The sequence below is a fragment of the Lampris incognitus genome, chromosome 16, assembly GCF_029633865.1.
Source record: "Lampris incognitus isolate fLamInc1 chromosome 16, fLamInc1.hap2, whole genome shotgun sequence".
In the NCBI taxonomy this organism is placed as follows: Eukaryota; Metazoa; Chordata; class Actinopteri; order Lampriformes; family Lampridae; genus Lampris; species Lampris incognitus.
This window is the reverse complement of record NC_079226.1, coordinates 13,201,874-13,272,794: the sequence shown is the minus strand read 5'-3', so window position 1 is coordinate 13,272,794 and position 70,921 is coordinate 13,201,874. Positions and strand designations below refer to the sequence as shown.

The 70,921-nt window shown below is 44.4% G+C and overlaps 5 protein-coding genes across 7 annotated transcripts in view; 3 read left to right on the top strand and 2 right to left on the bottom strand.

The window, feature by feature from the left end:
- The window catches only part of si:dkey-16j16.4 (uncharacterized), a 17,209-nt gene extending 7,686 nt beyond the window's left edge, over positions 1-9,523 (top strand). Inside the window, exons 4-5 of the mRNA XM_056296198.1 lie at positions 830-883; positions 8,035-9,523. Coding sequence (XP_056152173.1) covers positions 830-883; positions 8,035-8,160 — 180 coding nt within the window. The 3' untranslated portion in view covers positions 8,161-9,523. The remainder of the gene's footprint in view (positions 1-829; positions 884-8,034) is intronic.
- A 2,375-nt stretch (positions 9,524-11,898) lies between these two features.
- Positions 11,899-29,234, bottom strand: slc4a1ap (solute carrier family 4 member 1 adaptor protein). The gene is made up of 14 exons (XM_056296193.1): positions 28,421-29,234; positions 28,131-28,338; positions 27,842-27,970; positions 27,280-27,340; positions 25,265-25,404; positions 23,688-23,848; positions 21,365-21,434; positions 21,019-21,211; positions 18,154-18,259; positions 17,699-17,942; positions 15,153-15,239; positions 14,934-15,019; positions 14,708-14,777; positions 11,899-13,269 (listed from the first exon to the last, which is right to left on the bottom strand). Exons 1-14 carry the CDS (start codon positions 29,183-29,185, stop codon positions 13,220-13,222), a joined length of 2,370 nt encoding a protein of 789 aa, XP_056152168.1. The 5' UTR covers positions 29,186-29,234; the 3' UTR covers positions 11,899-13,219.
- Positions 29,235-29,489: 255 nt separating this feature from the next.
- On the top strand, positions 29,490-38,259 carry LOC130126551 (STAGA complex 65 subunit gamma-like). 3 transcript variants are annotated; one of them, XM_056296123.1, is made up of 5 exons: positions 29,490-29,549; positions 30,012-30,491; positions 35,628-35,952; positions 36,503-36,740; positions 37,490-38,259. In XM_056296123.1, exons 2-5 carry the CDS (start codon positions 30,055-30,057, stop codon positions 37,780-37,782), a joined length of 1,293 nt encoding a protein of 430 aa, XP_056152098.1. In that variant the 5' UTR covers positions 29,490-29,549; positions 30,012-30,054; the 3' UTR covers positions 37,783-38,259. The 3 variants fall into 3 exon arrangements, with proteins under 3 accessions (XP_056152098.1, XP_056152100.1, XP_056152099.1); XM_056296125.1 differs by lacking the exon at positions 29,490-29,549 and adding an exon at positions 29,558-29,617; XM_056296124.1 differs by lacking the exon at positions 29,490-29,549 and adding an exon at positions 29,575-29,656.
- A 3,397-nt stretch (positions 38,260-41,656) lies between these two features.
- On the bottom strand, positions 41,657-47,388 carry LOC130126821 (uncharacterized). The gene is made up of 4 exons (XM_056296462.1): positions 47,005-47,388; positions 43,474-44,024; positions 42,964-43,201; positions 41,657-42,393 (listed from the first exon to the last, which is right to left on the bottom strand). Exons 1-3 carry the CDS (start codon positions 47,237-47,239, stop codon positions 42,965-42,967), a joined length of 1,023 nt encoding a protein of 340 aa, XP_056152437.1. The 5' UTR covers positions 47,240-47,388; the 3' UTR covers positions 41,657-42,393; position 42,964.
- A 3,812-nt stretch (positions 47,389-51,200) lies between these two features.
- LOC130126700 (uncharacterized) lies at positions 51,201-58,001 on the top strand. The gene is made up of 4 exons (XM_056296315.1): positions 51,201-51,468; positions 53,458-54,017; positions 54,313-54,550; positions 56,963-58,001. The coding sequence occupies exons 1-4, from the start codon at positions 51,234-51,236 to the stop codon at positions 57,256-57,258; spliced, it is 1,329 nt and encodes a 442-aa protein (XP_056152290.1). The 5' UTR covers positions 51,201-51,233; the 3' UTR covers positions 57,259-58,001.
- Positions 58,002-70,921: the final 12,920 nt, after the last annotated feature.

Genomic DNA, 70,921 nt, shown 5'->3' with positions numbered 1-70,921 from the left:
AGCAGCTCGACAAAGGATGTCGATTTTTTTTTCTCCCCCCGCCGTCCCAGTGATGATTGCATATTGCAGGAAATTTGGACTTCTTTAAACACGTGGAATTTGGAAATTGCTAGTTTTCTTGCTATTTCAAACCTCGGATGACACGCCGACTCAAAAGGTTTGCTTTTTGTTTCTATTCTCATGAGATTCATCAAACTTTCACCCCCAAGTGGACTGTATGGCCATTGTTATAGGAGAGATATGCGGGGTGAGGGGTGGCGGGGGCGGTGAGCGTGAGGGCAAGTGTACGCCAACTCTCCCGCTCCGCAACAGCAGGAGTCTTGTGTCTCCATTCTTTTGCCCCCTGCTCTCTTCCCCCTCAGAAGCTGCCTCCCCGACCCCAGACAGACAATTCCACGATTGTGAGGTCTCCCTCCACCCCCACTGCTCATGAGAATGGTCCAACAGCGTGGACATGGAGGGGGGAAATGGGAGACAGGATATTGCATAAGCCTCATTGACCGATTGTTTAGCTTAGGGAGACAGCTGGATTTCGCCTCACTTCCTTCATCATCACGATTCGGGGTTAATTGACTCCCAGCGCTCGGCTCTTGTTGCCCCAGTTTGGGACTCGAGCACGTCTCTTCAAAACGCTCTAATGAGTTTTGAAATCGACCTGAAAAAGAAAAACAACCCACAAGCAGGTGACAGTGTGTGGATCGCGACTCCTTTTCAGACTTTGGAGGATGTTTACCGTCCGACTGGGCCGCGTGATGTTGCAACAGAATGTGAATTGGGGAAAAGAAACTAGCTTGTGGCACTTGCATGACGCTGTTTTTCTTCTCCGCAGAAAATGCTGCTGAAAAAGAACTGCGGGGGGAAAACACGGACTATAAAGATTCGGGTGAGTTCTTTTTGTTCCCCAAAGTTTACTGTGCAGAAAAAAACCCAAAACATCCCATAATTTCATAGTTTTGAGATGAAACACATGACACCGAGAGCCACTTGAAAGGCCTCTTTAGAAGATCAGTTGTGTAGGCAAGTGGTGATGATATTAACACACACACACACACACACACACACACACACACACACACACACACACACACACACAGAGCCCCGCCTTCTCTGCAGCGCCGCACCAGGCAGTCCAGATAAAGGTGTCCATTACAGAAACGATAAGGTTGCAAGGTTGCTCGGCCACTGTGAACAGCCCCGTCTGTCTCAACGCCAACACCTTGATGTCTGTCCAACTGCATGCTGGGACAGCATCTGGCAATGGTGTTCGTTCCCATGCCCTACTAGTGACTGACTGAGCCATGCTTGAGTCGTCTCAAAACCTGATTGGCATGTTAGATTGCTTTTCGCAGCAACGCCAAACGAAACCCTGTCTTGCTGCAGTATTTGGCACCCACAAAAATGTGCGCAATTGCTTCCCGGTTCGCCTTCATCCTTTTCACCCCCTCTACCCATCTCCCCGTCCATCTAGTTCGACCTCCTTGCATTTATCTAGCTAGGCTTAAATGGGGTTGTAGGGGCAGATGGAGAGGCCATCAAGTGTTTCTGGAGGAGAACCATTCGAAGAATTCCCAATTCCCAGCACGCTTTTCCTCAGCTTGTGCAATATGTGGTTCACGGATGTACCAACATTTTGCCCAGATTATCCAATAAGGGGGTGATTTAAGGACCCTCCAACCCAGCGGAGTGTCTCTCCGTGGCCCGTTCGATTTCGTCTGTGGCGGGCAACTGGCGGCAAGTCGGAGAGCCGGAGTGGATTGGAAGGAGGCCGGGCACCTTGGCACAGCGCGCGGCTCTCCAGGAGGACGCGCAGTGTGGCGAGAAAAGTGACGTTATTATCGTGTTGCGTGGGACGGTGTCAGCTGACGCTTATGACACACTTGCTTGTGTACACAGAGCGAGAGGTGCTCCAGCCACGTCTGAGCCGCACAAGCACATGCAACCGGCCCGATCTGTGAGAGCGGCAGCTGAGGGAATGTGTGAGGCAACGAGAAATAAGATGTGAGAGGAGGAGGAGGAGGAGGAGGAGGCGGAGTGTCGTGCGGTGCCCCGGTGGTGAATAACCAGGGATGAAGTCATTTTCCATATATAGCCCAGCCTGCTGCTATCTGTTTTAGTCCACCGATACCCACGTTTCGCTCGTTCGCTCGTCTTCTCGTTTGTGTTGGTGCCACCGCCAGTGATGTCTGTGGACGCCGGCTGTAATCCAGTTGAGATGGTTTCCAGCACAGTCGGTCTTTGGATCACTGAGCTGCTGCTCGGCGACATGGGAAATACTATTATCAGGACAATCATAGGGGATTTCACACAACATGTGTACCTGTATCATGATAATCTGCTTCCATATGCGAAGGTACATATCTAAGAATCCAGCTCAGGTTCATCACGTTGATAAAATGGGCGTCCGGGTAGCGTAGCGGTCTATTACGTTGCCTACCAACACGGGGATCGCTGGTTCGAATCCACGTGTTACCTCCGGCTTGGTCGGGCGTCCCTACAGACACAATTAGCCGTGTCTGTGGGTGGGAAGCCGGATGTGGGTATATGTCCTGGTCGCCGCACTAGCGCCTCCTCTGGTCGGTCGGGGCGCCTGTTCGGGGGGGGGAGAACGTGATCCTCCCACATGCTACGTCCCCCTGGTGAAACTCCTCACTGTCAGGTGAAGAGAAGCGGCTGGCGACTCCACATGTATGGGAGGAGGCATGTGGTAGTCTGCAGCCCTCCCCGGATCGGCAAAGGGGGTGGGGCAGTGACTGGGACGGCTTAGAAGACTGGGGTAATTGGACAGGTACAATTGGGGAGAAATTGGGGGGGGGGTTGTTTGGTAAATGAAGTATATTATCAAAGCAAAACTAGTTTTCAAATAATACTCCCTCAAGCATTTCAGACCTCATTTTATAAGACATTTTAGGTAAGAGATTCTCATTATCGTTAATTTAGAGAATAAATTGCCGTATTGTGATATGCCAATATCTGAATTTCATCTGATATAATACCATCGATAAACAATAATATGGACTCATTGCCCAGCCCTATTGTGAGCCATTCAAGGTCGCTTGCCTCTCTATCAACATTCACTCTTTTAGCCCTTCGCTGGACTCGGTTCTGTGAGCCCCCCCCCCCCTCTCTCTCTCTCTCTCGCTCTCTCTCTCTCTCGTCTCTCTGTCATACCACCTCCACGTCTCGGCGTCTTCCTCCAAGCGCTTTTGATATTTCAGCGCCTCCGTTTCTTGGCAAAAGTCCAGAGGAGACAGTGGGACGTGGTCCGGGCTAAATGAGGCCTGTCTTTGAGGAGGGCTGATGCACGCAAGCCTGGGAGATGTTTACGGGACCGGGGAGGGCAATGGAGGTATGTCGGCCTGTGTGCTTGGGGTGGGGGTAGGTTGGTGGGGGTGGGGGTGGGGGTCACATGCATGCAAGCCAGTAAGAAAACACAGGGTCTCCACTACTGCTGAATGAAAGGGCCGTGTGTGTGTGTGTGGGGGGGGGGGGGGTGACAGGGGAGAGTGATGGTGTCTTGTTTTAACCACAAAAGTGGTTAAAAAAAATCAATCAGTCTCCCCCGAGGTGGAGATCGTGAGAACCGCCGTCGGACGAGGGAGGCCTGGTGTGTCTTCACTCTGAATATGGTCACATGGTGGTACGGATGAGGACCTGTCCCTCACCAGCTTCTTGTGAACCTAGCCTACTGCTCGCCCATATGACGAGGTTTGGTATTTCAGCGATCTGTGATCGCCTGTTAATTTTGCGTGAGCTTGACGGGCCGGCTATGATGGCGTCATTTCCTTGAATTAGGCGTGATTTGGGAATTACCATTGGTTGATGATGAGGGTGTGGGTATTTAAGCATTGGATGTAAGTCATTGTAAGATTCATTATAACCATATATACACCCTCACAACACCTCATAACCACCTTTATGATGCATTATGTCATTTTAAAATGACTTTATGCATTATAAATATGTCATCATTAGCCTGTTTATCTGTCAGATGTCATAATGCATCATAGCCAACTTGTTTTGCTGAAGTTTTGTAGAGATGCATAATGAGACTTCAGTGCTATTTCACAGTCTTCAGCCATAGCCGTTAGTCATTGTAATACACATTATAGAAAAGTATGGGCGTTATAGATGCAATAGATGCTTATAGGGCATCATAGAAGCTTACGGGGCATTATAGATGCTTATATGGCATTATAGAAGCTTACAGGGCATTATAGATGCAAGCTTCATAAAAAGTGTTACGAAAACCTCCTTGGAAAGGGGGGGTAAGTATTGATTAGTCATCAGTTGGCCAGACTAAAAAGCATCCATTAGAGTTTGTCAAGGAGGAGTCTTTGTCGGTCCAGCTCGTCTCCAGGTAAAGTGGCCAGCCGCGTGTATGAAGACGCCTCCCTGCCTTTCAGCGGCTCCTTCTGATGTTACTGCTGATAAATAACCACCTGTCGCTGAAGCGCTTGAACTCTGCTCGACCCCTTTTTTTCTTTTTTCTTTCGGTCCTTAAACCGTCATATCCAGTCAGGAACGCCGAACAGCTCTGTGGGGAATGCTAACATGCTCATGGCACGGATGTGGAGGGGAGATCCATCCTTAGGATACGATCCTCCCGCACCGGACTGACTTACAGCTGCCATCTGGAGAACACCTTAACACGGCCACGTCTCTCAGGTTAAATGGGTCCCCGGTGGGGACCCCAGTGGGGATCCAGTGTGGGGAGTCCCCACACTGGATCATGTTTTACTGTTTCACATCAGCACGGGTCCGGGTGTGCGAAACGCTTCCCGAGGGGTGCTGGGGAATCGTTGCCACGCTGCCGTGACCCAGATGACCCAGTCCCTGACAGGGGCGGATCTACAGGGTGGCAAGGGGGGGCAGCTGCCACCTCTGGGACACAGTCTTGCCACCCCTGTTGCCACCCCAGGAAAAAATCTCTAGATCCACTACTGGTCCCTGAAGATGCGGACTGAAGACATGGCCGCACCTGTATGTGGAGGTTACGGTGCTTTACTCACATGCCGTTTGCGTGCACAGTGACGCTGTTTGCAGCTCTCCCCATCTGTCTCGGTTACGCCGAGATGAACGCGAAGAGAGTCGCCGATTGACGGATGACGCAACAAATCATTAGCTGCCCCCCCCCTCCTCACCCCCACCTTTACACAGATGCACCAGACACGCTGTTGTTGTTGTTGGTGGTGGTGGTGGTGGTGGTTGTTATTATTGTTGTTGGCTCTCAAACCTGAGGGGTCAGTTCCTGATTACAGTCGGGCAAATCTATCTCACGGTCCCCCGATACACCCCCCCCCCCCACACACACACACACACTCAGCAGTCTGGAGAAAGTGCTGCCTCACTGCCAAATCACACAAAGCCATTTCCTGTCATTTCCTGTTCGGAGGAAAATGGCCAGGGTTAATTTTAGATAGAGGCAAGAGTCTGGGTTGTGTGTGGGGGGGGGGGTGTTTCGGTGTGGAAAAGCGTTCCTGATACCGACTGAAACTTACACTGCGAGAGAAAAGTTGCAGTGAAAATGTTGTAATGTCGATGCAGTCTCTGCCTTCGCCGTCCGCTGCGTGGCCTTTTTGTTTGCCCATCTGTCATTTTCCTCAGGTGTAACCGCGGCATTGTTAAAACCACTTCGATCCCTGCTTGCTCAAGTTTCCCTAGCTGTTGGTCGGTTTGTTACATGATAATACCAGTATTTTACTACTTCTACTGCTACTGCTACTACTACTACTACTACCTTTGGCTGCTCCCGTTAGGGGTCACCACGGCGGATCATCCCTTTCCACCTCTTCCTGTGCTCTGCATCTTCCTCTGTCCCGCCAGCCACCTGCATGTCCTCCCTCACCACGTCCATAAACCTCCTCTTTGGCCTTCCTCTTTTCCTCTCCCCTGGCTGCTCCATATTCAGTGTAGGACTTTGCAACATGGGTCTCTTTTTTTTTCCTTTTTTGTCATTTTTACCGCTGTGCATATCAGTTATGATACCATCAAGCCTTCCACCACCATGTCGTGCATTTCAGAGCAGCGGTCCTGTATCTGCAATCTCCAAAATGAAGCAAGTGAGTAAAATTATATCATAGCTGATATGCACGAAGGCAACAACTACAAAAATAAGACCCAGGTTGTTCAAGTTGTCTAAAAAAACCCCCAGAATTTTCCTTTCAGCATCTGTACTGCTACTATATTTCCACAAGGGCTGGACAACACATAGTTTGAGAATCGACATCGCAATACATGCATGTGCAGTAGTTAATTGCAAAGGGTGCAGTGTAGGGCGAATTGATCCTATCTGCTGTGTCGGGCCACAACTCCTACTGCTTGATAGAAAATGAAATGTAGAAAGGGCCCCCCTTTTTATGGTCACTTTGGAAGAAAGATATTCTACATATCTGACAAATGATATGTATCATTTGGTCTGATTGAATGAGTTCTCTGACAGCGGTCGTATTTCCACTTCTAAAGTCACTCAGATCATTGCATAAAGTCATAAATTCCTTTCAAATGGCGCTCTGGAAGTGTCTCTATGCTGCTCAATGGTCCAGGTAAGGAAATCCCAGAGAGCCGAACCAGTTCATCTGGACACAACGTTCATTTAGAGAGAAACGTCTCGTCACCCATCTAAAAGTGACCTCTTCAGTCCCAACTGACTGCAGGTATCCCCACCCTTATAAACGATACCGTGTCATAACGACCGAAACCAACGATTGGTTTCATATGCAAATTGCCGTGACCATTAACTAGAGTTACAAAGGCCATGTGTGCTATTCACAGAGGATTAGGAAATTACAAAATGACCCCACCCTTAGGCAGAGGACCACCCTTAACACTGATCAAGTTCCTGCTCCTGAAACTGTGTCAGTAACACTTTCTATGAAGCTTGCATCTATAACAGAAACAGACCCTGGCCAAGAGGATGGCACAACACAGAAGAGCTAACATGCCAGGCCAGGACTCCACAGTCTACACCCATCTACACAGTCTGCACCCATCTACACAGTCTCTACGCAGTCTGCACCCATCTACACAGTCTGCACCCAGCTACATAGTCTGCACCCAGCTACACAGTCTGCACCCATCTACAGGCCGGTGGCCACTCTTTCAGGGATGAGGATGTGCACATCCTTGATAGGGAGGAACGCTGGTTTGACGGGGAGTCAAAGAGGCCATCTGTGTGAAGACGGAACGACCATCCCTGAACCGAGGGATCACCATCTTACAATGCTGCGATTGCAAACATTCCCAAATCCTCCATGAATAGCACACATGGCCATTGTAACTCTAGTTAATGGTCACAGCAATTTGCATATGAAACCAATCATTGTTTTCGGTCGTTATGCCGCTGTGTTGTTTATAAGGGTGGGGATACCTGCAGTCAGTTGAGACTGAAGGGGTCACTTGGATGAGTAAGGAACGTGTCTCTTAATAAACGTTGCGTCCAGATGAACTGATTCAACCTTCTGTGATGGTGCTCTGAAAGTTAAAAGCCGTATCTCTCTGGCGAAACGATCTCTTTTTAGCAATACATATTCAAATGTAAAAAATATCACAATGGATGAATGAATGAATGGATGGACGAATGAATGGATGGACGAATGGATGGATGAATGAATGGATTGATGGACGAATGGATGGATGAATGGATGGATGGATTGATGGACGAATGAATGAATGGACGGATGAATGAATGGATGGTTGAATGAATGAATGGATGGACGGACGAATGAATGGATGGATGGACGAATGAATGGATGGATGGACGGACGAATGAATGAATGGACGAATGAATGAATGAATGGATGAATGGATGAATGAATGAATGAAAATTGTTCGGGCCTAACTGCCTCTATCACGGTGCTTATTAGTTACAGTTGGTGAGTTTGATGCCCTGTAATGGACCACGATGCTGAGTCTGACCCATAGATGGATAGGAACGGCGGCAACAGGAAAACACTCACATTTGACCAGCATCATTATATCCTGCCCACCCCCATCTCGACCCATTTCTTATCTCCCTGTCTCTCTTCCTGTTTGCAGAATTTGGCCGGCGCTCGTCCTCCACCCAGGTTCACCTACGACCCCTCCATCTTCGCCTTCCGTTCCTTGAGCACAACTCCGGCATGCAGACCGCTGACCCCGTCCGAGGATCCTCCCTGCGTGTGACGGGACCCACTGCCAGAGACCTTTCTTTTTTCTTTCTTTCTTTCGTTTTTTTTTTAATTTTTATTTTTTATTAGTGTTTGTGCTCTTAAGACCGCTGCAGCGAGACCGGCCGTCACGAGTCAAGACAACTCGACAACGTCCGAACCGTCAATCTGTTGCACACTCAGGTAGCTCCCGTCGCCGCTGTCCCCGTTCGTCCCTCTTCCAACGAGAACCTTCTCCAGACTCAAACGGCCCTAAACTGCATCATCAGGACACTTCAGGTATCGTCGTCCGTTAACACGTCCCACGGCTGGAGAGGGGGGAACAAGCGCGGTACTGAAGGACACGGCAGCCGTGTCTGGAAGCGGACGACCTAGCAGCCGGGGGTTCGGGGCCGGACGCTGTGCGAGGGGCGGGGCCTGTCAATTCAGACAATCAGAAGCTCCCAAGATGGCGCCCGGTGGCGCGAGCCTTCTCCTTAAGCGAGGCTCTCTCTCTCTCTCGGTAACTCGCCACGCTAAACGGAAAGACCCCGCCTGCCTCAAGACCTACGTTGTTGAATGTGTCGTTTGAATATGCGGGTCTGTTACGTACGACTGTAGTCGCGTAGTCAGTCTTGGATGCAGCGCTGGTGAAATTTGGCGCTCGTAGTCAAGGTCGATTTGAAGTAGTTGCGCCCTCTCTCTCTCTCTCTCTCTCTCTCTCTCGCCGCGTGCAGCGTGTTTCGCAGAAAAAGGGGAGGCGCGTCAGAGTGAGCGTGACGCGTGAGACTAGACCGCTGCGCGCGCATATGGCGAGTCCGACCGGTGCTCGGTCTTACATAGGCTGCGTAGTGCGCCGTTCTTCTTCCGGTGTTGTACCTAGTTTCCTTGTAGGTAGAAGAAAACTAGGCGTTTTCCAAAAAAAAACACAAAAACAAAAACAAAAAAAAGTAAACTACTAATAACACACGTTAGCCCCTAGCTAATGGGTCTGACCCTTTAGCCGAGCGGTTAGCGACGTCGCCTTGTGGTGCAGTACACCCCGTATCGAATCCCGCACCGGGCAAGAAAATAACCGGTTACAAAAACAAAAAAGTCTCCCTATTGCCTTTAAATGATTTTGAGATGACGTTGCCGTTGCGTCAGATGTCAACCTGAGGTAAGACTAGGCTCTTGGGAAACGGACATAAACAAGTAGAGAGGACGGACACCGAGAGAGCACGACCATGCTGAAATAACACGACGCCGCGCTTGTGCTCATGAATGTATTCCTTGTCGGTTGTGTTGATCAAACACAATGTCGCCACTGTAACCAAGGCTGGCTGGAGTGACTGTAACATTGTGACACGTCTTTGTCTCTTGTTGCATAAAATGAACTAATAAATGGCCGGTGTCCTCTTGTTCAGGAAGTGGTTTTCGTTTATAATGACCCGAGACATCGAATTGGTTTTACTCTCCTCCCATCGACATGATTTCACACCATGAGTTTGACAACCCCTGCTTAATGTCTCACAGCGCCCCCCCCTTCTCTCCCCAGTTGTATCCGGCCAATTACCCCACTCTCCCGAGCCGTCCCGGTCGCTGCTCCACCCCCTCTGCCGAGCCGGGAAGGGCTGCAGACTACCACATGCCTCCTCCCATACATGTGGAGTCGCCAGCCGCTTCTCTTCACCTGACAGTGAGGAGTTTCAGCGCGTGGGAGGATCATGCGGTTCCCCCTGAACAGGCGCCCCGACTGACCAGAGGAGGCGCTAGTGCAGCGACCAGGACACATACCCACATCCGGCTTCCCACCCGCAGACACGGCCAATTGTGTCTGTAGGGACGCCCGACCAAGCCGGAGGTAACGCGGGGATTCGAACCGGCGATCCCCGTGTTGGTAAGCAACGGAAATGGACCGCCACGCTACCCGGACGCCCCATCTCGCAGCTTTTTAATTCCGCATCATGCTCAGACAGCGAAAAACTGTCAAATGTCGACGCAGTTAATATATAATGTTTAAAGTCTAATGTGTTGGGCGTCCGGGTGGCGTAGCGGTCTATTTCCGTTGCTTACCAACACGGGGATCGCCGGTTCGAATCCCCGTGTTACCTCCGGCTTGGTTGGGCACCCCTACAGACACAACTGGCCGTGTCTGTGGGTGGGAAGCCGGATGTGGGTATGTGTCTTGGTCGCTGCAGTAGCGCCTCTTCTGGTCGGGCGGGGCGCCTGTATCGGGGGACTGGGGGGAATACCGCGATCCTCCCACGCGCTACGTCCTCCTGGCGAAACTCCTCACTGTCAGGTGAAGAGAAGCAGCTGGCGACTCCACATGTATCGGAGGAGGCACATGTATGAGGTAGTCTGCATCCCTCCCCGGGCTCGGCAGAGGGGGTGGAGCGGTGACCGGGACGGCTCGTAAGAGTGAAGTAGATACAATTGGGGAGAAAAGGGGGGAGGGGAGGGGAGGGGTCTAATGTGTTGTGGGAGATTACAAGCCTGCTGCCAACTTTTGTAATAATATTCAACAGTCGTTGGCCTGTGATCTACTCTTATCGGACGCCATCACTTGGTCATGTGACACCCCGCTGGCACTCTGTCCACATTCAGGAGCGTTTGAGTACATGGTAGATGATGATGATGAGCAACAGGGTGCTTCCCTTCCGTCACGAGGTATGCTGAAGTTTACGCTTAGTGTGTGATGGAAAGATGGACGAGGCGTGTGTGTGTGTGTGTGTGTGTGTGTGTGTGTGTGTGTGTGTGTGTGTGTGTGTGTGTGTGTGTGTGTGTGTGTGTGTGTGTGTGTGTGTGTGTGTGTGTGTGTGTGTGTGTGTGTGTGTGTGTGTGTGTGTGCAGTCCTGTAGCATGTTCAACATAAAGTGAGAGTTCTGCCAACGGTCCACCTGACCTCTTCAAATCTCATCACTGATGTGGATTAAGACAAAGTGTGCTACTGACACATTGTAGAAACGATGTTTTTTTTATGGATGAAGGTTTTCTTATTTAAATCTGATCCGCCAAAAAATGTCATTCATGGATGAAGTTTTAATTTGTACCTCAGGGCCGTGAGCTCACCGTTAAGGATGTGCCGATATCACATTATCACTGCCAATACCGATTCTGGGCACAAACCTTGTATCTTATATAATCTTATGTTATATATTGTAGTAGCATCAGCCAATAGTGAGTAGTAATCCATTACTTTTTCTGAACAGTGCAGACTATTTGTTTGGGGGCCAGTGGGCCAAGTAGAGACGGAGGTGCCAAAAAATGCAGCAAATCAAACCATTTTGCTTTATTTACGTCCCGGTGCTCCTGGCTTTGGGTGTAGGATTTCAGTCTTGGGTAAAATCTCCCGATTACGATACTCCTGCTGTCGACCCATAATGGAAATCCTACTTCTGAGTGTGCATGTAATAAAGACCTGCCTTGTGAGGTAACACAGGACAGATAAGTCAGTTCCCACCCTCCGATTTACTAGGTCACCCAACAGAACATCACGCCGAAGACCTACAGCCAAACCCTGAAGCTTCTTCAGATCATACGCTAAGAAACGCTCTTCGTGTGTGTGTGTAAAAGTGAGAGAGCTCTGACGTCAGTAGCCGAGTGCGAAGAGGCTCTGGTAGTGAAAGTTAGGAGCGGGTGGATATTATGCTGGGGTCACATGGGAAGGGGGGGGTATGAGATTGAGATGTTAAAATGGAAAAGGAACTGTAAAGTCAACTGAAACACTGGTCAATGGGAAGTGTTTAAACGGCTTAAAATAAACTCGGAACTGGAGACAACCTGTGGGGTATTTATAATACAGTTTTATTATACAAAGATATTTTACAAAATACACATTTTTTAATTTTCTTTGATGGGCTTACATCCCCCCACCATCAACAGTTTGAGAGGCTGAGTTGTAATTTGAGAAAAGACCAAAGCTGGGAGAGAGAGTACGTATGGCATGAGGCCAATGGTACATCAGTGCTGAGTGGGATTTCAGAGACAGTGGTATCCTGCCACACACACACACACACACACACACACACACACATACACACACACATACACATACACACACACACACACTCTTCCAATAGCTGAGTCACTCGTGGAGACAATCTTGTTAAAAAGAGAGCTTTGAAAAAGGGCGGGCAACGATTGTGCGCGTTCACATGCACACGCACACACACACACACACATACACACACATATACACACACACCACACACACACACACACACACACACACACGCTACACTTAACTGGACTCATTATCAGCTTGCGTTTCATCCGGTAAGCCATCCAAGTGTCCAGATGGTCAGAAAAGCTGCTTCGACGCTCTCCCCCTCTTGCTCCTCTACACGTTCTCCATTGGAAAAGAAAAGGTTATTCCAGCAATCGACAGAGGCCACGCTAGGGGAGGGATACAGATTGGATGTCACATACACTTACAGTAGCTGCAAGTGGAGCAGCCACAGAGACCAGAAAGCTGAACCGAGATCAGTTAGCTTCCCGCTCCTGCTCTGTCCCCACCTATTATCTGTATATCTGAAAGATGCATGAAAGACAAACGGTTCAAATTAAGGACTAAAATTCAAGCGCCATCCATTTTTACTACTCCCGGGGATTGAGGGAGTGCCAGTGGGCCTATTGCCCATCGTCTGTGCCGAGGGGGACTATTCCTCATCCATGCCAATCATAGCAAATGGGAACTGGAGGTTTTGTGTCACACAATTGAGGATTACAAACACAACTGCAGGCAGGTTTGCAGTGAGAGAGGCATGTTCTAGTGATCTCTGCATCTCCGAATCCCTTTGAGTCAACCAGAACAGGAGTTATGATATTTTGGTGGTCCCTAATTCAGCTTTTATACAGCCCACAATATCACATACACAGGCTCTTTTGAGCTCCTAAGCATCCTAACGTCTTGAAGGAGTGGGTCATCACACCAGCCCATCATACGGTACATCAGTATCTGGCTGCTGTGGGGGCTTGGGTAAAGGGAAGTAGAAAAAAACGGTCCAAAACTTGACAAAACTGTGCTGTCTTGAGGTTGGTGGGGTGATCTGCAATATGAAAGGTGATGAAAAGGAGACAGTAGTTCACAAAGCTTTCAATCCTGTCTTCCATCAGTAGCCATACTTGTCGTTTAGGTGGGTGCGGCCATCTCCAGTCTGACCTGTGGATACAGAGGGGCAACTTTTGGTATAAAATCAAGTCATATTTATGTCTACGCATGCTCAATAATCCAGCTCAGAAAATCACAGAAAGGTCATCTGGACACACCGTTTCCTTGATAGGGAGGACTGCTGGTTTGAACGGGGAGTCAAAAGAGGCCATCTATGTGACGAGGGAACGACCATCCCTGTACCGGGGGGGGGGGGGACCTAAGAGTACATCTGTCACCATCTGACAATGCTGTGATTGCAACACATGGCCACGGAAACTAGTTGGTAGTCACGCCTATTTGCATATGAAATCAATCGTTGGTTTCAGTCGTTATGCAACTTTATTGTTTACAAGGGTGGGATACCTGCAGTCAGCTGAGACTGAAGAGCTCACTTAGACGAGTGACAAAACGTCTCTCCCGCTAAACGTTGTGTCCCGATGAACTGATTCCACTTGCTGTGAAATTCATATTTAGTACCGGATAGTATAGTATAGTATAGTTAACTATACACAGAAAGCAGGTAAAAACACCAGATAAAATAAGAGGACCGAGGCCTGCTCTATCAAGAGATACCGGGAATGTCACGTCCATCTACCCAGTAACAAATTGACCCAACTGCACCAGTAACACACTGTTCTGTAAACAGTCTCATAAGCACGCGAACCCGGTTATCACATCAATCACAGACCTGACTGGCCACAGCACAACGACTTCTGGCCTCGAACTCAAGCTGCATTTGGCAGCCATTTTAAAGTTATTTTATCATTCTTATTTTATCATTATACTTATCATCCTAAAGTGACTTTGATCTGCGTTCCTTGACGAATGATGAAAAATGCCTTTGTTACTTTCCCTTTGCGCAAATGGAACATAAAAGAGCCTCAACTTCCTCTTTCTCAGCGTTCTTTTTTTTCTCTCTCTTTCCTTATTTTCTTGGCCCAGCAGGGCAGGAACATTCAGCCTCATCAGTGTCGATGAGTTCTTGACAAGAGAAGGAGGAAAAATATTTTCTTCATGCGGGACATCAGCCTCTGAATAACCTCGCCGAATCGAGTTGCTGTTCACCCCCTCTACTCCTCACATTCTCCCAGCGTCTTACATCTGGTAAACCCCGAGAGAGCGCTTCTTTATTCCAAGTTGTAATAAACGATGACACTGTAAATGTCCCACAATCCCATAGTACGAGAAATGTATAGCTTTTATGGATGTATCTGCATTTAATAAATTCCCATCGTCTTTCGCTTTCAAGCCCGCAGGTTTACGAGCTTAAAGTTTGAAGAAATCGCTTACATCTGCCCTGTCAGTGATTGTCCCGGCAGGGACTGAGTTTGATTTGTTTTGAGGGTTATGTTGGAAAATATGGGATTTTTTTTCTTTTTAAAGAAGGTATGTGATTAGTATTGATATGCCCAGTGCAGAATACATATATATACATGCCCATTTGTACCTGCAGGAGGCATCCAGACACAATAATCAGGGTCATCTTCTGGATACTCTGCTGAAAGCGGCACTGGGGGCTGTGGAGAAGCGTGACGTGGCATTACAGATAAACACAAACCACTGAAAATTTGAAGCCACACACTGTATGGACGCAATGTCTCACACAAACAGACAGACTCGCACATGCAAAACAAAGTTACGCTAAATGTTCATTATCGTTTATGAGTACTCACCCTGCTAGGGCCGATTACTTTCCTTTTGCCACTCCTCTTGGGATTGGGCTTGACCAATGGTTCTTCCTCTCCTTCCGCTTTGAGGTCTAGAGAGGGTAAGAGCATTGGGACATGCATGCTTGCATCATGGTCAGAAAATAACAGTCACCAGGATACACGTGTACACATACCAGCAGACACCCTTATGAGCTGTTACACAGCCACAAACACAACACCAACCTGAGCTTGTCGGGGTCAGGGTCTTCTCTGCGTTGTGGTGGGATACTGGATCCACTGCTTCAGCAGAGTCCTCATCCCTCCTCCGCTCTGTAACATATCGTAACCCTTTAACCATGATAAATTATTTATTATTATGATTAAATATACTGATGTTATCCTGTTAACATTCAGCCAGACATCATCATCAATCATTTAAAACAATCAGCTCTGAACTGCGGAGGAAAAAGTAAAACAAAAACAAATGGGTGTTTTTTTTTTATACTACAACCCTGTCAACAGGTCTCATAGAGCACAGTCCCTTTGTGGTGATCCAAATGGGAGAGGGAAAAAGTTCACCATGACTTTTAAATGTTAGATTATACTGCCAAGACATTATAAATGAGAGACCTAGGAACTGACTAAACACCCAAGACACTAAAGTACACTAAAGAGACCAGATCCTCAACTACAAGAAAGTAGTCCTTCAACAGTACATATACATACATATACGCACATCTTTTGCCAATGTAAAGTAAAAAGGTTTCGAAAAATTCAACATTCAATGAACCTATATTTGGTTGAGGTTTTCCTTTAAATAATTTTGACGGGGCGTCTGGGTGGCGTGGCGGTCTATCCCGTTGCCTACCAACACGGGGATCGCCGGTTCAAATACCCCATGTTACCTCCAGCTTGGTCGGGTGTCCCTACAGACACAATTGGCCGTGTCTGCGGGTGGGAAGCCGGATGTGGGTATGTGTCCTGGTCGCTGCACTAGCGCCTCCTTTGGTCAGCTAGGGCGCATGTTCAGGGGGGAGGGGGAACTGGGGGGAATAGCATGATCCTCCCACGTGCTACGTCCCCCTGGCGAGAGCCCAAACAAAGCACCAAGAGCATTTGGTTCCATTTTTTTGCAGGGGACTGCTGACACCTATCACAGGCTGGTGATACACCGTCATAGACCTTAGCCAACCGAGCCTTAGTGTAGTAAGTACGGTGTACCATTTTACACTGAATAAGACCATGTCTTGCACAAATAGATGATCCATGTACACCTTCTAAAATCTCCGCCCAAGCTTCCTCTGGTATTACCTCCCCCAGATCCTCCTCCCAAAGGGTCTTTATAGAGCTTAATGACTCTGCACGTAAAGATTAATTTGGTTGTATATATATATGAAATTGAGCCTTCCAGGGTTGGGACTGGTGTCAGAAAACCATCTAGAGTGGAATCACGAGGTAGGTCTGGAAACATGGGGAACGTGTTACGGGCTAAGCTACGGACCCGTAAATATCTGAAAAAATGTTGCCGAGGAAGTGAAAATCTGTCTGAAAGGTGCTGATAGGATGCAAAAAGTCTTTAAAAGTACTGATACCAAGATTTGACCACATCAAGAAAGCACGGCGTGCCAGGGAAGGAGGGAAAACATGATTAGCAGCTAATGCAGCATAGGTAGAAAATGACTGTAGGCCAAAATAGCGCTTAACTGAACCCAGATCCTAAGAGGGGTTTTAACAATTACATTTTTAGCATAGGGAGAAGTAGAAGAATGTATAGGAGAGTGTACTAGATAGAGCCTTCAGTGACACCGGTTTGATGCTAATGTTGGCTGCCCAATAATAAGAACCTGAGATTCAGTAAAGCCAACCCTCCAAGTTGCCTAGGTCTTTGCAAATAAGGTTTACGTAGCCTAGGAACTTTCTTATTCCAAATAAACTCCAAGCTCAGACTATCCACTTTATGGGAGAAGGTCTGAGAAAGGAAAAGCAGTATGCATTGGAACAAGTAGGAGAATCGAGGAAGAATAATTTTAACGGAACTGACTCGCGCGACTAAAGAAAGATTGAGCACAGACCAGCGTTCACAGTCTGTGTCAGAGACCACTGGGATTTGTCAGAGACCAACAAGGCCGAGCTGCGGAGGTTGATCACCTTGGGGTCTAAGCTCCGCGGGGGGGGGGGGGGGGCAGTGCTCAGCCTTCCAGCAGCTCTATGACCAGAAGGTGGTGAAGAAAGCAAACAAGATCAAGAGGGGCTCAACTCATTACCTGCTTTCAGATCATGCCCTCTGGTAGGAGATATGTTGCCCCTGTGCTTAAAACAAGCAGGAGCAGGGCCGGTTCCACTCCCTCTGCTATTAGGCTCCTTAACAAACCCCCCCCCTCCCGGAACCACCTTGCCCCCTCCACCTGGAACAACTAGACCTGTTGTGCTAACCCCCCCCCCCATGCGCACACACACACACAGAATGAGTAGAAAGCATCTTCTTCTGCTTTTACCGTAGTGTTATTTATTTTACCTACTGTCTTGTCTGTATGTACTGACCTGAGCAAAATGAAGTTCCCTTGTGGACAATGTAGTACCTCTATCTTAGTATGTGTATTCATTGCTGAGCTGCTGCCACCTAGTGACAGCATTAAATAAGTATAAACAACTACCCTTAAACATCATGAAGAAATTAGGGGGGGGACAGAAAAAAAATCCCCTTGCCTACAAATGATTACCTACTGGAGAAACACTCTCACAAATGTAAATGATTGGTCATAGGTAAATAATTCTCATGGCATGCTAACCTTTGGACTCACGGAACCGTGTTTGTGTCTCTCTTTGGCGGCCAGATGAAGAGCTCTCTTGCGGCATCAATTTACTGGTCTGTTGGGGCTCACCGTTAGAGTCCGACATACTTTCAGACTCTTGAAACTCATTTTCCCCTACAACTACTGCCTCCTTCTCCTCCTCCTCCTCTTCTCCACCTGGTGGCAGTTCTTTCATGTTGAAGAGCTCCGCAGGCAAGTTAGGGCGCTTAGAAGGCAGCTTCTACCAGACAAAAAGGAATAACATCGGAGGAAATGAGAGGCAGACTACAAGAGATAAAAAGAAATATAGGGGAAGAAATTCGAAGTGATTCGAACTATGCTAGAAATAAATGTGTAAGGTGGCTGATATGCAAATCAGGAAAGCAACAGCACTGGAGTCAGGGGCTCTGATGGTGCAACATATCTTCTACACATCTCTGAAGAATACATACCCCAATTGTACCAGTTTTTAGTTTGAACTTGCTTCCTCCCTTCATGGCCCCAAACAGTGGTAAGGTATTCTTGGGCTTCTGTGCATATGAAGTACCACCACCAGAACTACACAGATCAAATGACAATTTCACCAACCAATTAAAACACATAACATATCAGAATAGGAATATTGGCTTTTTTTCTGAATATAATATGTGAGGGGCGTTTTAAAATGACAACTTCCACCAACTCCTTCATATGACTTTTAGCTTGTTTCTATAGCTTTTTCATAAAGTTATTTTCATAACTCGAGATTTTAAATTTCTATCTTGCATGTGTATGCCATTTTTTAAGCTTGGAAATACTATTTATACACATACAGCCAAGTTCCACAATGTTGAGCAAAGAAATTAATTTCTTACTCATTACTTAGTTACGCAGTTTCCTCAAATACAAAAAATTGTGTAACATCTTCCTGGCTACAGAGGAGACGGCTCGGTGGGGATGAAGTTTATGTAATTAAATTAAGATTTTAGCTTGGTCTAGTCAGAAAGGTCATGAACTAATGAAGCCTCTTGGATGAGAGGCGAAAGGTCTTCACCGATATATAACCAAGTCCAGTTGCACTTGATTCAATTCCTTTGGATAACTATGACCTGGATGAATGAGAACATTCACAGACAATTAAATTAAGATTTTGTTTTCAAGTCCTTCATTTCATACATCATGAGTTGACTCTGACCCAAGTATATTCTCTTTGGCTTCGCTTTAGAGAAGTGGCCATTTAAAATTGAGATCCTTAAGATTGCTGTTTTCTTTTAAATTTACAAACACTTATGATCTGCTACTACTACTACTTTCGGCAGCTCCCGTTAGGGGTCGCCACAGTGGATCATCCGTTTCCATCTCTTCCTGTCCTCTGCATCTTCCTCTGTCATGCTAGCCACCTGCATGTCACCCCTCACCATAAATCTCCTCTTTGGCCTTCCTCTTTTCCTCTTCACTGGCAGCTCCATATTCAGCATCCTTCTCCCAATATACCCAGCATCTCTCCTCCACACATGTGCAAGCAATCTCAATCTTGACTCTCTTGCTTTGTCCCCAAACCGTCCAACCAGAGCTGTCCCTCTAATATACTCGTTCCTAATCCAGTCCTTCTTTGTCACTCCAAATGAAAATCTTAGCATCATCAACTCTGCCACCTCCAGCTCCACTTCCTGTCTTTTCGTCAGTGCCACCGTCTCCAAACCATATACCATAGCTGGTCTCACTACCATCTTGTAAACCTTCCCTTTAACTCTGTCGCAAATCACTCCTGACACTCTTCTCCACCCACTCCACTCTGCCTGCATGCTCTTCTCCACCTCTCTTCCACACTCCCCGTTACTTTGAACAGTTGACCCCAAGTATTTAAACTCGCATGCCTTGTCACCTCTACTCCTTGCATCCTCACCATTCTGCTGTCCTCTCCCTCTCATTCACACATATGTATTCCATCTTGCTCCACCTGACTATCATTCCTCTTCTCTCCAGTGCATACCTCCACCTCTCCAGGCTCTCCTCAATCTGCTCCCTACTCTCACTACAAATCACAATGTCATCCGCGAACATCATAGTCCACGGAGACTCCTGGCTGATCTCATCCATCAACCTATCTATCATCACCATTGAAAACAAGCAAGGGCTCAGGGCCGATCCTTGACGTAATCCCCCCTCCAACTTGAATCCATCTGTCTTTCCAACTGCACACCTCACCACTGTCACACCGCCCTCATACATATCCTGCACCACTCCTACATACTTCTGTGCCACTCCTGACTTCCTCATACAATACCACACCTCCTCTCTCAGCACCCTGTCATATGCTTTCTCTAAATCTACAAAGACACAATGCAGCTCCTTCTGGCCTTCTCTATACTTCTCCATCAACATTCTCAAAGCAAACATCACATCTGTAGTGCTCTTTCCTGGCATGAAACCATACTGCTGCTTGCTGTTCGTCCCCTCTCCTCTTAACCTACCTTCCACTACTCTTTCCCATATCTTCATTCTGTGGCTGATCAACTTTATACCTCTGTAGTTACTACAGCTCTGCAAATCACCCTTATTCTTGAAAATCGGTACCAGTATGCTTCTTCTCCACTCCTCAGATTGTGTTAAACAATCTAGTTAAAAACTACGCTGCCATCTCTCCTAAACACCTCCATGCCTCCACAGGTATGTCAAACACTTATGGTGATACCTGTAATTTACACTGGTATTTGTCAGCTTCAAATCCCGGAGATGCATTTAAAATGAAAATCACCAGTTCTGTTGTGTCAGCACCGTCCTTACCACCAAAGAAAAAACCATGGATCAACATGAGTTTTGGCTGCTGATGTTTTAGTATCTGTTGGTAAAGTTATTCTACAATTTTGGTCCCCCATATCTGCCATATGGAAGCTGTAAAACTCTACGCTGGGCACAATTTCTCCCTGTAAGGTCCTTGCCAACAGTAATGTAAAATTCTCTGCATTTCTGCACATGTAAATGACAATGTTTCATGCGTTGCCAGTATATTTGATTTTTTTGTATGTTTTTAACAAACATTGTGAAGCCAAAGGCAAATTTTCACTCTTTATGGAGAATGAAGCTCTATTCTACTCGATTTTATTCTATCCTAGTCAGTAACCTTTCTGGTATCAGCAATTATCACAAATATGACAGCAATGCAGAATATCAAAAAGGCCACTTGTTTGCTCAGGATTATAAATTTAACATAAAATGAGCACTGACACATTCAAATTCAATGAGTGTGATAATCTACCAGAGGTAAACCAATCCCAAATTTCTATGTCAGAAGTTACATAACTACTGGGGACCCTGACTGGAGCATTTTGTCTCACCTTGGCTGTCGTAATGAGGGCATCTGGGCGGGCCGTGTGAGATCAACCAGCTTCTGTAGCCGCTGGGCCTCTTTGCGCAGGTCAGCCACATGCACATGTAGCTTCCTGCGCTCCACAGCATCCATTGCAGCCTCGCCACGCACTGCACTCATGAAGGCATCCAGGGGGTCCTCGGTGGACGAAACAGACGCATCTAAGTGGGAGAACAAGCAGAAAGCATTGATGGTTTTACATGGACAAAAAAGAAGCCCACATTGAATGGAGAGGGAAATATTAAAAAAATGGCAGGATACGTGGGCACAGATACACAGATAAACACACACATACACAGATAAACTTAGCTCACCTCTCCCACCAGCACCGAGCTTTTTCTGAGACTCTGCCAGCTCCTTCTCCACCTTGCTCAGTTTGGCAACCTGGTCAAAAATGAGAAAAACAATACAACATACAGATTCATATTCCAGCAGTGGGGGGGAGGGGGCGCTCCAAGACATCACAACCTACAGAAGACCATCTCCCCCCTGCCAAGGCAAACAAAGACCTAGCTGATGAACTGAATGTCTTCTACTGCAGGTTTGAGAGGGACAAATTCACACCCCTCACCCACTCCAGCCCAATGACAAGAGCCCCTAACACACCTCTGGCAACCCCCCCCCCCGATAATCAGGCTTCACTCAAGATACAGATGTAGAGGATGTGAGCCAGCTTTTCCAGAGACAAAAGACCAGGAAAGCACTGGGTCCAGACAGTGTCTCCCCCTTCCTGCCTTAAAGCCTGTGCCGACCAACTGGCGCCAATCTTCACACAGATCTTCACACAGATTTTCAACAATCGCTGGAGCTATGTGAAGTCCCCTCCTGCTTCAAATGCTCCAACCTCACCCCAGTCCCCAAGAAACCCTCCATCACAGGACTGAATGACTACAGGCTTGTCGCTCTGATGTCTGTGGTCATGAGGTCCTTCTGATGACGTGTTGGCCCACCTAAAGAACGCCACAGGACACCTGCTGGACCCCCTGTGGTTTGCCTACCAGGCAAACAGGTCAGCGGATGACGCAGTCCACATGGGACTGCACTATATCCTACAACACCTTGACTGCCCAGCGACATATGCAAGGATCCTGTTTGTGGACTTCAGCTCAGCGTTCCACACCATCATTCCATAAATCCTCTCCTCCAAACTCTCTCAGCTCACTGTCAGTGGATCACCAGCTTCCTGATAGGCAGGAAATAGCAGGTGAGGCTGAGGAAGTCACTTCTGGTATACGAACAGTCAGCACTGGTGCTCCTAGGGATGTCTTCTCCCCACTGCTCTTCTCCCTCTACCACAATGACTGCACCTCCAAGCACCCAGCTGTTAAACTCCTGAAGTTTGCAGATGACACTGAAGTCACTCATCCAGGATGGGGACGAATCTGCATATCGGTAGGAGGTTGAGCGGTGGGAGGTTGTTCTGACTGCTCTTGTGCAGTCAGAACAACATGGAGCTGAACACACTCAAGACTGTGGAAATGACAGTGGACTTTAGGAGATATCACTCTGCACTGCTCCCCCTCACAATATCCAACAACCCTGTGTCAACTGTGGAGACCTTCAAGTTTCTGGGAACTATCATTTCCAAAGACCTGACGTAGGAGACCAACATCAACTCCATCCTCAAAAAGGCCCAGCAGAAGATGTTCTTTCTGCGGCAGTTGAGGAAATTTGGTCTGCCACAGGAGCTGTTGAGCCAGTTCTACACTGTAGTCATTGACTCTGTCCTGTGTACATCCATCACGGTCTGGTTCGGAGCCGCAACAAAACAGGATAGGAACATAGGGCAGCAAACTGTAAGGACAGCAGAAAAGATTATTGCCACTCCCCTGCCCACCCTGCAGGTCTTGTACACCTCTAGAATCCGGAAACAGGTGGGTAGAATCACACCCATCACACAGTCTGTTTGAACTCCTACCCTCTGACACAGCAACCGTTTTTTTCCCCCACAGGCCATCTTTCTCATGAACACTTAACAGCACAGTACAGCAATGGACACTTATCATATAAACATGACATTTGTAAATAGCCCCTCTCTCATCAAGATGTCTCACATATCCCCGATGTGCACTACCTTTTTAAATCAGCTGTGCAATACAAATGTACAACTGTAAATACACATACAACTGCTGTATACTGGTTATAAATTATTATTGTTATAATTATAACATAAGTATATAACATAGTATATAATTATATAATATATAAATAAATATATAGTATATATTTAGTACGTAATATGAGTATATAATATAATATACAAGTATAATAAGTTATAAATTATTCAGCCATAACAAAACTGTATAGTTGTGACATACCTTTTTGTGAATACATATTTACCTCCAGTATTCTATTTATTATTGCATTTATTTCTATTGGTTTTTTGTTTGCGGCCGTTCTTTTTTTTTTTTGTGAGTGATATATGTAAGTACTAGAAGCTACTGTTAAATGGAGTCAAATTCCTCGTATGCATAGGCATATCTGACCAATAAAACTGATTCAGATTCTGACACTTGACTAAAGTCACATGGACTACCTCCCAAAATCTAAGTATTGTCTTACTATAAAGAAGACCAAAAACTAAGGGGTCATTTCCACATCCGTGTTTTAGTAAGGAAAAGATGGTGAGATTATTACCAGTGAATCAAAAGTGTCGGGCTGCTCTTCAATCTTGCCTGCCTTCTTCATGCGCTCCTGCCTCTTCCTCTCTACGGCACCAGTTCGATCCAGAAAGGTGTCATCATCACTGTCATAATAGTCCTCTTCTTCCCAATTCTTTTTCTTGCGCTTACGAGACACTGGATGCAACAGTGGGAGATTGCATGTTGGGGAAAAAAAGATAAATGACAGACGAACTTCTGAAAGTACACTGTAGACAACAGGGGTGTAACAGTACATGTATTTGCCTAAACCGTCATGGTACGGACGTTACGGTTCAGTGCATAGTCAGTCATACGGAGAATATGCGGTAGATTATGTATGAAGATTGAAGAATGTAATGTGGAACTGAATTTCACAAGTGTGAGTTCTATCCGGAAACCTTAAACTGTAAGCAAGTTAGCAACATGCCATGCTAAGCTTAGCTCAAGCTGATTGGCGTCTGACTGAGTCAGTCACATTATAGCGTGTGCAAATGATAGAGGAGCTAGAAGACCCACCTGCTTCTTTCAAATCAGCTGTGTGGGAAATTTTCAGGTTCCCAGTGAACTACAAGAGCAATGGACAGCAAGTGGTGGATCGGATGAGGACAATGTGTCGGCGTTGTTTGACAGTTGTAGGGTAGGTGGGCAGAAACACATTGAACAAGCATATTTACCAAGCACTGTTCTACCAACAATATTATAGCGTATAGATTATTGACTATTGCCACCTGTTCTCTTCTCTCACGTCTTTTCTCTCTCTCTGAATGATGTCCTCTCCTTTCTCTTCTTGTGTGTGTGAATGGTGTGATGTAAGTCTCCCTTGTGTGCATGTGCAGTCTGTCCTCCTCCCAGGTCTCCATGGTGATGGTGGTCGCAACCTGGACACTGCTTGGCATCCCCCTCATCACATTTTCTTTTTATATATCTTATAAATCCATATAATTTTGTTATCCTGTTTCAAAGTTATATCTTTCTCTCACGCAGACATGTGACTAATGTGTTTTTTGTCTACATGGTGATGGTGGTTGTGTGGCTCAGGTCCTGGGCTGTTCCGGTGGCATCTGGACACAGCTTGGCATCCTACTCATCATATTCTTAATAATTCCATTATAATTCTGTTATCCTCTTTCAATAATGTATCCTGTAAATTGTGTACACACAACATCCATTGCACATTATCTGTCTTGGGAGAGAGCTCCCTCCTCTGTCGCTCTCCCTGAGATTTCTTCATTTTTGTTCCTCCCTGTTAAAGGTTTTTTTTAGGGAGTTGTTCCTTATTCGATGTGAGGGTCAAAGAACAGGATGTTGTGTTGCTGTAAAGCCCCTTGAGGCAAATTTGTAATTTGTGATATTGGGCTATACAAATAAAACTGACTTAACATGCTAACAAATATTTGTTGTACTGAACTTGTACTGAACCATAATGTCCAAACCATGGTGTGAACCAAGCCATGACTCCCGTGTACCGTTACACCCCTAGTAGACAATCCATATAGCTAACACTACAGCCTCTTTCAATTATTGTTCCTGGAATTTCTGCTTTGAAAAATTCCCACTGTGTTGGATTCCCACCTGCTTCCTGGCGCAGCAGCCCCCTGGCTTCCAGGATGCGACAAGCCTCTAGGCAACACTGGATGGTTGCTTCTTTCTTCTTCCCTGTGTGGGTTACTTCAGCAATAAGCTGCCTGCCCATGGCATCATCCACCGGCAGCCTGAAAAATAAGGATGACATGAAACCAGGAAAGTAAATATACATTGCCGCAAAGTTCTGCTCTGCCTAAGCATTTTTTTTCTGAAATAAAGCATAGGGTTTCATTATTCTGAAGGAAAACACTGCAATATATTGCAAAAAAATGGATTTCAAGAAAGTAAAAATGCATTATTTCTAGGAAATTAATCTAATTTTTTGCCCCAAAATGAAAAATAATCTTGTTAAGCATTTTTTATGTAAGAAAACCAACCCTGTTTTTAGATATTTTATCTTTCTCTGTCTTACTAAGATATTGCAGCTAATTTTGAGCTGAATTTATCTAGAAACAAGTGCACCGCATAAGAGAAACCAGACTTCCTCTCATGTTAAGATTTATATATATACACTACCGTTCAAAAGTTTGGGATCACCCAAACAATTTTGTGTTTTCCATGAAAAGTCACACTTATTCACCACCATATGTTGTGAAATGAATAGAAAATAGAGTCAAGACATTGACAAGGTTAGAAATAATGATTTGTATTTGAAATAAGATTTTTTTTACATCAAACTTTGCTTTCGTCAAAGAATCCTCCATTTGCAGCAATTACAGCATTGCAGACCTTTGGCATTCTAGCTGTTAATTTGTTGAGGTAATCTGGAGAAATTGCACCCCACGCTTCCAGAAGCAGCTCCCACAAGTTGGATTGGTTGGATGGGCACTTCTTTGAGCAGATTGAGTTTCTGGAGCATCACATTTGTGGGGTCAATTAAACGCTCAAAATGGCCAGAAAAAGAGAACTTTCATCTGAAACTCGACAGTCTATTCTTGTTCTTAGAAATGAAGGCTATTCCATGCGAGAAATTGCTAAGAAATTGAAGATTTCCTACACCGGTGTGTACTACTCCCTTCAGAGGACAGCACAAACAGGCTCTAACAGGTACTATTTAATGAAGATGCCAGTTGGGGACCTGTGAGGCCTCTGTTTCTCAAACTAGAGACTCTAATGTACTTATCTTCTTGCTCAGTTGTGCAACGCGGCCTCCCACTTCTTTTTCTACTCTGGTTAGAGCCTGTTTGTGCTGTCCTCTGAAGGGAGTAGTACACACCGGTGTAGGAAATCTTCAATTTCTTAGCAATTTCTCGCATGGAATAGCCTTCATTTCTAAGAACAAGAATAGACTGTCGAGTTTCAGATGAAAGTTCTCTTTTTCTGGCCATTTTGAGCGTTTAATTGACCCCACAAATGTGATGCTCCAGAAACTCAATCTGCTCAAAGAAGTGCCCATCCAACCAATCCAACTTGTGGGAGCTGCTTCTGGAAGCGTGGGGTGCAATTTCTCCAGATTACCTCAACAAATTAACAGCTAGAATGCCAAAGGTCTGCAATGCTGTAATTGCTGCAAATGGAGGATTCTTTGACGAAAGCAAAGTTTGATGTAAAAAAAATCTTATTTCAAATACAAATCATTATTTCTAACCTTGTCAATGTCTTGACTCTATTTTCTATTCATTTCACAACATATGGTGGTGAATAAGTGTGACTTTTCATGGAAAACACAAAATTGTTTGGGTGATCCCAAACTTTTGAACGGTAGTGTATATATATAATTTTTTTTTTTTAATTAATATTTTTCACAACCCTGAGAGCAGGATAAGCGGTTTGGATAATGGAATGGATTTTAAGATTTGCAGAGTGTAATAAATGTATATATTTATTACACTGCAAATCTTCCGTTACAGTGGTTATAGTAAGCCAAACATGGCATGTGAACAATTAGTTATTGTTTCAAAACAAAAAGAAACAAGGTTAAAATGGGTTTTTTTCCCAGTTTATGTCTATATGTGAAACTGAAAAAAACATTATACCTTACAAGAGTTGTGCTTGTAACTTACTTTATTCTACAGAGCCAAGCACCATGGTTTTTGTCTTCATACTCAAACTCTAACTCCTCTCCTGGCATGAAAATACAATGAGTTAAAGAAACAGACATTAAAATGTACGACAGCTGAGCTGCAAGTGTAAAAAAAATCTCCCTAAAATGAACTTTGAAACATCCTTTGTGAACCTCTGCACCTCACTAAAACAGTTTTATCTTAATATCACCAACAAAAGATCTGACTAAGCTTATAAAACAACATTCACAACACAAGTCCCAAATTACTTTCAATAAGCACCGGAAAAAGTATGTACAGTCCAAAATGTTACCAGCCAGATAGTTCAATGGTTAACAACTGAACTAACTGGCTTTTATTTTGTGCTGTGGGCAGATCACAGATGAATTATTTGTTAGGCTCTTATAACAGTAGTTACATTGTGATATCTTTTTTTTTACTGATAAATTGGTGTATGCTTATATGTTGGTATGTCTATCTGTCTTGTATGTTGATACAGTATTGAGGACCACATTGGAAATAACTAAATTCAACTAAACTAAACTATAACTACAGTCCTTACCCTCTCTGTCGTAGAAACCCTGCAAGGACTTTTTGGGGTCTTTCAGGTATGCGGCCTCCTGATCTTCATGAAACTCTGTAGCAAATGGGTTCTCCTCATCTTCGTCCTCCTCGGGAACTAGCTCCTCAGCTTTAGGAAGGAGAGAGAAAGGAATGGAGAAAGACCAATAATACTGCTAACATAGCGCAAGCCGGTGACCAGAGACAAACTCTGCACATCCAACAGCTATGCAGTAGCTTCCTCAACTGGATTAAGTTTGAAGGTTTCAAGACTTTGGCACAAAGCTCACCCATGCCCCAAGAACAGCCTAAATCTTCTCTTGATATGTTCTCTTCGCCTTTGTTACTCCCGCCTTCTTCCTCTTTCTCCTCTTCTTCATCGTCATCGGAACCTTCTCCCATCATCCTGTTCTCCAACTCTTCCCTCTGCTTCCGGGCGCGCTCCTTCAGCTCTGTCACAGTTAACTCAGATTCCTCCTCCTCGTCAAATTCTGGACCCTAAGGACAAACGGTAAAGACTGAGACTGCTTACACCGCAAAGATCTTTACATTTATTTCTACTACCAACAGAGTGTTCTACCTGTAAGATAAAGAGTCTTGTACTTCCTCCGAACTTCAAGACATGTCCCACATGCAGTCTGATGTACGTGTTAGGGGGGATTTTGTTTTTGTTCACAAAGGTGCCGTGTGTGCTGCCCAAGTCATGGATGTAAAATCCCCTTTCTTCCCCAACAGACTCCTCCTCGCCACACCGTCCACGATACTGTAAGACTGCATGATACCTGGAAATTGAAGGATGTTCTAAAGACACATCACATACAGGTAAACGTCCCACCACAAAGTAACTCCTCTGTGTGAGGGGCAGTTTATCAACTATTGTGCCATTCTTAAGGATTTCAAGGGCGTAAGGGATATCCGTTGACATTCCACCCCAAGCGGGCTCTGTGTACGGGAGAGGGGGGTGCGGTTTGAATTTTCCAGCAGGTGGCCCTTTGACGGGGAGTACTCTGGGTTTAACGTCTTGTTTGGATGTGTCAGGCGCAACAACCTTGCCCTGGTCGGATTGTTCGTGTCCCCGTTGCGTTATTTCGACAGTTTTGTTGCCAGTTTCAGAATTCCCGTCGTCTTGGACGTCTAGTTTTGCTCCGTTGTTTTCCTTGTCGCCGCTCCGTTCGCTTGGCGGCTTGGACGGAGCGGTGCCGCGTTTGAGTGAGGGCGCCGCAAAAAGAGCCGGTTTCTTAAAAGGATCGCCTGTTTGGTGTTCGTTTTTGTCCACGTCTTTCTTGTCGTTTTCGCCACCTTCCACGGGACCCCCAACGTCGTCCTTGTCCATCGCAGAGTCCATTTCTTCGCCGCTATTTTTCCCACGCAGACCTAGCGTTTGCGAGGGGGCCTCCATTTTTTTTTGGGTACGACCGTGAATTTTGTCCGACTGTTCAACGTCTTCGATTTCTTTCTCAAAATAAAATTCAATCTCGACAATTTTCATAAACTAATTTATGATCAAAGGTGTATTCAATTAATACATTTTTTTATTAAATTACAACGCAACATGTAAATACGCGGCGACGTGTTTAATTTGTTTATGCCCGTCACCGTTTACGTGTTGTGGAACTATGACAACTCGGTTAGGTTTCTACACGGGACTTTTCTTCGCACGGAAAACGACGGGGTTGGTGTCTGCGCAGCTGCTAAACGAACAGTAAAAGGTTGGAAACCCGTCGCAACTCAGTTCGAGTATATCTGTTATACCTGACTTCACCTTTGTCTTTTTGTGGTACAGTACATGCAGTTGACCATGTTAGCTTCTCTGTAGGCGAGTTACTCTTGTAGCCTTTGCTAGCATTATGTTAACCACCATACTGCTACATAATTTTTACATTTATTGACACACTGAGTGGTTGAAAATTGGTTTATAATCAAGTTGTGTTAACTCAGTTTTGAGAAAAAAAATGTTGGTCATAAATGAATGCAAGATATCAGTTGTCTTGCATTAACCAGTATAGGTTATGATGTGATGCTTGCACTCTCCTCATCCCTTCCCCCATCTAGGCATCTTAACTCAGTTTGGAAATAAACAATGTGGGTGGATATTTCTGACCTTAATCCACCAGTATGGCATGTATTTATGATGCTTACACTTTCCTCATCTTGTTTTTATCCATATTCAGACTGAATGAGAGCTTGAATCCAGCTTGTGTCTAACCAGTCCTCATGATGCGCTATTGGGGAGAGATCCCTGGACCAGCGGGGGTGCCTCCCAGCCGCAGCTCCTTTGACCTGCTCCAGCGTGAGTTCCGCTCGGTGGAGATGCAGGACCCGCCCTTACACCAGCCCTCAGCTCAGCGTCCACGACCCACCACAATGCTCGATATCCCCTCCGAGCCCTGCAGCCTCACCATCCACACAGTGCAGCTGTGCCAGCATGCCCGCCGCCTTCGTGGCCTTTTGGCGGTGGCTCAGGCCCAAGCTCAGGGTCAGGGCTCGGCACCCACTGAGGGTGGTAACAGGCAGGAGGAGGCTGATGCAAATGTTCCCCTACGCCCACCCACACCACCTGCCATGCCAGATGACTTGCTGCCCCTGGACAGCAAAGCCCCATGCCAACCTTTTCAGCTTCGCCACAGTGACCCTGAAAGCGACTTTTACAAGTGAGTTGTGCCCAAGATGTTAGTGTCTGTTGTATTTGTAATTACCCACTAAAGTGTCTCAAACAGATGCTTAATAATTAACTACACTGTAGATTTATTCATCAGTTCAATTTGATTTGTATAGCCTTAAAACACAGATAAGTAAGTCTAAGAGGGCTTTTACATTTATGTGACATTCTCCAACACAGGCGAAAAGAGCGAATGACAATTTACAACTATTACATGAGAGTTTGATAAGCTCATAAAAACTAATTGAATTGTTTTTTTCTTCTATGATATAGAATTATATTCATTCAAAATTTCGTATTTTTATTTCCTGATATCAGAGCTCAGATGCAGGTGTCCCTTGCGGTAGATTAAGCAAAATTTTAGAACTGTCTTTGAGAGGAGTGCAATGGGGGATAGGGAGAGAGAGCAAGTCTGTTCCCCTCCCATTTAAGATGTTTTGTAGAATCAGGGCCATGATACCTCTAGAGGGTCTAATAGTATGTTCTGGCTTCCCAGAACCAGTGACTCCATACTTCTTCTCAACTTTTGATTCAGACTGCAATCGTATCATACTCTGCTGTATCAATACTTAGGATTACAACTTGGTCATACATCACATTATGTTTACTAATTCATACCTTGCTGGTGGTCTCAACAACAGTAATCTTGTAAGAAGGGTGAATTTTCTGGCACGAAATGGCTCAGCTGTGCAGAAATAGGATTTTATCAGCAAATGGTAAGCTTAATATTTTTAAGAATGTTCTTTTACACCACAAAAGCTAAAAATACACCACAAATCTACTGTTTTCATAAACAGAAACACAAAAGTAAATTAAACTAACCAAAACTCTCCTTTTGTAATTGGCTTTGTCCTTAAAGAAAAACAAGTTGGAGAGAATTTTGTTAAATAGGCACAAATCAGGGCAGTCGGGAAGATTTGGGAAATACAAAGAGACAGACCAACAACTCTACAATTGTCAACATCTATTTTGTCAACAGTATCCTAAGGCCTGATCAGGAATCTGGAACAATTTATTTGTCATTTCATCTTATGTACTACGTACACAAAAGAAACAAATTTCCGTTTCCCCCAGCCCACAGCAATGCAACACAAAGGACAAAAACACATATTCAAAAGCATCCAAAAACAACACCACCATAAACATAAAAAAACAGAGAGAACAAAGCAAAAAAACAAAAAATAGAAACAGCAAACAACACAGTCCACCCAGTGCAACACAGTCCAAAAAGGGATGCACTATTGTGGTCAAATAACCAGTTGGTTGTGTACATTATAGAGACCACTGTGTCATAGGAGGATGCAGTAGATGAGGCATATGAAAGAGGTAAAAAACGTTGATACACTGAGCTTGCAGTTCAGGCTGAACAGCAGAACTAGAAAGCCATACCTTGCCGTACAGTTGGTTGCTGTGGACTTACCCATCACTTGTTAATGTCTTACAAATCCCCTATGGGTACTGGTTGTGTAAGCTGAACTGCTTCTTGAGGGGTTCATTTCTACCCAGTTGCAGGAGTAGATGCTGCATATCTTTTTATTGTATTTGGACTGTTAGTGTCAGCACCAATTTTACTATTGGTAGCAGATAAAATATCTGTAAGAGAAACAAGCCATTCACTGAAGGAATGCCAGTTTGAATTTTCAAAGAAGGTTGAATCAGTTCATCGGGATACAACATTTATTGACAGATACGTTTCATCACTCAGCTAAGTGACCTCTTCAGTCTAAACTGACTGCTGGGCTCCTCACCCCTCATAAAGAATACAGTTGCATAACGACCAAAACCAATGACCAGTTTCATATGCAAATATGGGTGTGACCATTAGCTACGAGTTACAATGGCAATGTGTACTATTCACAGATGAACAGATGAACTGATTCAACCTTCTTTGATTTTCTTACCTGGATTTTTTTTTTGGAAACCAGTGTTATATACATATGTTAGACACAAAGAACAGACCAGTGTTTCACAGCACTGAGCATGCATCATGACAGTTTGAATCTTAGTATTAACTGGGTAATCCTGCTTGGGCCTAGGCTGACAACCAAAGAGTAGCTTGTATCAGGATCCCAGATAAGACTGTTTGTCACTGTGCCCTTGTATAAGGCACATCAAACCTGCTGCCCCAGGTGGCACTGCTCTGCAGCTGCTGTTGTGCTCTCCTTGGTGGCAACATATGCGGCAAAATTATACATTTCCAGTGTAAAATGGATCAATATCAAATAACTAAGATTTGCACATTTTGAATTTCCTCTGGCTAGAAGAAGACTTAGAACAGTTTCAAGCCTGTGACCAGTCATATCCTAGCATGTAAGCCAAGCAATTTCACTAACTTCTTCTAACGGGAACGTTAAATTCTTTTTAAGGTCAGAGCTCCAACTGTAGACTCCACAACTTGAGCTTGCCTGATAACGTCAACCTCTCAATGCACTTTAAACCTCTTATCACATTCTGTCTCATCCCCTGACTACTGTCTGCCAGTAAAGTCCATGTTTACCTGCCTAAACTTTTGACAGTTTTCCCAAACACGTGCAATTGTCAATGTTGAAGCTTTAGTCTGACGGTTCCCCTTTGAGAAGGGAGATGTTTCATAATTTGCCTGTTCTTTCTTTTCACCCTAGCCCATTTTACGCTATCATTTCATTAGGTGAGCAGCATTTTTGTACAGGGGTCTTTTTCAGTCGTAACTGGCATATACGCATGAGGCAGGAGGTGAATATTTCCTTGCAGCCTCTGTCCACCCAAAGCCCTCTTTGATAGTCTAATGGTAACGGGGAGACTGTGCATCCTGCCTGGTTATTGTGATACTGAGCCAAACGCATTTCTAGATGAAAAGCAGATTCGTTTATGTTGTTGGCCTGATTAAATTTAGTTTACAGATCATAGTTATGAGTTCTAACCTATATGAGACTGCAGATACCCCCGTGTTTTTGCACTGAGGTGTCAATTAGCTGGTCCCTTTCCAAATAGCACGTTCAAAGCTGTGCCAGCTCACCAAAGAAAATATGTCTTCTTAATATGAGGAGGCATATGGGCTAAATTGACTTATCTCCCGAGACTGCCTTTTTCTGAGTTGAATTTCTCTCCCTCACCTTCATGATCAAAAGATTATGTGCTTTACTACGTAAATGATATCTCATTAAAATGTAAGGATATCTCGGGCAGTCATCTATACCAGTTAAAGGACTCAATTGGGTATTAGAGCAAACGATACTGTTGCTGGTCTTCCCATTCACTCTTTTTGGTGGGCTAATACCCATTAGGTGCTTTGGTGCTTCTTTGCTTAGATATCGGGAGGAAGCCTTAATTCTCTTTGCCTTTCCCAAGCTCTGTGTGTCCTCTGGGGGGATTTTCCGTCTCTTTTTTTTAGCATTCAGATTACCACCCATCTCCTTGACAAGAGTGACATATCAAAATAGATGTTTGTAGGATTATGTTCTCGCTCTTAGTTTTTTTTTTTTTTTTTTGTCAGGTTCTGGGCTTTCTTCAATGTAATCAACAAATTCTTTAGACTTCTTTTTCGTGTTTCTCATCGGATGTCTCTTTTGACAACCTTCTTGGAACTGTTGTCTTTGCTGCATTAACCTTTTGCTGCTGTTGCACAGACTTGTTTTCCTCTGAGATTACCCACGTTATTTTTTCATACACCCACCAGGATCTTTCTACTGTGTAGACGGTACACACCGTTTTATTCAGTTTGGGGTTTTTTTTGCAGCAATTCCTCTCAGCCTGTCTAGCACTATTTTCAAATCAGTGTTTACAGATTCCCAAATCCTCATATACTAGAAACGTTATAGTGAATGACAGGGGTAATGATATTTTACTGGACTTCACTAAACCTACTGTTAACTAAATGTTATATGTACAGGTCTGAATTGCTGTGGAAAAAAAATCTCACTGAGGGCAATGAACATCTAGCTATCTCTCCATTTTTTCTAACTAACTTACCATGTACCGATTAATATAGCCCCCCCCCCACACACACACACACAAACACACACTTTCATCAAGCATGAATTTTTTCCCTCTGTGATGATGAAGGCCATTCAGTTTCTGTTTTTTCAAGCCGAGAGCAAACCGGAAGCTTCATTATCTCCATCTTGTTTAACCAGCTGTTGGTTATGTGGGGTCCCTTATTTAAATCTGCTGTTGTGCGTCCCCTTTGTTAGTCATCTCCCACCGCTGTTCCCAGAGCTCTACTGGGTATAACCAGCTATATTTATTAAACTACTGATCGTAGGACATTTCACCTTTACACTTTTAGTTCAGATTTTATTAGGGCTGCAACTAACTGATTATTTTCAATATTGATTTATCTATCGATTACTTTTCAAATGATAGTTTGATCTATAAGATGTAAAAAAAAAAATGATGGCAAAGGGACGTCCGGGTAGCGTGGCGGTCTATTCCGTTGCCTACCAACATAGGGATCACCGGTTCGAATCCCCGCATTACCTTCAGCTTGGTCGGGCACACCTATAGACAAAATAGGCTGTGTCTGTGGGTGAGAAGCCGGATGTGGGTATGTGTCCTGGCTGCTGCACTAGCGCTTCCTCTGGTCAGTCGGGGTGCCTATGCGAAAGGGAGGAGGAACTGGGGGGAGTAGCGTGATCCTCCCATACGTCCCCCTGGCGAAACTCCTCACTGTCATATGAAAAGAAGCGGCTGGCGACGCCACATGTATTGGAGGAGACATGTGGTAGTCTGCAGCCCTCCCTGGCTCAGCAGAGGGGTGGAGCAGCGACCAGGATGGCTCGGAAGAGTGGGGTAATTTGACGGGTACAGTTGGGGAGAAAAAGGGGGGGGGGAAATCCAAAAAAAAAAAAATGATGGCAAATGCCCATCATAAGTTACTGAAACCCAAACTGTTTATTTAGTTTAACCAGCAGCCAAAGAAGCCTAAATCGTTCTTTTCATAATGATATAAATAAGAGAAATGCAATTAAATCTTTTTGCAAATGTTTGGTATTTTTACTTGACTAAAACCATTGATCGACTACCAAATTACAATCAATTGATTTTCTGTTGATTGATCAATGAATTAATCACCAATCATTTCGGCACCAGTTTTAATAGTAAACCTCAATGCTTGATTTAATGGTTCTCCTGATTCTTTCTCCAACCAAAGGGGTAAAGGCGAGCCCGTCACCGAGCTCAGCTGGCCCTCCTGCAGGCAGCTCCTCTACCAGTCGGTGGCCACCATCCTGGCCCACGCTGGCTTCGAGTCGGCACAAGAGAGTGTGCTGGAGACCCTGACTGACCTGGTCCACGAACACTACATGCGTGTCAGTCGCCTGCTCCGTGTGGCAGTAGACCGGGAGGCCCGGCTGGGGGCCAGCCCCTTCCCGGACGTGGTGGAGCAGGTTTTCCACGAGGTGGGCATCGGCAGCATGCTGGCCCTGCAGCGCTTTTGGCAGGTGCGCATCAAGGACTACCACAGCTACATGCTGCAGGTGAGGATGTGACCGTTCGGTGTTATCATATCCGTTATACGTAAGAGGTGTGAAAACACATTTAGTATCTGTTATGGGAGGCTACTATGTGTCTGTTATGTCTTTACTCCAGGTTCACGTTTTATGTCTCATCAACTTTAATTAAGTTGTGAACTTCCTTTACAGACTTTTCCTTTTCAGACTTGCTGTTTCACTGTCTAACATACATTTATCTGGAAAGAATTTTGGAAATTCTATTTGGTTGAAAGTTTCGCAGTTGTAAACGCAATATGGTGGGTAGTGAACACTGGTTTTGAGGTTAAACTACAATACAGAAAAGTTGAAATGTGTTCAATTTCATATCATCGAGTGTAGTGCTGAAATAAGTCATTGAATCAATGAGTCAGTTGACAGAACATTTCATTATTGATTTAATAATCATCATTTGCAATTCTAGATGAGTGCTGTTTTACATTGCACATCAAACGGACTGAAAGACAAACAAAATGTTCAGTTTTCCCTTATGTTGACTACAGAATCATCTTATTTAGTAAAAATTCTCCATCTCCAGGTTAGTAAGGATCTGTCAGAGGAATACGAGAGGCTGGTGAACCCGGAGAAGGCTCTGGAGGACTCCAAGCCTCCCAGGATCAAGGAGGAACCCATGAGTGACATCTCCTTCCCAGTCAGTGAGGAGCCCGAGGCGGACCTGGCCTCTGGGGACCAGGCCCTGCCCATGGGGGTACTGGGGGCCCACGGAGAGAAGCTTTCTGCAGGCCTGGAGGCTGAGAACTCTCCGCATGCCTCAGGTGAGACTAGCTTTCATATTCAAGTGTATTCATAATGGATATCAGTCCTACAAAGGACTCCCAGATAATGTTAATGACGTGGCACCTGTGCAGGTGGTATTATCATGATGACCTACCACCCAAGTGAATTTTGTTTTAGTCTGTTCTTGTTTTTCACATGCGGTTTTGCACTAAGCTGGCATGCAAACCTGGCTTTCCTCTACATGTTTAAACATTTAATGCTGAAGAAGGGTATTTATTGTACAGATATAACCGAGCAAATAGTAGTGGTCACCGTAATGTTACTAAATAGTGAGATGATGTTTGGTATGTTTTTAAGAGGTAGTCTAACCTAAGTCCAACTAGCTATACTCGCTATAGAAAAACTACAATAGTTGGATGGAAGTATAATAGTCAACTAATGTCTATCTATCTATGTCATGGTGTCAGGTTAGCAGTTGCATGCGTCATTAGCTAGAGTTTAAAACTTTTGCCTCAGTTTATGGCCTGTACCTCAATATGAGATATTGAACTTGCTAATAAAATATGAGAGAAATATGGATTCAACATCTTTTAAGAAACAAGTGATAGGCTAGTAGACACTCCATCCATCACACTAGAGGAAACTCCCAACCTGCAGGGAACACTGAAGGGGTATTGTCAGGCTATGTTTTGGTGACAAGTGTGATCTTTTTTAAACAATATTTAACTGTGGTGACTTGCATTAATGTGAGCCATGGTTGTTTTTTCTCTCCCCTTGCTCTTGGAAGGTGGTGGCGGGGCCAACAGTTCCCCTCTGTGGCCACAAGTAAAAATTGAGCCCCAAGAAGGGGAGGAGGGCCAGGGAGCCAGCTCCCAACATCACCACCATGGTGTCCTGGGGGGTGACGTGTTCGAGGAGGGGGGACCCATGTCAACTATGAGCGAGTCTGGAGGAACCATGGCGCCGTCCCCCGGAGATGCAGCGTCAGATGGCAGCTATGCCTCACACTCACCTGACTCTCTGATGGGCACCTCGCCAGTCTTCAACCAAAGACCAAAGAAGCGGATGAAGAAAATGTGATATTTCCTTAACAAGCCTCAAAAAAGTGGGTCATTTGTTGACCCAGTAATTGAAAGCAACGGCTACACTGGACAGACAATAGATCCCAGCAAGTGTTCGAAGTTGGTTATCCTGCTTTTAAAGTTCAATTACATCTGATACTTAACAACAGTCTGACAAAAGAAAAATAAAGTATGACCAAATGGTGCGATGCACCACCTGGATATCTTTTCTAGTAAGCTCCACGATGTCAAGTCATTAATCATGCTACCTTTAGGACCTTGGTGCTTTTCAGGGCATCCATTTTCTAAGCTGAATTGAGTGGTCATGAAAAGCCTCTCCGAGGGGGCATTAAGGAGGGAGAATGAACTGATGAGGTGAAAAACACGTAGTATTTTTTTCGAGCGAGTTTGTGTATATGAGTACATTTGTGAGATTTGTTGAAGATGTCGATTCTGAATACATGAGTTGTTTGATACTAAAACAATAAATGTCATCTTTTTGAGTATATATTGCAAGCATTTGTGGTGTTTTTTTGATTAGCTTTAAGAAGCTTAATAATGCACCCCAGGATTTTCTGGAAAAGTTGAAGGAAACAAAACCACAGTCAAAACTTTTAATACCACTATTAAGCAACGGACGCAGTTAAATGAGTGGTTGGTTTGTCAGATTTGTTTCCTCAGTCATTAGCTCTTTTTCTTCTTCCCTCATTACAAGAAAGGCTTCGAGCGCCACTGTGTCATCAATATTCAGAGGCAATGCACACAATATTAGATGTCTCCTTTCCATCTTCTTTATTTTGAGTTCTTAAATGTGGATCTGGCAAATTGATGCCTGTGTTAGTCTGCAGATCTGGCAGAACAAAAAAATGACACCAAGCTAATACTGTCAGAGAAACACCCTTGATAAGCTTTAAACCTGAAGCCGCTCATCTAAATTAGCTTGTGTTTTTGAAAGCAAATTTAAACCAATTTGTGAATGTAACACCAGATGCTACTACAGCTCGGGTGCTGTCATCATAAAGGTGACATCAATTCAGCCTTAATGGCAATTTAATTATGACAGTCACAATTTTGCATGCTCAGTGAGCAAGCTCATGATTTCACTTGGACTTGAGCAGCCAATTAGCTCTTCATTTCCATAACAGACCCAATTTGAATCAATCAATAATAAATACACATTTCAAAAAGCATTTCTTACTCTACACGTGCCATCCTTCTGTCACCTAACACCATTGAAAAATCTTTATATAATTACAATGTAGTGAGTCACAACACAATGCACATTTGGAAACGAATCACGTTTTAACCCGAAAGCCATATTTTATGCAGTACCTATTGCTGGAAACCCTACTTTTGCACCATCTAATCTAGATAATACTTTTAAACTCTGGACCCATACAATAGGAGACCTGTACATTTAAGGCCCCTTTGCTTCTTTTATGCAAATACAGAGTAAATACAAATTACCAGGCAGCAGCAGCTTTAGATATTTGCAAATAAGCGACTATGTAAGAAAATACATGCAAAATTTTGAGACATATAGAGGCTCCAGGCTTGATGGATGGCTCCGGCTCTCGCATGCTCACAAAAAAAAAAGTATATATATGTATATATATATATATACATATATATACATACATACACACACACACACACACATATATATATATATATACACACACACACACACACACACACACACACACACACACACACACACACACACACAAAGCTTTTTTAAAAGAAACGCTCAATGGTAGGGAAAGTGCTCAACAAATAAGGAGCAAAATAATCCAGTGAGTCAAGTAAATTCTCTATGAGACAGTACAAGCCTGTTTCCTATATGAGTCGAAAGTTGTTGATACATAACTCTCTCTGGTTCCTCAGAAAAGAAGGGAAGATTAGAGACTGGTCAATAGTATCAAGGTGCAGTTTCTGTAGAGGTTTGGCCACATCTGTCTTAAGACTGCCTGGGACAGTGCCAGTATTAAGTGATAAATTAACAACGTCCAGCATTGTGGGTGCCAGCAAAGGCCAGAGGGCTTTAAAAGGTTTTGCTGGTAAAGGGTCAAGTAGCTAAGTAGTTGGTTTAGAAGCTGACACAATCTTAGTCAAGTATTAAGAGAGATAGTCTCAAAAAGCTGTAATATAGCAGGGAGGACTCGTTGTATAGATAGGAATTTGGTAACACAGGATCTGCAGGAGTAGCTGGAGTTGAACTAATTTAGTTTATGATCTCATCAAGCTTATTGCAGAAAAAGTCTAGAAACTCACGGGCCACGTATGGTGAGTAGCTTATAGATGGCTGCTTTTTAGTAAATTTAGCTAGCGTCAAAGAGACACCTGGGATTAAGTTTATTAATATTGATTAGGCAAGAGAGAGAGAGAGAGAGAGAGAGAGAGAGAGAGAGAGAGAGAGAGAGAGAGAGAGAGAGAGAGAGAGAGAGATGCTGCTTTCATAGCAGATAAAATATACTTGTATTTCAACGAACACTCATGCCAAGACAGGTAAAAATCTTCCAATTTGGATTTTCGCCATTTATGTTCCAGTCTCCCGCAGGCCCTTATAAGAGCATGTGTCCATTTGTTAAACCAGAGTGTGGACCTATTTAGTCGCCTAGCTCTGGTACTGCGAGGTGCAGCTGAATTCAGGAGACTACAGAGGGCCACATGTCAGTCACTAGTTAGATTTTCAACTGAGTCTGTCTCTACAGTGAAAGGAGCCAAGACTTCAGGCAGCTGGCCAAATGCAGCTACAGTGGACGGCCCAGTGTGGCGAGGGGCAGTTACAGCTGTGCCAACATTAACAGGACAGGCCAACGATGCTTAAAATTTAATGAGAAACTGATCTGACACAGCGGATGGGACTGGCAAGACAGTCAGATTAGAAACAGCTATCCCTTTAGATAAAACCAAATCCAAGGGTGGTACCGCTGCAATGAGTATCACCAACAAGCGCCAGAAAGGCTTCATTTAGAGGATCACCAGCCTTACTCAGATGCATGCTGAAATCACCGAGCATTAGAATCTCATCATAACGAATTATGATGGATTATAAGACATTGTTTTGGAAAACAATGGCTCGCTCCCATCTGACTGGTACTATCTGTTTGAATATGAAACGGCGGCATTATTTTTTTCCCCTCAGATGTTGTACAGCAAGTTACCAGCCGTGCAAATCTCCTCCCGTCAAAACCCGACACATCCACTGTTTTTCTAATTTCTAAATTGCATAGACATTTATCTAATTTAAAAACCAAAGAAGTTACGCAAGATGAAAACCCCATGTTTTCAAAGGGCTTGTTCATTGAGCATGCAAAACTGTGACTGTTGTAATTAAATTGCCATCAGGGCTGAGTTGACGTCACCTTAACGATGACTGCGACCAAGCTGTAGTAGCATCTGGTGTTACATTCAGAGACTGGTTTAAATCTGCTTTCAGAAACACCTGCTAATTTAGGCGGGCGGCTTCGGGTTTAAAGCGTATCAGGGTGTTTCTCTGGAGGTGTTGGCTTTGTGTTATCTTGTTTTGTTATGCTAGATCTGCAGAATAACAAAGGCATCATTTCGCTAGAGCCGTGTTTAAGAACTTGGAATAAAGGAGACGGCACGGAGACATAAAGTATTGCAGCATTTTCATGTGTGTGTTGCCTCTGAATATTGATGACACAGCGGCGCTCGAAGCCTTTACTCTTATGAGGGAAGAAAAAGTTAAAAACCGAGGGAACAAATCTGACAAACAATCAGTCACTGAACTGCATGTGTTGCTTAACAGTAATATGAAGTTTTGACTGTGGTTTTGTCTCCAACTTTTCCAAGAAAATCCTGGGGTCCATTATTAGGCTCATTTAATCCACACAAAAAAAAAACAACAACAAAAACCCCACCACAAATGCCTACAATATATACTCAAAAAGATGACATTTATTGTTTTGGTATCAAACACAACTCATGTATTCAGGATCAACATTTTCAACAAATTTCCCAAATTTATTCATGTAAACAAACTTGTCCCCCCCCAAAAATACATATGTATCACCTCAACAGTTCATTCTCCCTCCTTAATGGCCCCTCATAAAGGCTTGTCATGTTTTTGTTCTTTTTAATATGGTTGTGAACACTACCATTCACCAAGTTGTTGTGCGTAATATGTTTGTTTGTCCACATTTTTATTTGTCAGACTGTTGTAAGTATCAGATGTAACTGAACTTTGAAAGTAGGATAACCAACTCTGAACACTTGCTGGGATCTGTGAATGTATTGTCTCTTCAGTGTCGCTGCTGGTTTCAGTTACTGGGTGAATAAATAACTCCCTTTTTAGAGGCTAATTAGGGAACCATCACATTTTCTTCATCCACTTCCTTGGTCTTGGTTAAAGACTGGCGAGGTGCCCATCAGAGAGTCAGATGAGTGTGAGGCGTAACTGCCATCTGATGCTGCATCTCCAGGTGACGGCGCCACGGTTCCTCCAGACTCGCTCATGGTCGACATGGACGCCCCTCCTCGAACACGCCAGCCCCCCGGACGCCATGGTGGTGATGATGGGGCCCAGCTCCCTGGCCCTCCTCCTCTTCTTTGGTCTTCATTTTTACCTGTGGCCATAGAGGGGAACTGTTGGCCCTGCCACCACCTTCCAAGAGCAAAGGAAGAGAAAAGAAGAAAGAAATGATCAGTAAACTATAGTCTGACAATACCCCTTCAGTGTTCCTGCAGGTTGGGAGTTTTCTTTGGTGTTGTGGATGTAGTGTTTGCTAGCCTATCACTTGTTTCTTAAAAGATCTTGAATTCATATTTCAGTTGTATTTTAGTTAACATTTCATTTAGCGAGCTCAATATCCCATATTGAGGTACTGGCTGTAAACTGAGGCAAAAGTTTTAAACTCTAGCTGATACATGCAATTGCTAACCTGACACCGTGACATTAGCATACTATTATACATCCATCCTATTATTGCAACTTTTCTGAAACAAGTATAACATACAGCTAGCTGGACTTAGGTTAGACTATCTCTTAACAGCCAGTTTACTGCAAAACTGCATTTGAAAAACAAAAATGGACTAAAGCAAAAATTACTTGGGTGGTAGATTATCATGATTAATACCACCTGCACAGGTGCCCCATTGTTAACATTACATGGGAACTCTTTTTTTAAGACTGATATCCATTATGAATACATTTGAATATGAAAGTTAGTTTCACCTCAGGCATGCAGAGAGTTGGCAGCCTCGAGGCCTGCAGGAGGCTTCTCTCTATGGGCCCCCAGTGCCCCCACAGGCAGGGCCTGGTCCCCAGAGGCCAGGTCCACCCCGGGCTCCTCACTGACTGGCAAGGAGATGTCTCTCAAGGGTTCCTCCTTGATCCTGGGAGGCTTGGAGTCCTCCAGAGCCTCCTCTGGGTTCACCAGCCTCTTGTATTTTTCTGACAGATCTTTACTAACCTAGAGATGGAGAATTTTTGTTAATAAGAGGATTCTGTAGTCAAAATAAAGGAAAACTGAATATTTTCTGATGTTCCTTCAGTCCGTTTAATGTGCAAGTACTAAAAACAGCACTCATTGAGGCTGCAATTGATAATTATTTTCATTATGTTTTGTCGACTCATTGATTAATCCACCGATTGTTTCAGCACTACACTCAATGACACATAATTAAAAACATCTAAACTTTCCTGCTGTCTAATTTAACCACAAAACGAGTTTTCACTACCTACCATATTGTGTTTACAACTGCAACCACAATTGTTAACACAACCACTTGTACCCACAAAATGCTGCACCAGCAGCTCGACATTAGAGGTCAGACGGTCCATTGTTGATGACCACTGGCACATAATCTGCACGAACTCGTGGTTGGTCTCCTCAAATTGTTGGAGGAGCTGCCTCTTAATGTCCAGATCCTCCTGTGCAACGGAATCTGTGGATTGTTTTCTCTTGAGTTTTTCTTTCCTGTAGCCACTCAGGGTAGCATCAAGTCTCTGGCGTCGATTCGCCACAATCTCTGCCGACATGGCATCCTTTGCAAATCTGTCCCCACCCAGCACAGATGACAACCCAGTGTTAGGTGTGCTGGCGATCGATTCCACCACCACGTCGCTGGTCTCGATACCCTCTGATATTGCATGAGTAGCTGGAGATCCTCCCCAAATGGACTCACAGAGGTCAAAATAGAGTAAGACTACTCGCCCACGGCTCCTTTTTCTACCCAAATTGACCGCTTGCCTGTATCTCATCCGTATGGCCTTGACTTTGCTAGTCAATTGACCTGTGAACACACACACACACAAAAATTACATCGCTGGTGTTATGGGTCAAATATGGAGTAGAAGTATCTACTACTACTTTCAGCTGCTCCCATTAGGGGGTCGCCACAGCGGATCATCCATTTCCATTTTTTCCTGTCCTCTGCATTTTCCCCTGTCACACCAGCCACCTGCATGGCCTCCCTCACCACACCCATAAACCTCCTCTTTGGCCTTCCTCTTTTGCTCTTCCCTGGCAGCTCCATATTCAGAATCCTTCTCCCAATATACCCGGCATCTCTCCTCCACACATGTTCAAGCCATCTCAATCTTGCCTCTCTTGCTTTGTCTCCAAACCATCCAACCTGAGCGATCCCTCTAATATAATCGTTCCTAATCCTGTCCTTCTTCATCACTCCCAATGAAAATCTTAGCATCTTCAACTCTGCCACCTCCAGCTCCACCTCCTGTCTTTTCGTCAGTGCCACTGTCTCCAAACCATATAACATAGCTGGTCTCACAACCATCTTGTAAAATTTCCCTTTAACTCTTGCTGGTACCATTCTGTCGCAGATCACTTCTGACACTCTTCTCCACCCACTCTACCCTGCTTGCACTCTCTTCTTCACCTCTCTTCTGCACTCCCCGTTACTTTGGACAGTTGACCCCAAGTATTTAAACTCATACACCTTCATCACCTCTACTCCTTGCATCCTCACCATTCCACTGTCCTCCCTCTCATTCATGTATATGTATTCCGTCTTGCTCCTACTGACTTTCATTCCTCTTCTCTCCAGTGCATACCTCCACCTCTGCAGGCTCTCCTCAACCTGCTCCCTACTCTCCCTACAGATCACAATGTCATCCACAAACATCATAGTCCACGGAGACTCCTGCCTTATCTCGTCCGTCAACCTGTCCATCAGCATTGCAAAGAAGAAAGGGCTCAGAGCTGATCCTTGAAGTAATCCCCCCTCCACCTTGAACCCATCTGTCATTCCAACCGCACACACCTCACCATTGTCACACTTCCCTCATACACATCCTGCACCACTCCTACATCTCTGCAACTCCCGACTTCCTCATACAATACCGCACCTCCTCCTCGGCACCCTGTCATATGCTTTCTCTAAATCCACAAAGACACAATGTAACTCCTTCTGGCCTTCTCTATACTTCTCAATCAACATTCTCAAAGCAAACATCACATCTGTGGTGCTCTTTCCTGGCATGAAACCATACTGCTGCTCACTAATCATCACCTCTCCTCTTAACCTAGCTTCTACTACTCTTTCCCATATCTTCATGCTGCGGCTGATCAACTTTATATCTCTGTAGTTGCTACAGTTCTACACATCGCCCTTGTTCTTGAAAATCAGTACCAGTATGCTTCTTCTTCACTCCTCAGGCATCCTCTCACTTTCCAAGATTGTGTTAAACAATCTAGTTAAAAGCTCCTCTGCCATCTCTCCTAAACATCTCCATGCCTCCACAGGTATGTCATCAGGACCAACTGCCTTTACACTCTTCATCCTCTTCATAGCTGCCCTCACTCCCTCCTTGCTAATCCACTGCACTTCCTGATTCACTATACCCACATCATCCAACCTTCTCTCCCTCTCCTTTTCTTCATTTATCAGCCCCTCAAAGTACTCCTTCCACCTTCTCAGCACACTCTCCTTACTTGTCAGCACATTTCCATCTCTATCCTTGATCGCTCTAACCTGGTGCACATCCTTCCCAGTTCGGTCCCTCTGTCTAACCACTCGGTACAAGTCCTTTTCTCCTTCCTTAGTTTCTTAACTTCTCATGCAACGCTCCATATGCGTTTTCCTTTGCCACCTCTCTCTTTGCTTTATGCTGCATCTCCTTGTACTCCTGTCTACGTTCTTCATCTCTCTGACTATCCCACTTCTTCTTTGCCAACCTCTTCCTCTTTATACTTTGCTGTACTTCCTCATCCTGCTACCAAGTCTCCTTGTCTTCCTTCCTCTGTGCTGATGGCACTCCAAGTACCTTCCTAGCTGTCTCCCTCTCTATTTCTGCAGTGCTTGCCCAACCATCTGGCAACTCTTCACTACCACCCAGTGCCTGTCTTAACTCCTCCCTGAACGCCACACAACAGTCTTCCTTCTTCAACTTCCACCATTTGATCTTTGGCTCTGCCTTCACTTGCTTCCTCTTCTTGGTCTCCAAAGTCATTCTACAGACCACCAGTCATCCGACGCTGCCGAGCTATATTCTCCCTTGTCACCATTTTGCAGTCTCAAATCCCTGTCAGATCGCGCCTTCTAAATAAGATATAGACCGCCTGTGTGCACTTTCCTCCACTCTTGCACATCACCCTGTGTTCCTCCCTCTTCTTGAGATATGTATTCACCACAGCCATTTCCATCTTGTTTGTAAAATCCACATTTCTCTCCTTGACACCATACCTACCCATCACCTCCTTATCACCTCTGTTCCCTTCACCAACATGCCCATTGAAGTCCACTCCAATCACCACTCTCTCATCCTTGGGTACCCTCTCCACCACTTCATCCAACTCACTCAAGAATTCTTCTTTCTCTTCCATCTCACACCCGACTTGCGGGGCATATGCGCTGATAACATTCATCAATACACCATGGAGTAGAAGTACAAAGTATCAAAAAGTGGAAATACTCAAGAAAAGAAATATTACCACTCTACACCGCTGATATGCAGCATTGAAAAGTTGTGGGTAGTTCTCTGAGTCAAATTTGACTCAAACAAGATTCATCTTTGACTCTAGACCACCTCCCCCTTCTTCCCCGGGAGCATTTAGCAGTTTGGATTTGTTCTCCCAATCCCTCTGCCCCCCCCCCCCCGTCAACACAAAAGGTGTGTGCATATTTCCTATACATTGGTAAGGTTAAAAACACGATCCCGTTCAAAAGTATAGGGCTATTAACAAGCGTTGTAGATGCTGGGTTTTTTTGGGGGGGTGGGTCAAGCCAAAACATGATAGCTAGGCCTACATACCTTTCGTGAGTTCATACTTCTTGTGTGGGTACTCCTTTCCCATTGCCATCGCTTCCTCCGGCGACGGATAACGCTCCCCGTACCACTCAAATATGTCGCTGTATTTGCTTTGACACGACTCCCAATCCATGTTTTCCGCCGCCTTGACCGCCTTATATTCATGTGTTACTTTCAGCAACAGTTCCACCTCGTCGTCGGTCCAAGCAAAGAAACCTCTGACCTTACTTTTCCTCATTGCCGTCCTTCCCCCGTAGGATTTACTGCAACTAAGCAACCGTAGGCGACCACCGTCCCAGCGTCTGCAGCAACAGCGGAAAATTCCTAGATGTTTTTTCTTCGTTTCTGTTTGACACTGCTCATCGTTGCATTTTGTCCATTATTCAACTGATCGTTGTCAGCTTTTGTTATTATGTATGTTGAGGTTTGAAAGAAAGAATTGTAAAACAAAAACACGCGTTGGAAAATCTGCTTCCGGTTTACACCGGCACGCATGCTCAGTGTACGCGATAGTCACGTGACACGAATTCTGACGAATTCTGACGAATCAAGGAAGAGACTTTCATTGCTTCTTTTTTTTTCAATACAAAACTTTATTGAAAAGGCACATTAACGCCAGGCACAAGCGCGTATACAGCGCTGTACAGGAGAGCTGATAAAAATTAGTACACAAACGTTATAAATATAATAAGAGATTAAAGCAAAACAAATCAGTGCAAGGACACAAATTCTCCTTGCAATTCTAAATGAATTGAAAATTAAATAATTTTAATGCAAAAATAAATAAAACTCTTTAAATTAGTATTTCAAGGACAGACACGAGGAAAGAACAAATCATTTGATTTCAGATCAAATGTGTTTCTGTGATATTCTGAGAACCTGTTGCTTTTTTATTGTTTGTACGAGCAAGAGAGTTAAGCATCGAGATAAAACTGCATAAAAAAGGGAAAAAGGGTTGTGAACTTGAAAACTTCTGTTTCTGAAAGAAGAACCCCCCCCCCAAAAAATCAACATAGAGGGTTTGTTACTCATATTGTCATTATATTTTTTGATGGTAAAACAGTAAACATCTGTGGTTTTGAAAACATGAGAATTTAAATCAAACGAAATTTATGTCATTTTACACTGAAAGAATAAATGGGAAGAAGTTTCACCAGAATCAAGCGTTATCAGCATCCACATATCTGGAGATTGAATTAGTCTCTGCACAGATTTTATGCAACATTTTGAAGTGGGCTTTGTTAGGATTACACACTTTATCAGGTAAGAGCCATGTTTTATTTCAGTTTATTTCTTCTAAATGCGAGTTCCAATAAAACTTCCTTCTCAGGGTGATTGTGTTTTTACGTTGAAAAGTCTGACGAATACCATTCAAAAGCATTGCAGATGGGGCAATGCCAAACACACCAAAACACAGTGACTCTTAATAAAATGGTTTAATCCAGAAGGAATAGCTTTGATTAGAGTTGTTTTTCCCCCCTCCCCAATTCGCTGCTCGGGGGGGGGGCTGCATACGACCTCATGAATCCTCCGATACATGTGGAGTCGCCAGCCACTTCTTATCACCTGACAGTGGCCTGGCCTGGCCTGGCCTCGCCTCGCCTCGCCTCGCCTGGCCTCGCCTCGCCTGACCTCGCCTCGCCTCAATTGCTTTCATACAAAGAAACCCAATTGTCAGTTGAAGAGAATGAAAATTTAAAAAGAGAGTGGCTAAATTAAGTATTTTATGCATCCTATGTCATGGACTCTGCTGGAGCTTCCTGCTCCTCTTAGCCCCCTCCCTCCTGCTGCTTCTCCTGCACACGCCCCTCCGCTCATTCTCCAATCAGCACCACCTGCCAGCTGTTCCCACCACTACACTATCTCCACCTACTGGCACGCCCCCTGCATTATCTGCCAGCCTATCAGTTGCTCATTCTGCCACACTTGTTGCTTGTGTGTTTCGTTACACTAGTTTAATTACGCTATATGTATAAAAGTATTGGGACACACCTCTTAATCATTGAATTCCGGTGTTTCATTCAGACCCGTTGCCACAGGTGTATAAAATCATGCAGTGTGCATTTACACGTTTGTGAAAGAATGGGTCGTTCTGAAGATTTATCCTTCCATTTCTCTTGATCCCACAGCTGGTGAAATGAGTTATTACTTGACTTCGTTTGGAAAAAGAAAATTCACAAACTTAAAAAGATAGCACTTTCTAACAGGAGGCCAGAAGGAAATCATAAAGTTGTAAATTTCCTTGATGCTGTGAACACTTTTAAAATGAGTTGGCTACAGAGATGCCTGGCGACCCCAAATTCTTTGTGGTTCTTCATCCCCAACCGTATTTTTTATATTTGTGGCCTCTCTTTTGTTTTAACTTATTAGGTGATTAACAGAAAGATTGTTTGGCTAACAATCTTCCTTGTTTCTTTATCTATGTTTCATGAGCAATTCCTTCTTGCCTGGGTTATGCTTCGACATTTTTTTCTCCTCATAAAACTTTATTTTGGAATAATGATAACTATTAGGAATAAATCTTTTATTTATTTATTCCAAAGAAATATTAGCATCTTGTCTATTTTTGATGAACATGGCCATCTGTGGCCATCTGGCCTGGCCTGGCCTGGCCTGGCCTGGCCTGGCCTCGCATCGCGCCTCGCCTCGCCTCGCCTCGAATTCAATGATTAAGAGGTGTGTCCCAATACTTTTATACATATAGCGTAATTAAACTAGTGTAACGAAACACACAAGCAACAAGCGTGGCAGAATGAGCAACTGATAGGCGGGCAGATAATGCAGGGGGCGTGCCAGTAGGTGGAGATAGTGTAGTGGTGGGAATAGCTGGCAGGTGGTGCTGATTGGAGAATGAGCGGAGGGGCGTGTGCAGGAGAAGCAGCAGGAGGGAGGGGGCTAAGAGGAGCAGGAAGCTCCAGCAGAGTCCATGACATAGGATGCATAAAATACTTAATTTAGCCACTCTCTTTTTAAATTTTCATTCTCTTCAACTGACAATTGGGTTTCTTTGTATGAAAGCAATTGAGAATTTTAATTTCTTTAGTTGATTTAGTATTTTATTTCTTTTAATGGGGTGCTTTAGGCCATGCACATTATAAGATACAAATATTGACTTATTCATCCTTTCTTCATTTCTATTTTACAGTCAGATGTCTCAAATGAGTTACGACTGTTTTAAAGCTGATATTTTCCAGGTAAATATTATAGCGGATTCGGAGGACAACGCGACCACAGGAACTGCCGCAGCCGGGAAGCGAACCCGTGTCGCCCGCACCGCAGGAGGTATCGCTAACCGCTAGATCAAAGGGTCAGACCCGCTAGCCAGCGGCCAGCGTGTCTTCTTATCCATGCACGTTACAATATGAACTAATATCTGTCACATTATAACTCATTCACAAACCACTCCACTTTATCAGCTTACACAGACAGAACAAACAAACAAACAAAAACAAAGAACAAACAAGCGACCAAGCAAACAGACGACAAAAAGGGAGGAAAAAACAAAACAAAAAACAAAACACTAAAACCCGCAATAAAAAATGTTGACCTCCAAGTTTGCACCCCCAAACCCTCCGTTCCTATCTTACACTAATCTATCCAGTTTCCAAAAGAAGATGGACACAGAGATGTGGCGAGTTCTCTCTGGGGAAAGCACTAAGTGTGCTTGTAAATCTTAAAATGTATATTGAAAATTGCGACTCTCTTTAAATAGGAGGAGACGAGAGAGAAAAAAGAATTTCATTTTTGCTGTTTTCCCTCATCAAACCGTGTTTGTCATTTTAACTAAATACATAAAGCATTCAGCAATACAACAAGCGGGACCCCATGACCATCATCTTTAGTGAATATCCAGTCATTGAGGCAGGCCTGACATCTATTGTAATTTTAGTCTTTGTGTATTCATTTCTTTATTTTCCATACACTATTATCACATTCACCAATTCCAATAATGAATATAAGGAAAGAAAACCCTTGAACTGTGTACAAGATCACGTAAATCAAAGCTTAACTTTCAGGTACACTGCCGGTTCCCCCCTCTCTGCGCCATATCCCTCACGTTTGCTTCCTAATTGGGTTTTATCAGCCATGACGTCTCTTCCCTGATTCGCCAGAACGCGTATCACACGACCATTTACTACACTGCGCATGCGCGGTCCCTTATAAACAGGAAGTAGATTGTCTATGTTGTCGGACGCTTATCAGTTGCAGTAAATACCAGAGGAAGAACAGCAATGGCGAAAAGGAAGACCAGGGAATTCTTTGTTTGGACCGACGACGAGGTGGAACTGTTACTGAAAATAACACATGAATATAAGGCGGTCAAGGCGGCGGAAAACATGAATTGGGAGTCGTGTCAAAGCAAATACAGCGACATATTTGAGCAGTACCGGGAGCGTTATCCGTTGCCGGAGGAAGCCATGGAAATGGGAAAGGAGTACCCACACAAGAAGTATGAAATCACAAAAGGTATGTAGGCCTAGCTGTCACGTTTTTGCTTGATTTTTTTGTATTAAAAAAAAACCCATCTACGAAGTTGGTTAATAGCCCAATAGTTTTGAACCGGATCGTGTTTTTAACCTTCTTAATGTGAAAGAAAGTCGCACACACCTTTTGTGTTGGCGCGGGTAGGGGGGCCGAGGGGTTGGGAGTACATTTACTCAAGTACTGCACTTGAGTACAATTCTGAGGTATTAGTCTTTGTGCATGCTCAATAATCCAGCTAAGGAAATCGCAGCAAGTCGAATCAGTTCATCTGGACACAGCGTTTTTTGGGGGAGAAACGTCTCGTCGCACAAAGCTAATTTCCAACATTAGGACATTTCTATCAATTGCCGATCTGCAAAAAAAGTTGTACGTGCTTTTATCGATCCTCGGCTTGACCATTGTAAATGCGCTTTACTCGAGTAGCAAGGGCGCCCCCCACCGTCTGCAGTTGGTACAGAACACTAATGCTCGGCTCATTGCCGGGACAAGGAGGCATGACCATATCACTCCTGCGCTTGCCTCCCTCCCTACACCGGCTCTCTGTTATATTCGAATTGATTTTAAAAATTGACCACTCACTTCAAACGGTCTTGCTCCTTCATACATTTGTGATTTACGGACCTGGTATATGCCCCCTCGATCATTAAGATCTGCCGGTGGAGCCTTGCTGGTTATTCCCAGGTCTCGGTTGGTCACAAAGGGCTTTTGCTGTTAGAGTCCCCCACACTGTGAAACTCTCTTCCTGTTGAACTAAGACAAAACCAAGTCTCTAGCTTCTTTTAAGTCTCGTCTTAAAACTTTTCTTTTTATGAAAGCTTTACAGATGTTTGATATTTGTTTTTATTTATACTTATTTTTACTATTACCTATATTTTTGTGAAGCGATTCGTAATAAGTGCTATATAAATAAAATTGTTATGATCACTCATCAACGTGACCTCTTCAGTCTCAACTGACTGCAAATATTCCCACCCTTATAAACAACACAGTGGCATAACGACCGAAAACAACAATCAGTTTCATATGCAAATTGCAGTGACCACTAACTAAAGTTACAATGGCCACACTATTCATACATACTAAGTACTATTCATGTTTTAATCACAGCATGGTAAGATGGCGACAGATTCTTAGTTGCCCCCCCCCCACCAGTTCAGGGATGGTCTTCACACAGATGGCCTCTGTTCAAACCAGCGTTTCTCCCTATCAAGGATTTGCTTTGACAGCTAACTAACTGGGTGTTTGTCAAAGCCAGGAAGACACCCAAACAGTGCACCAGCCATTCAAAGAGAGGAGAAGGACAACAGCTGCCTAAGCATAAACCAATGGTGATTCTGTATGTGGTAGGAGTGTTGGAACAGTTGAGACATGTATTTTCCAACCACTACATCTCCGTTGCTTTCAAACCCCAAAACACGCTATTCCAGAAATGAGTCCGCCCCAAAGATTGGGTCTTCCGGCACAAACGGAGCAATATAGTGTATACTATTATGTGCTGGGTGAATTGCTGTGACTTCTACATTGGGGAAACCAAACAGACGTCGGCAAAGAGGATGGCACAACACAGAAGAGCTAACGTATCAGATCAGAACTCCACAGTCTACATCCATATACAGGCCAGTGGCCACTTTCAAGGATGAGGACGTGCACATCCTTGATATGGGGGAACGGTGCTTTGAATGGGGAAGTTAATTGTTACACCCATATTTGCATATGAAACCGGTCGTTGGTTTTGGTCGTTATGCAACTGTATTGTTTATAAGGGTGGGGATACCTGCAGTCAGTTAAGAATGAAGAAGTCACTTAGATGAGTGATGAAACGTTTCTCCAAATAAACATGTCCAGATGAACTGATTAAACTTTCTGTAAATTTGAAGTACTTTACCTGAGTATTACCACTTTTTGATACTTTATACTTCTACTCCATATTTGAGCCATAACACTGCAGATGTAACTTTTTTGTGTTCACAGGTCAATTGACGACCAAACTCAAGGCCATACGGATCAGATACAGGCAAGCAGTCGATTCGGGTAGAAAAAGGGGTCATGGGCGAGTAGTCTTGCTCTATTTTGACCTCTGTGAGTCCATTTGGGGAGAATCTCCTGCTACTGATCTGATACCCCAGAGTATCGAGACCGGTGACATGGCGGTGGAGGCCTTGGAATTGATCGCCACCTCACCTGATACTGGGTCATCGTCCATGTTGGGTGGGGATGGAGTTGCAGAGGGTGCTGTGTCTGCAGAGATGGTGGTGAATCGACGACAGAGCCTCAACACTACTCTGAATGGCTACAGGAGAGAGAAACTCAAGAGAAAACTCTCCATGGATTCCATTGCACAGGAGGATCTGGACATTAAGAGGCGGCTCCTTCAGCGATTACAGGCGACTGATGACAAGTTTGTGCAGACAATGGGCCGGTGGTCATCTACGATGGAACGTCTGAACTCTAATATCGAGCTGCTGGTGCAGCATATTATGGGTTCAGGTCGTTGTGTTGACAATTGTGGTTGCAGTTGTAAACACAATATGGTAAGTGAAAGCTGGTTTTGTGGTTAAAATAGCCTACAAGAAAGTTGAAATGTATTTAAATTGTGTAGTGCTGAAGTGATCAGTCAATAAATCAATATGTCAGTCAACAAAACATTTTCTTATCAATTAATCTATTGATAAATCGATAATTAAAATGATAATCAATTGCAGCCATAAATAAGTGCTGTTTTTACCTTGCATATCAAACTGACTGAAGGACAAAAAGAAAATATTCTGATTTCCCCTTATGTTGACTACAGAATCATCATATTAAGTAAAAATTCTCCATCTCCAGGTTAGTAAGGATCTATCAGAGGAATATGAGAACCTGGAGAAGACTCCGGAGAAGACTCTGGAGGACTCCAAGCCTCCCAGGATCAAGGAGGAACCCATGAGAGACATCTTCCCAGTCAGCGAGGAGCCCGAGGTGGACCTGGCCTCTGGGGACCAGGCCCTGCCCACGGGGGTATTGGAGGCCCACGGAGAGAAGCTTCCTGCAGACCTGGAGACTGACAACTCTCCGCATGCGTCAGGTGAGACAAACTTTCATATTGAAATGTAATCATAATGGATATCAGTCTTACAAAGGATTCCCATTTTATGTCGATGAGCGGGCACCCGTGCAGGTGGTGTTGGTATGCAAACCTGGCTTTCCATTACACATTTAAACATTTAATGCTGTCAAGGTGTAAAGTGTCAATAAGTTGGTTTATTGTGTATATATCATATTCATCGGTCAGCTAAAACATAAAAACCACTTGCCAAATATTGTGCAGGTCCCCCTCATGTCACCAAAACAGCTCTGACCTGTTGAGGCATAGACTTCACAAGACCTCTGGAGGTGTCCTCTGGTCTCTGGCACCAAGATGTTAGCAGCAGATCCTTTAAGGTGAAAGGTGTGGCCTCCATGGATTGTACTTGTTTTTCCAGCACATCACACACATGCTCAATCGGGTTGACCTCTGGAGAATTTGGAGTCCAAGGCAACATCTTGAACTCTTTGTAAAGCCATTTCTGAACAATTTTTGCAGTGTGGCAGTACGCATTATCCTGCTGAAAGAGGCCACTGCCAACAGGGAATACTATTTTCATGAAGGGGTGTACCGGTACACCCCATGTACTAGGTGCTACATGTTAAAGTAACATCCACATGAATGCCAGAGCCAAGGTTTCCCAGCAGAGCATTGTCCAGGGCATCACACAGCTGCCACCGGCTTGCCTTCTTCCCATAGTACATCCTGGTGCTATCTCTTCCCCAGGTAAATGACGCACATGCACCCGGCCATCCACATGATGTAAAAGAAAATGGGATTCATCAGACCAGGCCCCCTTCTTCTATTGCTCCATGGTCCAGTTCTGATGCTCACTTGCCCATTTTAGGTGCTTTTGATGGTGGACAGGGGTCATCATGGGCACTCTGACCGGTCTGCAGCTATGCACAACTATATACAGCAAGCTGCGATACACTGTGTGTTGTGACACCAGTCTATCATAGCCAGCATTAACTTTTGCAGCAATTTGAGCTACACTAGTTCTTCTGTGGGATCGGCTCAGGCTCGCCTTCCCTACCCATGCGCTTCAATGAGCCTTGGGCACCCATGATGTCCCTGTCGCCGGTTCACCGGTTGCTTACTTGGACCACGTTTGGTAAGTACAGACCACTATATACCAGGAACACCATACAAGACCTGCTGTTTTGGAGATGCTTTGACCCACTTGTCTAGCCAACACAATTTGGCCCCTGTCAAAGTCACTCAGATCCTTGCGCCTGCCCATCTTTCCAGCTTTCCAACACATCAACTTCAAGAATTGACTGTTCACTTGCTGCCTAATACAGGTTCCATACAGGTTCCTTACCTGTCAGTGGTTTTAATGTTTTGGCTGATCAGTGTATAACCTAGCAAATAGCAGTCACCTTAATGTTACTAAAAAGTGGATGTTTGGTATGCTTTTTAAGAGGTAGTCTAACCTAAGGCTCAAGACCGGCAGCCATATCAACATTTACCCTGGCTCTGCTGAATGACAGAAACTAAGCAGGTGTGGGCTTGGCTAGTACTTGGATGGGAGACCTCCTGGGAAAACTGAGTTGCTGCTGGAAGTGGTGTTGGTGGGCCAGTAGGAGGGCAGTCTTCTCTCTACTCCGAATAAAAACAAAAGTCAAATCCCAGTGCAGTGATGGGAACACCATGCTGTAGGAGATGCCGTCCTTCAGATGAGACGTTAAACCGAGGTCCTGACTCACTGTGATCATTAAAGATCCCATGGCACTTATCACAGAGGGTAGGGGTTCCCCAGTTGTCCTGGCAAAATTCCTAACCTGGCTCTCTCCATCTGGCCACCTAATCATCCCCCTTTGTAATTGGCTCAATAATTCCCTCCCTCTCCACCTTAAGCTGATGTGTGGTGAGCGTTCTGGAGCAAAATGGCTGCCGTGCATCACCCCAATGGTTGCTACTCATTGGTGGTAGTTGAGGTGAATTTCCCCACTTCATTGTGAAGCACTTTGAGGGTCTAGAATGTGATCCATTATTAAGTCCAACTAGCTGTATTCTGAAACTGAGCTTCGGAAGAGCTACAATAATTGGATAGTCAGCTAATGTCACAGTGTCAGGTTAGTAATTGCATACATCATTACCTAGAGTTTAAAAGTTTTGCCTCGGTTTACAGCCAGTACCTTAATATGAGATATTGAGCTAGTAAGCTCAATGAAATCTTAACAAAAGTATAACTGAAATATGACTTCAAAATCTTTTAAGAAACAAGTGATAGGCTAGCAGACACTCCATCCATCCCCTTAAAGAAAACTCCCAACCTGCTGGGAACACTGAAGGAGTATTGTCAGACTATATTTTGGTGACAATTGTGGTCTTTTTGAAAAATATTTAACTGTGGTGACTTCCATTAATGTCGGCCATGCTTGTTTTCTCTCCCCTTGCTCTTGGAAGGTGGTGGCAGGGCCAACAGTTCCTCTCTGTGGCCACAGGTAAAAATTGAGACCAAAGAAGAGGAGGAGGGCCAGGGAGCCAGCTCCCACCATCACCACGACCATGGCATCCTGGAGGATGGTGTGATCGAGGAGGGGGGGCCTATGTCAACTATGAGCGAGTCTGGAGGAACTGTGGTGCAGTCACCCGGAGATGCAGTGTCAGATAGCAGCGACACCTCACACTCACCTGACTCTCAGATTGGCACCTCGCCAGTCTTTAACCAAAGACCAAAGAAGCGGGTGAAGACAATGTGATATTTCCTTAACGAGCCTCAAAACATGGCGACAGGCATGTGCACAAGTCCATGAATACTGGGAATGGCATCCAGCGCTTTACCTGTGCCCCCATCCATAGGGTTTGCCAGGAAGGGCATTCGATGTAGAATTTTGCCAAATCGGTATGTGGATTGACAAGATCATATCAGATTGATCGAGGGGCGGGTTAACAACAGCCACCAGCGCTGCTGTGCCCTCACAGGGTACTGATGGAAACTGTGAGATCCACTGTGGCGACCCCCGAGAAACGGGACGAGCCGAAAGAAGAAGCCTCAAAAAGGGGAGTTATTTGTTGACCCAGAAATTGAAAGCAACGGCTAGACTGGACAGACAATATACTCATAGATCCCAGCAAGTGTTCGAAGTTGGTTATCCTGCTTTTGAAGTCAATTACATCTGATACTTAACAACAGTCTGACAAAACCAAAATAAAGTATGCCCAAATGGTGCAACGCACCACCTGGACATCTTTTCTAGTAAGGTCCACGATGTCAAGTCATTTATCATGCTACCTTTAGGACCTTGGTGCTTTTCAGGGCATCAATTTTCTAAGCTGAACTGAGCGGTCATGCAAAGCCTCTCTGAGGAGGCATTAAGGAGGAGGAATGAACTGATGAGGCAAAAAACCTCATATTTTTTTTCAGGCAAGTTTGTGTATATGAGTACATTTGTGAGATTTGTTGAAAATGTCGATTCTGATTACATGAGTTGTTTGATACCAAAACAATAAATGTCATCTTTTTGAGTATATATTGTAAGCATTTATGGTGTTTTTGGATTAGATTTGAGAAGTGAAAAGTTGAAGGAAACAAAACCACAGTCAAAACTTAATACCACTATTAAGCAACAGATGGAGTTAAATGACTGATTGGTTTGTCAGACTTGTTTCCTCAGTTATTAGCTATTTTTCTTCCCTCATTACAAGAAAGGCTTCGAGCACCACTGTGTCATCAATATTCAGAGGCAACGCACATGGAAATACTACAATATTTTGTCCCCTTGCCATCTTCTTTATTCCAAGTTCTTAAACACGGATCTAATAAAAATGATGCCTTTGTTATTCTGCAGATGTAGCAGAGCAAAGCAAGATGATACCGAGTGAATACATTCAGAGAAACACCCTGACCTTCACCTTCCCTGGTACACTTTAAAACTGAAGCCACTCACCTAAATTAGCATCTGTTTCTGAAAGCGAATTCAAACCAGTCTCTGAATGTAACACCAGATGCTATTACAGCTTGGTCGCAGTCATCATAAAGTTGACATCAGTTCAGCCCTGATGGCAATTTAATTATGACACAATTTTGCATGCACAGTGAACAAGCTCTTTGAAAACATGGGGTTTTATCTTGTGTACATCCTTTGGTTTCACAATTCGATAAATGCTTGTTATCTGAAAAATAGGAAAGTACAGGGTGCATCCGAAAATCCCCATACTGCCATTCATGGTCAAACAGATCCTACCATTCAGAGGTGGGACCAAACCATTGTTTTCCAAAACACAAGTCCCACGTCATGTTTCAAGTCCTAAACAAATCATTTAATTTAATTCCATTTCAAAATGTTTAACAGAGTAATACTTAACATAGTAAATTTAACCCATATCATAAATGCATTTTGAAATTCATATTTCTTACTGACTGATTCAAAGTGGATCTGTTGTCACTGAAATGAAGAGTTGATTTGCTGCACACATTTCAAAGCATTTTATCTTCGACTTGGAGGAGTCAATAGGCTCAAGTCCCAAGTCATGAGTCATTTGTGTTTAAAGTCAAGTGTCAATTCTTTTCAATTTTGTCAAGTCTGAATTCATCAATTTGTGACTTGAGTCTGACTCGAGTCCAATTCATGCGACTGGGGTCCACTCCTCTTCTACCATTGTCAGGTTTACCACTGATGGAAATGTTTCTAAAAAAAAAAAGGGGGGTTACCTGGCTTTGACACATGTAAAAGGAACCGGGGGTGGGGGGGGGGTGTCCGGGTAGCGTGGCAGTCTATTCCGCTGCCTACCAACATGGGGATCGAATCCCCCATGTTACCTCCGGCTTGGTCGGGTGTCCCTGCAGACACAACTGGCCGGGTCTGCGGGTGGGAAGCCAGATGTGGGTATGTGTCCTGGTCGCCGCACTAGTGCCTCCTCTGGTCATTCAGGGGGGAGGGGGAACTGGGGGGAATAGCGAGATCCTCCCCTGCGCTACGTCCCCCTGGCAAAACTCCTCACTGTCAGGTGAAAAGAAGCGGCTGGCGACTCCACGTGAATCGGAGGAGGCATATAGTAGTCCGCGGCCCTCCCTGGATCGGCAGAGGGGGTGGCGCAACCACCGGGACGGATCGGAAGAGTGGGGTAATTGGCCAGATACAATTGGGAGAAAATGGGGCGGGGGAGGGGGTGGAGTTATTTTCTCTTTTTATTTCCAATTCAAATCCAATATGGCTCTGCAGTAACACTGGAAAGACGCCAACAGTGATGGATGTCGTAATCACTCAGTTGCACTGAATTTGTGGGTAAAGTTGAGATCCCATCACATAGAAATGTAGGTCCCGCGAGCACCTGACACACAATATACAGCTAACTTGTGGACATACGAAAGGAAAGAAAGAAATTCCCAAAATGATGTCCACTTAGATTTGTTGTGTCCATCAAAGCTTTGTTATGGAAGATGTTCTGTGACATGCAGCGAGAGGAACAATGTGACTGTCAGCTTCACAGCAGCTTCTGAGTTATTCTGCACTGGGAAGAAAGTTGTAATTGCAAACATGCCACAATCATTTTGGGCAGGGGGCATGACTGGAGCAGGGCCTTCAGATTGTAGGAGGGCGAGAAAGCGACCCAGCAATGATTAATTACTTTGCTATGTGGAAAGCCTTTAATTGAGCTCCAGAATTTAATCTGTTCAGCCAAGTTTTGAGTTTGTGAAGAGAATGAGAAATGTGTTATCTCAGTTTATGCGGAATGAGGTTTTGGTACTGCTTCAGGATTCCCAATTTTATTTTATTTTATTTTTTCTGGAACAAATCACCTCGAGATTAGAAACCCATAAAAACCGTATTAGCAGTAATACCGTCATCCGTCACATTATACATCTTTCGCCTCGTCTGTCTGTTAACTCTTCGGTTTCTGTGAATATCAGTCTGTACTAAAAATGACTGAGGTGATGGGATACAACGCGTCTGTTTTATTTTTTTAAACCCTTAGGAGATACTGTGCACCTGCAGGGGAGTCGAATAATGAATTATTGGAGCAGATATTGTTATCAGAGGAAAGACGCACTGCTAGACAAATGCATTGTGACAAGACATAAAAGGATCCCACGCTGTGCATGCCACTCTTACAACCCTCTCACCGCACCCCGGAGATGAAAGACGGTTGTGCAACATCAGCATCTCGGTCGGAAACTACATTAGATGTTTTCCCTCTGGAGATGTGATAAAGAAAAATATGGTGATGTTCGTGGCAGTCTACTCGCGCTCTGATCCAGCCATCTTTTGGTGATTGCAAATATAATTGCCTCTCAGAGTAAGGCTCATCAAGTTCTGTATTCGGGCAAGTAAACCTAAACCCTAAGCCACTTCGGTAAGCTTGCTGACATCCACAGGTGAAAAACCAGGGAAAGGTTAAAAACATGGCAGGCTGGTCTTCGTATTGTGTGATTTTGGCATAGCATGATATACACAACTGCAGATAATAACTTTAATAATGGGCCTGTTTGATTTAGGTGTGCTAAAGTATTGTCTGTCTGTCTATCTTTCTGTCTGTCTGTCTGTCTGTCAGTGCTGGCTCTGAGGCAAACCTAAACCAAACAGAGCCATTATTAATGTTATTAGCTGCAGATGTGTTTACTCTGCTAAGCTAACATCACAGAGTACCAAGACCAGCCTACCACGTTTCTAGCCTTTACATAGGTTTTAACTTGTAGATGTCAGCAAACTCACCAGCGGCAGATTTCGGTGGGTGTAGGGGACAGCTGCCAGGTGTCACTTCATGGCAAAGAGACAGGGGGCTTAAAAGGGGAATCAAGAATACGTGTCCACATTGAGCATAGTAAGCTAACCCGTGCAAAGGGAATGAAGCAAATTTAATGCTGACAATCAACAGGAGGAATCCAGTCTTTTACTAATGTGGACGCATTCTCTCCATATTGTCTCCATTTTCTTTATGTGAGGTCTGTTCCTTTGGGATGTGCTGAGGCATTATTGACCAAGCTTAGTCATGAATAAATATCAAATCAGTCAGTTTTTAAAGTAGTGTTTAAGTAAATTAATAGATTGAAAAAGTGTACAGTATAATTTTCCCTTTTGTCGGATATGGCTGACCCGGACTACCACCGACCATGTCTTATCGTGTCAAAATGTTTCTTTGTATAATAAAAGTGGACTCCATTGTTGGAGCCACCTCATATCTCCAGTTTGATATCCATCCACCCATTATCCAAACCGCTTATCCTGCTCCCAGGGTCGCGGGGATGCTGGATCCTATCCCAGCAGTCATAGGGTGGCAGGTGGGGAGACACCCTGTATCCACCATGCACCCTATCCAGTCCCTCCATCCTCTCCTATTCCATGAGATGGCAGTCTTGCGCTACATACATACTGAGGCAGTTGCATCCTCGCCTCCAGGAAAACAACAGGTATAAGGCATCAGACTGAGGCAGGGGGTACGTGTTCTACATGTCACCAATACCACAATTACACTGGGAATGGATACCCCGGTTCAATCCAGAGTATAGGGAGGTAATTAGCGTAATGTTATCACACTGCAGCAGTTGCCCCTTTGTCTGGATACGTATATGAACTCAAGAAGCCAAAGCTATTTATATCTATTAGAAAAGAGACAAGGGTGTCTCCTTAAACACAGTCAGTCAGCTGGATACGCCTTGCATAGCAGGTCCTTTTGTGAGCCTAATCAGTTTGTGTTTTTGTTTTTGTGGCCACTAGTTTTGAACTTTATGAAAGATATGTCTTGATGCATGCTCAATAATCCAGGTAAGAAAATCAAAGAAGGTTGCGTTAGCTCTCCTGTGTTGTGCCATCCTCTTGTCCAGCGTCAGTTTAGTTTCTCCAACGTGTAAGTCACAGCAGTCTCCCTGGCACTTAACCAAGTACACTATATTGCTCTGTGCCGGGGGGACCTGATCCTTGGGGGTGCACCAATTTCTGGCACGGTTTTTGGCCGTTATGCTACTGTATTGTTTATAAGGGGCGGGGACACCTGCAGTCAGGCTGAAGAGGTCGCTTAGACGAGCGATGGAACGTATTTGTATCCAGATGAACGGATTCAACCTCTTGCATTTATGAAAGATACATTTTATCACAGTTTAGGTTGTCGCTCAAATTCCGTTTTCAAACCCTCAGGGATGGACAACGTGATCCAGAGGGGGGGGGGGGCGGTGTGGGTGCAGGTCTTTGTTCCAACGAAGCAGTTACACATCTGATTCTATTAGTCAACCAATAGTCTTTGCTAAGGACCCTGATTTGTAGACTCAGGTGTGTAACTGCTTGGTTGGAACAAAGACCTGCACCCACACACCGGCCCTTTCTGGATCATGTTGCCCATCCCTGCATAGCAGGTGTAGCCGGTTATTTTCTTGCCCGGTGCGGGATTCGATACGGCGTGTACTGCACCACAAGGCGACATCACTAATCACTCGGCTAAAGGGTCAGAACGGGTCTTATTAGTAGTTTACACAGGCATTTGCTGACAGGGTGTGTTACGCACGTCCTTCCTCGTAGCAAAGGGCTAACCTGTTGTGTATTTTGGGCTAGCACGACTCCCGTAGCGAGCAACATGAACGGCATTATGGGTAACCCGCGTGACCGTTTTGGCTGCCGTTAGCCATGCTGTTTGGAAACGTGCTGCAGTTACACAGTAAACGATTAGCGTTGAGTATACAGTAAATGATTAAGTGTCCGGGTCATCATTGTTATATAGTTAACAAGAAACTGTTAAAGACAATGACAAAAAGTGGCGACGAGGACGTCTTAACCGACGCATGTTGTCCGCGACGGAGAAGTGACCTCCTCTGTTTCCCGCTCCGACATCTCGCACGGACGCAGGTGATAGACGGCGCCGGCGGCGACAGGAGGATAAAACGCCGTGAGTAGTGCGGATTTGAAGAGTGCGGGAAGGGAGATGCCTGTGAGGGGAAAGCAGTGCCACGCACCCGGGAGCTTTAAAATGGCCAGGGTTATTGACCGCATTGGCCCCTTTCGACGGGAGCGCAGAGCACCGGACCTCGTAATACCGAGCGCCTTGACTACGTCGTGGCTAACGGAATAAACGATGGGAAGATGGCGTCCACTTTTTAGAGCGCCATATTGGCCAGAAGAGTTGCTGCGCAATGTATTACAGCCTGCAAAGCCAGACAGTAAGACGTACAAAGAAACTGTGGACACGCCGACGAACAGTTTCTCACCCAAGCCTCTGGTGATCGCAGAAAGCTTCCGATTTCACAGACGCAACCAGGAAGAGGGTGAGTTTTTGTGAGTTTGTCGCCATGTTTGTTGCAGCATTGCTCAAGTTAGCCGGACACGGTGAATTTAAGAATGCTTTAAATGACACGTCGAGAGGCTGGCTTGTGTGTGGATTAAAAAACGAAGTAGCGCAGAAGAAATCACTAACAGAAAGCGACTTGACTCTTGAAAAAGCCATTAATATGAGTGTAACGATGGAAATGGCACCAATAGAAGGCCAGCAGCTAAATGCTAGAGAGTGCACCAACTCAGCAGTGGTAAACCAAACGCACAAGGGCCATGTTTTCGCAGTGGTAAATCTGGACACCTTGCATCTGCATGCTGGTGTAAAAATATGGACTGTAAAAACTACTGTTTGTCAAAACTGCTGTTTGAAACTCTAGTTAATGATCACACCCATATTTGCTTATGAAACTGGTAGTTGGTTTCGGTCGTTAGACGTCTGTCGCCGTCTTACAATGCTGCGATTGCAAAATTCCCTAGTTCTCTCTGTATAGTACACATGGCCTTTGAAGCTCTAGTTCAGGGGTGGCTAACCATGTGCCATGGAGAGCCATGTGTATGCAGGTTTTCATTCCAGCCGGACTCCACACCAGGGGATTTCACTGATTAGCAAACCTACAACCAAAGAGGAAGAATGTATCAGTGAAATCACCTGGTGTGGAGTCGGGTTGGAATGAAAACCTGCATACACATGGCTCTCCATGGCACATGGTTAGCCACCGCTGGTCTAGTTAATGGTCACACCCATATTTGCATATGAAACTGGTCGTTGGTTTTGGTCGTTATGCAGCTATTGTTTATAAAGGGTGGGGATACCTGCAGTCAGTTTAGACTGAAGATGTTCCTTAGGTATGATGAAACTGTCAATAAACGTTGTATCCAAATGAACTGATTAAACCTTCTTTGATGCGGGGGGAAAAAGGCTATGTAGAGCGGACAAGAAGAAATAAAGAGCACAAACAAAAGCTCAAAAGACTGAAAATAAGACATTTTAAATCAAAAAAAGAAAATAATTGTTCACACAGTTAAGCTTGGCAATGAGAGAAATGGTGATTCTTCAGAAGACGAATTGCCTACTGGAATAAATATTATGTGGATAATGAGTGTGAAGGAGTATCCAAAGGAGTTGAATCAAGTGCAACTGGAAGTGGTATATATCCGTGAAGCTAGAGTGTGAATGAGAGCTCAGATGGCTAGTGGGCTAAACCCAAGTTGGAGGGACATTCGGTGAAATGCAGATAGACACTGGATCGAAGGCTTCACTAGTAATGCCTAACAACATCAGGCAAAGGGACTGCTGATGGAAACGAGCTTATTAGCTCACTTGGGTGCATTTATTTTGAATGTTGATTAATGTAATGCTACAACTGCTGCATGAACTGCTAAACCAAGATAAAACATGGAAGTGGACAGCCAGCTGTCAGGAGGCTTTCAAAAAGGCAAACGATGTCCTGACTACATCCAAGGTCCTAACTCACTTTAACCAATCACTTCCGCTTCAGCTCAGCTCAGCTGTGACGCCACTCCTTACGGATTGGGGGCGGTTATCTCGTGTACTGTCAGACGGTGAAGAAAAGCCAATTGCTTTCGCATCAAGGACATTGAACAAGGCAGAGACTAGTTATGCTCAATTAGAAAGAGAGGCACTGAGCATTGTTTTTTTGGAGTCAGGAATTTCCATCAGTACTTGTATGGAAGGAAGTTTACGCGTCTAACTGATCACCAGCCTCTCATGACCATCCTCTGTCCAGACACTGGAATACCATCTCTCACTGCATCTCGACTGCAGATGTGGGCTTTGCTGTTGTCAGCACATTCATATGACAGTAAGTATCACAAGTCAGACTCTGACTGCAACATAGATGATTTATCCAGATTGCCACTCCCTGTCACAAAGCTGGAGTCTCAAACACGGGACATTTTCCACTTCAGGGAGGTAGGGAAAGCACCTGTTCCAACTGTACAGGTAAAATAGGGGACCAGAAATAACCCTGAGTTATCTGCAGTCATGGACACCATCGTCAAGGGTCAGCCTGCTGGTGATGACTCAAATCTGAAGCCCCTCCCCAGGAGGAGGCTGGAGCTGTCTCTCCAGTCCCGATGTTTGCTGTGGGGGAGGAGGGGGTTTATTCCACTGCCACTTAGCACAAGTGTTACTGCAACTTATTCGGGACAGAGTGGAATTATATGAATGAATGAAATGGCGAGAAGCTACTTTTGGTGGCCAGGCATGGATAAACGGAAGCTATAGCCAAAAGCTGTTCATCTTGCCACAAAGTCCGAAACAATCTGCCACTTGCTCCTCTTCGCCACTGGGAGTTCCCACAGGAGCCATGGCATCGTATGCACATTGATTCGCATGATCATTAGGGGAGAGAATGGTCTTTGTTGCTGTTGATGCACACAGTAAATGTCCTGAGGTGGCTATCATGAGATCAGCCACCACAGAGAAGACAATCGAGAAGCTAGGAGAAATGTTTAGTCGTTTTGGATCTCCTGCACAGCTAGTCTCCGACATTGGATCTCAAATTGTCTCATAGGAAATGACTGGATTTCTACAAGCTAACTGAGTGCAACACATTAAGTCAGCTCCCTACCACCCTGCAACAAATGGTCGTGTTGAAAGGTTCGTTCAGCCCATGAAACATGCATTGAAAACTTCACAAGGGCAAGGATCCCAACATCAGAGATTGCACAACTTTCTGCTAACTACCGCAACAATCCACATGCAACCACAAAGACATCTCCTGCTAGCCTCAAGCTTAAGAAAGATCTATGCTCCACCTTTGACCTCTTGGAAGCCCTCAGCAGTGAAGGACACTGTTCAGCATCAACAGGAGAAACAGATTTTGTGCAGAGAACAACAGGCCAAAGAGAGTTTTCCCCTTAGGAGAATTTGTGTTGGCAAGGAACTACCACAGCGAATCTAAGTGGGTTCCCGCCACTGTTATTGCACAAATTCGACCAGTATCCTATACAGTCCAAACTTCTGACGATGCCTGGAGAACACACGTTGATCAACTCCTACAGACTCCACCAGTGCCTGTGGAGCTGTCTGTTGGAGATTCTTCAGATGCACTTGTCAACACACCGGTTCACCTACCCACACAAGTGCAGAACTTAAACCACATCAGAGAAAAAAGTTCCAGATGTGGATGTGACTGCAAAAGGGACCGAGAAACATTCCTGTGCATCAGCACCTGCAACAGATTTCACCACTGGAGGACAATAAGACTAATGCGCCTTCAGATCACCGATGCCCGACCAGAGAGCAGTGGCCTCCTGCATGCATGTCTGTGAATGTTCTCATTCATCCAGGTCATGGTTATCCAAAGGAGTTGAATCAAGTGCAACTGGACTTGGTATATGGCCTCCTGCATGCCTGAATTTATAGGCTGGATTAGTGACTGACTCAAATTAAAGGCGCAGAATAATCCCCATGGATATGGTCAGGACATTGAGGTAGTCTACCTTCACCCCTAAGTAGTGTTGTTCAAAAGGAGAAAAATAAACATACTGAACTAGACAGAATAAGATAATTGTTTAACGTTAATGCCTGTTAACAGACATTGTGGATTTTATGTTATATTTGAGCACTGAAGAATTTGAGTAATCCCTCAGTTGTTTCTTACATACGACATCCATTGTAAGAAGGGAGGAGATGTGTATTTTTGGGCTAGCATGACTCCCATAGTGAGCAACACAAAGGGCATTATGGGTAAATCTACATGTCTGTTTTGGTTGTCGTTAGCCATGCTGTTTGGAAACATGCTGCAGTTATAGAGTAAACGAGTGTTTAGCTTGAAGTCCGGGTTATTGTTATACAGGTAACAAGAAAATATCCATCCATCGATTATCTGAACCACTTATCCTGATCTCAGGGTTGTGGGGATGCTGGAGCCGATCCCAGCAGTCATTGGGCGGCAGGGAGGGAGACACCCTGGACAGGCTGCCAGACCATCACACAGGGCCGACATACACCCACACACATTCATACCTAGGGCCAATTAAGTATGGTCAATTCACCAGACCTACATGTCTTCGGACTGTGGGAGGGAACCGGAGCCCCCGGAGGAAACCCATGCAGACACGGGGAGAACATGCAAACTCCACACAGAGGATGACCTGGGACAACCCCCAAGTTTGGACTACCCCAGGGCTCAAACCCAGGACCTTCTAGCTGTGAGGAGACTGCACTAACCACTGCACCACCGTTTAGTTTAGGATTGTGCCTTGCATGCAAGCAGGAATGTTCAGAAATAGAACCACCATCTTCTCATTCCATCCCGCTACAAATTGATATGGCTGTACTGTACTCGCATCAAGGCGCTTAAAGCACTTTAGATGATGGTATCAATATCACAAAGAAGGCTTTCATCCTTCCCCATACCATCTATAATATGTGAGCTGGCTGTTCTTATTCATTTAGCTGGCTTAAATTGAAACCTGACTGAAATTGCTTTTAAATGGGCAATAGAGCTTAAATGCCTGTCTGCTCACACACACACACACACACACACACACACACACACACACACACACACACACACACACACACACACACACACACACACACACAGAGGAGGGAGATTGTAGAAAATATTTCATCGCTTTCTGCTGATTTTCACAGTCTTTAAATGGAAGTTATGATCTCATGTATGTGCATACACAAACACAAAGTCGGTACAGTATGCATGTGCAAACTTGCATATATAATGAAGCAAATAATTATCGCTGTCATTGCTGCTAAACAACGCTGGTAGATCTGAAGCTTTAAGGTCCTGAGGCAGAGACTAATGTTGCAGAGGCCCTTTCTTTGATCCCACTCATATGCTGGTAAATATTCTGATGAGTTTTTGAAAAATGCAATTTGTATACTGCTATATCATTGGACCAATATTATATTTTGATCGATGTTTTATGTTAATATTGTAGATTTTTGCAATTTTACATTTTTGTCTCTCATACACGGACCAAGCATGTGTGTTAATGCACACACTTGCACATTCTTTACCGAAATATCATTTATTTTCCTCCAACAGTTTTTTGTCCTTTGTCTTCTCTGTCCTCATATACATGAAGGTCTCTCACAGTCAGATGTCTGTTCACTGTTTAATTACAATCCTTTTATATGCGTGTCAAGACATATTTTCAAATTTCATTCAAATGCTAATACGTGAATTTGTCTTGTAGGAAAGATACGCCAGTTGATAAGCAAATAAGTTCATGTTGTTTACAATCCCTGATTTCTAGCTTTTGGTTTTCTGCAAAAGCAGTGATGAGTTCTCCAAGTCTTATATATATATACACTACCGTTCAAAAGTTTGGGATCACCCAAACAATTTCGTGTTTTCCATGAAAAGTCACACTTATTCACCACCATATGTTGTGAAATGAATAGAAAATAGAGTCAAGACATTGACAAGGTTAGAAATAATGATTTGTATTTGAAATAAGATTTTTTTTACATCAAACTTTGCTTTCGTCAAAGAATCCTCCATTTGCAGCAATTACAGCATTGCAGACCTTTGGCATTCTAGCTGTTAATTTGTTGAGGTAATCTGGAGAAATTGCACCCCACGCTTCCAGAAGCAGCTCCCACAAGTTGGATTGGTTGGATGGGCACTTCTTTGAGCAGATTGAGTTTCTGGAGCATCACATTTGTGGGGTCAATTAAACGCTCAAAATGGCCAGAAAAAGAGAACTTTCATCTGAAACTCGACAGTCTATTCTTGTTCTTAGAAATGAAGGCTATTCCATGCGAGAAATTGCTAAGAAATTGAAGATTTCCTACACCGGTGTGTACTACTCCCTTCAGAGGACAGCACAAACAGGCTCTAACAGGTACTATTTAATGAAGATGCCAGTTGGGGACCTGTGAGGCGTCTGTTTCTCAAACTAGAGACTCTAATGTACTTATCTTCTTGTTCAGTTGTGCAACGCGGCCTCCCACTTCTTTTTCTACTCTGGTTAGAGCCTCTGCTCAAAGAAGTGCCCATCCAACCAATCCAACTTGTGGGAGCTGCTTCTGGAAGCGTGGGGTGCAATTTCTCCAGATTACCTCAACAAATTAACAGCTAGAATGCCAAAGGTCTGCAATGCTGTAATTGCTGCAAATGGAGGATTCTTTGACGAAAGCAAAGTTTGATGTAAAAAAAATCTTATTTCAAATACAAATCATTATTTCTAACCTTGTCAATGTCTTGACTCTATTTTCTATTCATTTCACAACATATGGTGGTGAATAAGTGTGACTTTTCATGGAAAACACAAAATTGTTTGGGTGATCCCAAACTTTTGAACGGTAGTGTATATATATATAATTTTTTTTTTTTAGCACAGTGAAGATCAAAGCTAGTTCTGTGAGTTTCTCTTGAGACACTGTTGAGCAGAGATATCAGTTAATGAGTTTTAAAGTTGAGAAGCTCCGTTCTCCAGCAGCAGCAGTGGTTAAAGGTAAGGCTAAGACCAGGCGGAGGGCAATACTTATGCTGAAATGCGCTTCCGGGAGGCTTTCCTTATGAATGTAATTAAGCATGACTGCGCAGGCAGTGCAGATGTAGTACTGGCCCCTATCATCCAGTTTCACATCTTCATTGTCAATCAATCAATCTTTATTTGTATAGCACCTTTCTTACAGGTTAGTGCAGTTTAGTGCTTCACAGATGACTGACAAGCTGATAAGATGGAACAATTTGAGACAATTTAAGAATAATGAAAATAGTTAAAATGAAAGCTAGATTAAAAAAGACATCAAGATAAAAATAAGATACGAATCTTACCATTAACAGTTAAATGTCTAGTATGTAAAAACTTAATTGGAAAAAAAGCGAGTTACTCTTAACCTTTGTTTACCCCTGTTTAGAAAAGCACAATGATGAAGTGCAACCTTGAACTAGAGATTCAATCAAGGGGATAAAAGTGCCATCCCTAAAACTAGCCGTAATGAGCAAAACCAATATGGTTTTCTATAGTCCAAAATATACAGGTCAGAAATATGTTGCCTCGCTGATGTGCTGGGATTGTAGCTCCCTCTTGTAACTAAATACAATTTTTGAAAAGAAAATATTCTAAAGTTGTATGAAAACAGCTCAGAAGAGTAAGACCCCCCCACCCACCCACACACACAAACACATAATATATACAATAGGATGTATTATAGCATTTA

Excerpts from the sequence above, each read along its gene's own strand:
- slc4a1ap (XM_056296193.1), bottom strand. The coding sequence starts at position 29,185 with ATGGACTCTGCGATGGACAAGGACGACGTTGGGGGTCCCGTGGAAGGT. Across the intron at positions 25,405-27,279 it reads GCTTGGCTCTGTAGAATAAA|GCTGCCGGTGGATGATGCCA; the intron begins GTAAGTTACAAG and ends CTTATTTTTCAG. Across the intron at positions 15,020-15,152 it reads CCTGACCCCGACAAGCTCAG|ACCTCAAAGCGGAAGGAGAG; the intron begins GTTGGTGTTGTG and ends TACCCTCTCTAG.
- LOC130126551 (XM_056296123.1), top strand. The coding sequence starts at position 30,055 with ATGATGCGCTATTGGGGAGAGATCCCTGGACCAGCGGGGGTGCCTCCC. Across the intron at positions 35,953-36,502 it reads ACCACAGCTACATGCTGCAG|GTTAGTAAGGATCTGTCAGA; the intron begins GTGAGGATGTGA and ends CTCCATCTCCAG. Across the intron at positions 36,741-37,489 it reads GAACTCTCCGCATGCCTCAG|GTGGTGGCGGGGCCAACAGT; the intron begins GTGAGACTAGCT and ends TGCTCTTGGAAG.
- LOC130126821 (XM_056296462.1), bottom strand. The coding sequence starts at position 47,239 with ATGAGGAAAAGTAAGGTCAGAGGTTTCTTTGCTTGGACCGACGACGAG. Across the intron at positions 44,025-47,004 it reads GAAGTATGAACTCACGAAAG|GTCAATTGACTAGCAAAGTC; the intron begins GTATGTAGGCCT and ends GTGTGTTCACAG. Across the intron at positions 43,202-43,473 it reads GCAGTTGTAAACACAATATG|GTTAGTAAAGATCTGTCAGA; the intron begins GTAGGTAGTGAA and ends CTCCATCTCTAG.
- LOC130126700 (XM_056296315.1), top strand. The coding sequence starts at position 51,234 with ATGGCGAAAAGGAAGACCAGGGAATTCTTTGTTTGGACCGACGACGAG. Across the intron at positions 54,018-54,312 it reads GCAGTTGTAAACACAATATG|GTTAGTAAGGATCTATCAGA; the intron begins GTAAGTGAAAGC and ends CTCCATCTCCAG. Across the intron at positions 54,551-56,962 it reads CAACTCTCCGCATGCGTCAG|GTGGTGGCAGGGCCAACAGT; the intron begins GTGAGACAAACT and ends TGCTCTTGGAAG.